Raw genomic sequence first — 72,089 nt, forward strand, 5'->3', positions numbered from 1 at the left:
AGACTCAAGTGAGGCCCTGCTTCAAGCCGCACGAGTCCACAAACGACGCCGTCTCGCAGTCCCCCAAGACTCAAGTGGGGCCCTGCTTCAAGCCGCACGAGTCCACAAACGACGCCGTCTCACAGTCCCACATGATTCAAGTGAGGCCCTGCTTCAAGCCGCACGAGTCCACAAACGACGCCGTCTTGCAGTCCCACATGATTCAAGTGGGGCCCTGCTTCAAGCCGCACAAGTCCACAAACGACGCCATCTCGCAGTCCCCCAAGACTCAATTGGGGCCCTGCTTCAAGCCGCACGAGTCCACAAACGACGCCGTCTCGCAGTCCCCCAAGACTCAAGTGAGGCCCTGCTTCAAGCCGCACAAGTCCACAAACGACGCCGTCTCGCAGTCCCCCAAGACTCAATTGGGGCCCTGCTTCTAGCCGCACGAGTCCACAAACGACGCCGTCTCGCAGTCCCCCAAGACTCAAGTGGGGCCCTGCTTCAAGCCGCACAAGTCCACAAATGACGCCGTCTCGCAGTCCCCCATGATTCAAGTGGGGCCCTGCTTCAAGCCGCACGAGTCCACAAACGACGCCATCTCGCAGTCCCCCAAGACTCAATTGGGGCCCTGCTTCAAGCCGCACGAGTCCACAAACGACGCCGTCTCGCAGTCCCCCAAGACTCAAGTGAGGCCCTGCTTCAAGCCGCAGGAGTCCACAAACGACGCCATCTCGCAGTCCCCCAAGACTCAAGTGGGGCCCTGCTTCAAGCAGCACGAGTCCACAAACGACGCCGTCTCGCAGTCCCCCATAATTCAACTGGGGCCCTGCTTCAAGCCGCACGAGTCCACAAACGACGCCGTCTCGCATTCCCCCAAGACTCAAGTGAGGTCCTGCTTCAAGCCGCACGAGTTCACAAATGACGCCGTCTCGCGGTCCCCCAAGACTCAAGTGGGTCCCTGCTTCAAGCCACAGGAGTCCACAAACGACGCCATCTCGCAGTCCCCATGATTCAAGTGAGGCCCTGTTTCAAGCCGCATGAGTCCACAAACGACGCCATCTCGCAGTAACCCAAGACTCAAGTGAGGCCCTGCTTCAAGCCACAGGAGTCCACAAACGACGCCATCTCGCAGTCCCCCATGATTCAAGTGAGGCCCTGTATCAAGCCGCATGAGTCCACAAACGACGCCATCTCGCAGTAACCCAAGACTCAAGTGGGGCCCTGCTCCAAGCCGCACGAGTCCACAAACGACGCCATCTCGCAGTCCCCCAAGACTCAAGTGAGGCACTGCTCCAAGCCGCAGGAGTCCACAAACGACGCCATCTGCAGTCCCCCAAGACTCAAGTGGGGCCCTGCTTCAAGCTGCAAGAGTCCACAAACGACGCCATCTCGCAGTCCCCCAAGACTCAAGTGGGGCCCTCGCACGGGAGCTTGGCGCCCTCGGCCGCTCCCTTTCCTTCACGGTTCAAGAGGCGGCGCACAAAAGAACAGGCTTCCAGGAGCGGCGCTGAGCCGCAATTACTGCCATCAAAGCTTGACGGGCGTTACCTGGAAGCACTGCCGAGCGGCGCCCCGGGGGTTAACTCTTCTATGTCCGTTCCTTCCTCTCTGCCGTTAATGTGTTTTTTTCACGGGGTTTGTCTCTAAAGGCCGTTGGAATGCGGCTGGTTCTTTTTCATTCTGTGCCGGAGACCATTGCTTTAATGGACCTATAGAAGTGCAGGTACTCTCCATTTATGGTACTTTTGTGATCCTAAAAGGTGCCGGCTCTCTCCCATTAAAAGTATTGCAGGTCAAATTGAAGAAGTGCACGCACTCAGTACCGGACAGCACCTGCTCATTTAAAGCACTGCCCAGACATATTACCACATTTGCATTTGCAGCGTATGAAGTGCATCATTAGGTCTCGTATAGAGCAGCGCATGCGCTGCCTCTACGAGGCATCAAGTAATTAGTATTAAGGGTGAAACTCCACCCATTTCGTTTTTTTCGTTTTGTCCCTTGCCATTGGTTTAAATCTCGCATTGTTCTTTTTACCTCGCTCATTATTGGCTGGTGGGCCGATGCGTCACTTCCGTTTTGTTCCGTTTTCGGAGGAAGCAGCATCGACCAACTACAGTTCCCTGACGCTGCAGGGCAGTATCTTTCAGTGTAGGGACTACTTTGTTGTTGCCTGTTTTCTTTACTGAGTTATGGCTTCACTATGAAAGCTGTGGGATTCCTGACGTAATAATAGGTCACATTAAAACCCCAATAGTGCGGTTCAATTAGTTTCAGGTGTGATATTATGACACTACTCAGACATTTCACCTTCGGAATGGGGAATTATCCCTGGGTTACTGCACAGATTTCTGCAGCTTTTTCCACGTTCTGTGCCATGTTTTTTCTCCGTCGCAATTTGTTTGCCTAAAAAATTGCGAGGGTGCAGTAGAGCTCGTGTCTCGCAATCCGGAATAAGGAAAAAACTCCCATTTCCAACTAGAAGGGGGTTTTCGAGAATCTCGGAATGAAGTCCTGATAAAGCAAAATATGGTTACAAAATCCATAAACTTACTTTTCACAAAGAAAGTTGGGCGCTGACCCTCAAGCCATCAGGCGGAAGTCACCAGGACATCTTATAATGGCCAATTAGTAGTTGAAAAGGGCCTTGGAGCGGAGATCAGGGTATCACCTCGAAAGTCCACTGTCCGTCCAATGCCTATTGGGTCTCACTGCACGTCAGCTCCAGCTTCCGTTGGTATGAGGTAATATTATATATACGTTGTAAACCACGGAAGGCAAGGAACACGCACACGCCCGTGTGGGGCAGCAGGTGTCGCTAGTGTGAAGGGAACACACGACTGGATCCTCGGGCTGTGCTCGCTCTTGACTTCAGGCCTCTGCCCACAAATGATCTGTCATCACTTTAGTCTTGTTGCTTACCCGTGCTCACTGTTCAGATTATGCCTTTCAATGACAGAGACTACACCTATTATGGGGAGGCCTTTTTCAAAAAGGCTTTATTTACAGTAAATCTATTCGCTCGACAAGCCTATCCATCAAGTATTCACGGCAGAAAGAGCTTCGGTGGTGTGTTCTATTTGTACAGCCAACTGGTGTGCAGTTCTTTCTCTGTAATCGCCGAGTTCTTCCAAGTTAACCAATTAAGCGTCATTAGTCACTGACTACAGTGCCATGGTGTGTCATGGTTGCTTGAGAAACAGACATCTATTTTGGGGTTGCAAATGGTGAAGCAGTCACCCTCTGATACTCTGAAACCATTCTATATGGCCTTTTACTATAACGAACAAAGCAAAGAAAATAAAACAATGCTGATATCTACCAGCCTTTAAATATTATCTTTCTTCACTAAATAAACATGCCTCTCCTTTCCTGTCCCTGTCAAGTGAAGTCACCTGCTATCGGTAAATATTATCTGCACCACGTTCTACAATCAATGGATCGCATCACATATACAACAACGTTTTTGCTGACTAGTGTCTTAAGTTATTCAAAAACTGGAGCTGCCCTATTTTACTACCTTACACAGTGGCAAATGGTTGCTCGTCACAGGAGCTTTCAGGGTATGTGATGCTTTTGGCTGGAAATATAGTAGCACTGGTTCATATATCTAAAGTAAGTAGTAGAACATACCGGTAGTATATACAAAGCAACATAACAACACAAAACATACCAGGGCACATCAGAAAAGACTCAAAATAAAATGTAACGCAACAACTGCTGTACAAAAAAAAAAATAATCCCATTGCAATAATGCAGCACAAAACACAGCAGCACAAAAAAGCAAACACATCACCACCTCAACAAAACATCACACAACAATTGTGTACACATGTTATACTCAAACATTACGACCACATTCCATGGTGAAGGGTGTTTGGATCAAGGGCTGCCTTACTTACCACTAAGGACGTGAGGACTAAGCACAAAAAAGTTTGCGATCCAGCCCGTTGTTTCCATTGGTCTACGCCTCGACCTCATAGTCAATTCTTCAGTGAATCCTTAAATTATCCCTAAATAGCGGCATTTCTTGCAGATGCTGTTGACGCTGCTGTCCTTAGGGGTGACCGAAAGGGAAAGTGGAAGTGTTGTATCTGAAAGCAGGTCACAGAGGATGGGGATCTGTGGATTAGTCCCCTAGAAACAGAGAGGGCGTATACATTCAAGGAGGACTCGCTTCATGAACGCTTCATGGGAGATCTAATCGGATTTACAATGACATAGCATGAGTGCAGGGCTTAGTTTCAGAAAAAAAGGAAAGAAAACAATTGTAGGGGCCAAAGGTTTTTAGGTCGAGCCTGGGCAGCGCATCCGCTGCTCTGCGAGTTATGCTGTATTGAGGCAGGGACTTGACCTCTGCCCACTGTCCGCCCACATTTTTCATTGGCTTGTGTCATTGTCCACTGTAAACAGTGGCTGTTCATTGGTCAAAAGGCTTAGAAGTCCCTCGTAAGTACTGCCTTGTCTCATTTTGTAACCTACCATGGTATTGTTGCTCGATATGCTTTAATTACAGCCTCCAAGCACTGTTTTCCCAAATAGCTTTTCTCCTGCCTGTTGTTGCAGGCAGGACACACTCTCTTGTAATATTTTTTTAATAGCACACATTTGCAATGCAATAGGTCTCACATTTGCAAGAGTTTGAGCTATTGACATTGTAAATGCCAATGCCTTTTTAAACAACACATAAGTAAAAGGCATTGTCATTTACAATGCCAATAGGTCAAACTCTCATAAATGCGAGACCTATTGCATTGCAAATGCTTGTTTTTTAATAAGTGCAGTGACGCAAAGTCTGTGGGATGATCGAAATGCTGGACACCTTGATACCACATCACGCCTCTTTTTTTGCTACGCCCTGCACTTGATGTCTCTTTATCTAACTCTCCGCACCCTTTTCTCCATGCTTTCTCCTTTTGTCCAGATTTCCTATCTTCATCTTCAATCTTTTTTTTTTGCCTTTCTCTTTCTTGTTCTGCTTCAAAGTAGGATGATGAAAAATAAGTCCTGGTCTCCAAAACGAACTGCGGGAACCGACAGGCTGCAACCACCAGCACAAATTAAGCGCTGAGTATTTGGTAAGAGGATTGGAGGGACCTATCACCGACCCATAGCAACAGACCAAATGAGGGTGCTGTCTACAATATATATGAACAAATCTCCTCACCAGCATAAGTGATTATAAAAAAAAATGATAAAATTAACTAAAAAAATAGCTATTTCGCCTCATCGCTTTCAATAGTTTGTTTTAACCCTTCAGAGGCACTTGCTCCCCCCTGGAAACCCATCCACGGCCCCCAAGGGGGGCGCGCCCCATAGTTTGTAGACCTCTGCCATACAATGATGAGCCATACCATCCCATGACAGGTCACACCATAGCATACCGTACTATACGACAAAATACCACTCCATATTATACCATACCATGCCATACATACCATATTATACCATGACATGCTATATCACACCATACAATGACAGGCCATACCATGCTGTCCTGTACAATGACTGCAAACCATCCTATACAACGACAGGCCACACTATCCTACCCATACCATAGCATACAACGACAGGCCACACTATCCTACCCATACCATACCATACAACGACAGGCCACACTATCCTACCCATACCATAGCATAACAACGACAGGCCACACTATCCTACCCATACCATAGCATAACAATGACAGGCCACACTATCCTACCCATGCCATAGCATAACAATGACAGGCCACACTATCCTACCCATGCCATAGCATAACAACGACAGGCCACACTATCCTACCCGTACCATAGCATACAACGACAGGCCACACTATCCTACCCATGCCATAGCATAACAACGACAGGCCACACTATCCTACCCATACCGTAGCATAACAACGACAGGCCACACTATCCTACCCATACCATAGCATACAACGACAGGCCACACTATCCTACCCATACCATACCATACAACGACAGGCCACACTATCCTACCCGTACCATAGCATAACAACGACAGGCCACACTATCCTACCCATACCATACCATACAATGACAGGCCACACTATCCTACCCATACCATAGCATAACAACGACAGGCCACACTATCCTACCCATACCATAGCATACAATGACAGGCCACACTATCCTACCCATGCCATACCATACAACGACAGGCCACACTATCCTACCCATGCCATAGCATACAAGGACAGGCCACACTATCCTACCCATACCATAGCATACAATGACAGGCCACACTATCCTACCCATGCCATAGCATAACAACGACAGGCCACACTATCCTACCCGTACCATAGCATACAACGACAGGCCACACTATCCTACCCATACCATAGCATAACAACGACAGGCCACACTATCCTACCCGCACCATAGCATACAACGACAGGCCACACTATCCTACCTGTACCATACCATACAACGACAGGCCACACTATCCTACCCGTACCATAGCATACAACGACAGGCCACACTATCCTACCCATGCCATACCATACAACGACAGGCTACACTATCCTACCCGTACCATAGCATAACAATGACAGGCCACACTATCCTACCCGTACCATACCATACAATGACAGGCCACACTATCCTACCCGTACCATAGCATACAACGACAGGCCACACTATCCTACCCGTACCATACCATAACAACGACAGGCCACACTATCCTACCCATACCATAGCATACAACGACAGGCCACACTATCCTACCCCTACCATAGCATAACAACGACAGGCCACACTATCCTACCCATGCCATACCATACAACGACAGGCCACACTATCCTACCCGTACCATAGCATAACAACGACAGGCCATACTATCCTACCCATACCATAGCATAACAACGACAGGCCACACTATCCTACCCGTACCATAGAATACAACGACAGGCCACACTATCCTACCCGTACCATAGCATACATCGACAGGCCACACTATCCTACCCATACCATACCATACAACGACAGGCCACACTATCCTACCCATGCCATACCATACAACGACAGGCCACACTATCCTACCCGTACCATAGCATAACAATGACAGGCCACACTATCCTACCCGTACCATAGCATACAACGACAGGCCACACTATCCTACCCGTACCATAGCATACAACGACAGGCCACACTATCCTACCCATACCATAGCATACAATGACAGGCCACACTATCCTACCCGTACCATAGCATACAACGACAGGCCACACTATCCTACCCATACCATAGCATACAACGACAGGCCACACTATCCTACCCATACCATACCATACAACGACAGGCCACACTATCCTACCCGTACCATAGCATAACAACGACAGGCCACACTATCCTACCCATACCATACCATACAATGACAGGCCACACTATCCTACCCATACCATAGCATAACAATGACAGGCCACACTATCCTACCCATACCATAGCATACAATGACAGGCCACACTATCCTACCCATGCCATACCATACAACGACAGGCCACACTATCCTACCCATGCCATAGCATACAACGACAGGCCACACTATCCTACCCATACCATACCATACAACGACAGGCCACACTATCCTACCCGTACCATAGCATACAACGACAGGCCACACTATCCTACCCATACCATACCATACAACGACAGGCCACACTATCCTACCCGTACCATAGCATACAACGACAGGCCACACTATCCTACCCATGCCATAGCATACAAGGACAGGCCACACTATCCTACCCATACCATAGCATACAATGACAGGCCACACTCTCCTACCCATACCATAGCATACAACGACAGGCCACACTATCCTACCCGTACCATAGCATACAACGACAGGCCACACTATCCTACCCATACCATAGCATAACAACGACAGGCCACACTATCCTACCCGTACCATAGCATACAACGACAGGCCACACTATCCTACCCGTACCATACCATACAACGACAGGCCACACTATCCTACCCGTACCATAGCATACAACGACAGGCCACACTATCCTACCCATACCATACCATACAACGACAGGCCACACTATCCTACCCATGCCATACCATACAACGACAGGCCACACTATCCTACCCGTACCATAGCATAACAATGACAGGCCACACTATCCTACCCGTACCATACCATACAATGACAGGCCACACTATCCTACCCGTACCATAGCATACAACGACAGGCCACACTATCCTACCCGTACCATACCATAACAACGACAGGCCACACTATCCTACCCATACCATAGCATACAACGACAGGCCACACTATCCTACCCATACCATACCATACAACGACAGGCCACACTATCCTACCCGTACCATAGCATACAACGACAGGCCACACTATCCTACCCATACCATACCATACAACGACAGGCCACACTATCCTACCCATGCCATACCATACAACGACAGGCCACACTATCCTACCCGTACCATAGCATAACAATGACAGGCCACACTATCCTACCCATACCATACCATACAATGACAGGTCACACTATCCTACCCGTACCATAGCATACAACGACAGGCCACACTATCCTACCCGTACCATAGCATACAACGACAGGCCACACTATCCTACCCATACCATAGCATACAATGACAGGCCACACTATCCTACCCGTACCATAGCATACAACAACAGGCCACACTATCCTACCCATACCATACCATACAACGACAGGCCACACTATCCTACCCGTACCATAGCATACAACGACAGGCCACACTATCCTACCCATGCCATAGCATAACAACGACAGGCCACACTATCCTACCCGTACCATACCATACAATGACAGGTCACACTATCCTACCCATACCATACCATACAACGACAGGCCACACTATCCTACCCATACCATAGCATAACAACGACAGGCCACACTATCCTACCCATACCATAGCATACAACGACAGGCCACACTATCCTACCCGTACCATAGCATACAACGACAGGCCACACTATCCTACCCATACCATAGCATACAATGACAGGCCACACTATCCTACCCATACCATAGCATACAATGACAGGCCACACTATCCTACCCGTACCATAGCATACAACGACAGGCCACACTATCCTACCCATACCATAGCATACAATGACAGGCCACACTATCCTACCCGTACCATAGCATACAACGACAGGCCACACCATCCTACCCATACCATAGCATACAATGACAGGCCACACTATCCTACCCATACCATAGCATACAATGACAGGCCACACTATCCTACCCGTACCATAGCATACAAGGACAGGCCACACTATCCTACCCATACCATAGCATACAATGACAGGCCACACTATCCTACCCATGCCATAGCATAACAACGACAGGCCACACTATCCTACCCGTACCATACCATACAATGACAGGCCACACTATCCTACCCATACCATACCATACAACGACAGGCCACACCATCCTACCCATACCATACCATACAACAACAGGCCACACTATCCTACCCGTACCATAGCATACAACGACAGGCCACACTATCCTACCCATACCATAGCATACAACGACAGGCCACACTATCCTACCCATACCATAGCATACAACGACAGGCCACACTATCCTACCCATACCATCCCATACAATGACAGGCCACACTATCCTACCCATACCATAGCATACAACGACAGGCCACACTATCCTACCCATACCATAGCATACAATGACAGGCCACACTATCCTACCCATACCATCCCATACAATGACAGGCCACACTATCCTACCCATACCATAGCATACAACGACAGGCCACACTATCCTACCCATACCATACCATACAACAACAGGCCACACTATCCTACCCGTACCATAGCATACAACGACAGGCCACACTATCCTACCCGTACCATAGCATACAACGACAGGCCACACTATCCTACCCGTACCATAGCATAACAACGACAGGCCACACTATCCTACCCGTACCATAGCATACAACGACAGGCCACACTATCCTACCCATACCATAGCATACAACGACAGGCCACACTATCCTACCCATACCATAGCATACAATGACAGGCCACACTATCCTACCCATACCATCCCATACAATGACAGGCCACACTATCCTACCCGTACCATAGCATACAACGACAGGCCACACTATCCTACCCGTACCATACCATACAACGACAGGCCACACTATCCTACCCGTACCATAGCATACAAAGACAGGCCACACTATCCTACCCGTACCATAGCATACAAGGACAGGCCACACTATCCTACCCATGCCATAGCATACAATGACAGGCCACACTATCCTACCCATGCCATAGCATACAATGACAGGCCACACTATCCTACCCGTACCATAGCATACAAGGACAGGCCACACTATCCTACCCATACCATAGCATACAATGACAGGCCACACTATCCTACCCATGCCATAGCATAACAACGACAGGCCACACTATCCTACCCGTACCATACCATACAATGACAGGCCACACTATCCTACCCATGCCATAGCATAACAACGACAGGCCACACTATCCTACCCGTACCATACCATACAACGACAGGCCACACTATCCTACCCATACCATACCATACAACGTCAGGCCACACTATCCTACCCGTACCATAGCATACAACGACAGGCCACACTATCCTACCCGTACCATAGCATACAACGACAGGCCACACTATCCTACCCGTACCATAGCATAACAACGACAGGCCACACTATCCTACCCATACCATACCATACAACGACAGGCCACTCTATCCTACCCGTACCATAGCATACAACGACAGGCCACACTATCCTACCCATGCCATAGCATACAAGGACAGGCCACACTATCCTACCCATACCATAGCATACAACAACAGGCCACACTATCCTACCCGTACCATAGCATACAACGACAGGCCACACTATCCTACCCATACCATAGCATAACAATGACAGGCCACACTATCCTACCCATGCCATAGCATAACAACGACAGGCCACACTATCCTACCCGTACCATACCATACAATGACAGGCCACACTATCCTACCCATACCATACCATACAACGACAGGCCACACTATCCTACCCATACCATACCATACAACGTCAGGCCACACTATCCTACCCGTACCATAGCATACAACGACAGGCCACACTATCCTACCCGTACCATAGCATACAACGACAGGCCACACTATCCTACCCGTACCATACCATACAACGACAGGCCACACTATCCTACCCATACCATAGCATACAATGACAGGCCACATTATCCTACCCGTACCATACCATACAACGACAGGCCACACTATCCTACCCGTACCATAGCATACAACGACAGGCCACACTATCCTACCCATACCATAGCATACAATGACAGGCCACACTATCCTACCCGTACCATAGCATACAACGACAGGCCACACTATCCTACCCGTACCATACCATACAACGACAGGCCACACTATCCTACCCGTACCATAGCATACAACGACAGGCCACACTATCCTACCCGTACCATAGCATACAACGACAGGCCACACTATCCTACCCGTACCATAGCATACAAGGACAGGCCACACTATCCTACCCATACCATAGCATACAACGCAGGCCACACTATCCTACCCATAGCATACCATACAATGACAGGCCACACTATCCTACCCATACCATAGCATACAACGACAGGCCACACTATCCTACCCATGCCATAGCATACAAGGACAGGCCACACTATCCTACCCATACCATAGCATACAACGACAGGCCACACTATCCTACCCATACCATAGCATACAATGACAGGCCACACTATCCTACCCATACCATACCATAACAACGACAGGCCACACTATCCTACCCATGCCATAGCATACAACGACAGGCCACACTATCCTACCCATACCATAGCATACAACGACAGGCCACACTATCCTACCCATACCATACCATACAATGACAGGCCACACTATCCTACCCATACCATAGCATACAACGACAGGCCACACTATCCTACCCATACCATAGCATACAACGACAGGCCACACTATCCTACCCATACCATAGCATAACAACGACAGGCCACACTATCCTACCCATACCATAGCATAACAATGACAGGCCACACTATCCTACCCATGCCATACCATACAATGACAGGCCACACTATCCTACCCATACCATAGCATACAAGGACAGGCCACACTATCCTACCCATACCATAGCATACAATGACAGGCCACACTATCCTACCCATGCCATAGCATAACAACGACAGGCCACACTATCCTACCCGTACCATACCATACAATGACAGGCCACACTATCCTACCCATACCATAGCATACAACGACAGGCCACACTATCCTACCCATACCATAGCATACAATGACAGGCCACACTATCCTACCCATGCCATAGCATACAAGGACAGGCCACACTATCCTACCCATACCATAGCATACAATGACAGGCCACACTATCCTACCCATGCCATAGCATAACAACGACAGGCCACACTATCCTACCCGTACCATACCATACAATGACAGGCCACACTATCCTACCCATACCATAGCATAACAACGACAGGCCACACTATCCTACCCGTACCATAGCATACAACGACAGGCCACACTATCCTACCCATACCATACCATACAACGACAGGCCACACTATCCTACCCGTACCATAGCATACAACGACAGGCCACACTATCCTACCCGTACCATAGCATACAACAACAGGCCACACTATCCTACCCGTACCATACCATACAACGACAGGCCACACTATCCCACCCGTACCATAGCATACAACGACAGGCCACACTATCCTACCCGTACCATAGCATAACAATGACAGGCCACACTATCCTACCCATGCCATACCATACAACGACAGGCCACACTATCCTACCCGTACCATAGCATACAACGACAGGCCACACTATCCTACCCGTACCATAGCATACAAGGACAGGCCACACTATCCTACCCATACCATAGCATACAAGGACAGGCCACACTATCCTACCCATACCATAGCATACAACGACAGGCCACACTATCCTACCCGTACCATAGCATACAAGGACAGGCCACACTATCCTACCCGTACCATAGCATACAACGACAGGCCACACTATCCTACCCATACCATAGCATACAATGACAGGCCACACTATCCTACCCATACCATACCATACAACGACAGGCCACACTATCCTACCCGTACCATAGCATACAAGGACAGGCCACACTATCCTACCCATACCATACCATACAATGACAGGCCACACTATCCTACCCATACCATAGCATAACAACGACAGGCCACACTATCCTACCCATACCATAGCATACAATGACAGGCCACACTATCCTACCCATACCATAGCATAACAACGACAGGCCACACTATCCTACCCATACCATACCATACAATGACAGGCCACACTATCCTACCCATGCCATACCATACAACGACAGGCCACACTATCCTACCCATGCCATAGCATACAAGGACAGGCCACACTATCCTACCCATACCATAGCATACAACGCCAGGCCACACTATCCTACCCATACCATAGCATAAAATGACAGGCCACACTATCCTACCCGTACCATAGCATACAACGACAGGCCACACTATCCTACCCGTACCATAGCATACAACGACAGGCCACACTATCCTACCCGTACCGTAGCATAACAACGACAGGCCACACTATCCTACCCATACCATAGCATACAATGACAGGCCACACTATCCTACCCGTACCATAGCATACAACGACAGGCCACACTATCCTACCCGTACCATAGCATACAACGACAGGCCACACTATCCTACCCATACCATAGCATACCATACAATGACAGGCCACACTATCCTACCCATACCATACCATACAACGACAGGCCACACTATCCTACCCATACCATAGCATACAACGACAGGCCACACTATCCTACCCATACCATACCATACAATGACAGGCCACACTATCCTACCCGTACCATAGCATACAACGACAGGCCACACTATCCTACCCATACCATAGCATAACAACGACAGGCCACACTATCCTACCCATACCATAGCATACAATGACAGGCCACACTATCCTACCCATACCATAGCATACAACGACAGGCCACACTATCCTACCCATACCATAGCATACAACGACAGGCCACACTATCCTACCCATACCATAGCATACAATGACAGGCCACACTATCCTACCCATACCATAGCATACAACGACAGGCCACACTATCCTACCCGTACCATAGCATACAACGACAGGCCACACTATCCTACCCATACCATAGCATACAATGACAGGCCACACTATCCTACCCATACCGTAGCATACAATGACAGGCCACACTATCCTACCCGTACCATAGCATACAACGACAGGCCACACTATCCTACCCATACCATAGCATACAATGACAGGCCACACTATCCTACCCGTACCATAGCATACAACGACAGGCCACACTATCCTACCCATACCATAGCATAACAACGACAGGCCACACTATCCTACCCATACCATAGCATACAACGACAGGCCACACTATCCTACCCATACCATAGCATAACAACGACAGGCCACACTATCCTACCCGTACCATACCATACAACGACAGGCCACACTATCCTACCCATACCATACCATACAACGACAGGCCACACTATCCTACCCGTACCATAGCATACAACGACAGGCCACACTATCCTACCCGTACCATACCATAACAACGACAGGCCACACTATCCTACCCATACCATAGCATACAATGACAGGCCACACTATCCTACCCGTACCATAGCATACAACGACAGGCCACACTATCCTACCCATACCATACCATAACAACGACAGGCCACACTATCCTACCCATACCATAGCATACAACGACAGGCCACACTATCCTACCCGTACCATACCATACAACGACAGGCCACACTATCCTACCCATACCATAGCATACAACGACAGGCCACACTATCCTACCCATACCATACCATACAACGACAGGCCACACTATCCTACCCGTACCATAGCATAACAACGACAGGCCACACTATCCTACCCGTACCATAGCATAACAACGACAGGCCACACTATCCTACCCATACCATAGCATAACAACGACAGGCCACACTATCCTACCCATACCATACCATACAATGACAGGCCACACTATCGTACCCATACCATAGCATACAAGGACAGGCCACACTATCCTACCCATACCATACCATACAATGACAGGCCACACTATCCTACCCATACCATAGCATACAAGGACAGGCCACACTATCCTACCCATACCATAGCATACAACGACAGGCCACACTATCCTACCCGTACCATAGCATACAACGACAGGCCACACTATGCTAACCATACCATAGCATAACAATGACAGGCCACACTATCCTACCCATACCATACCATACAATGACAGGCCACACTATCCTACCCATACCATAGCATACAAGGACAGGCCACACTATCCTACCCGTACCATAGCATACAATGACAGGCCACACTATCCTACCCATACCATAGCATACAACGACAGGCCACACTATCCTACCCGTACCATAGCATAACAACGACAGGCCACACTATCCTACCTGTACCATAGCATACAACGACAGGCCACACTATCCTACCCATACCATACCATACAATGACAGGCCACACTATCCTACCCATACCATACCATACAATGACAGGCCACACTATCCTACCCATACCATAGCATAACAATGACAGGCCACACTATCCTACCCATGCCATAGCATACAAGGACAGGCCACACTATCCTACCCATACCATACCATACAACGGCAGGCCACACTATCCTACCCATACCATAGCATAACAACGACAGGCCACACTATCCTACCCGTACCATAGCATACAACGACAGGCCACACTATCCTACCCGTACCATAGCATACAACGACAGGCCACACTATCCTACCCATACCATACCATGTACAATGACAGGCCAAACCATACCATACTATACACTGATAGGCCATACTACACCGCAGTGTACAATGACTGGCGATACCTATACCATAAGACACCATACTATAGAATGACAGGCCGTGCAATACCATCCCATGCCATACCATACTATACAATGACAGACCACACCATACCATACAATACCATACAATGGCAGGCCATACCAAACCATACCATACAACAGGCCACATCATACCATATCATATCATATACCATGCCATACATACCATGCCATACCATAGCATACAGTGACAGGCCCTTCCATTTCATACTATAACATAGAAGACTTTCTTCTTTTTTTACTCTTTGGCAGACTACACTGCAGCCGCATAGCTGTACGTGGCTAAATAAACATTGACAAAGCCAATAGATCTTGCATGGGCAAGTCAGTGGGTCTAGTGAGCAAAGTATTCCACCCGTTAGTTGTGTATTGTGTGTGTGCGCACGGTGCATCTTTGCTCAGGTGAGGCTTGGTTACTGGGATGATTTTTCATCCCTCTCACAGGTCGTTTGTTAGAATGAGCATTTTGGAGGACCCCGATTCTGGTGGTTTTCGGAAAACTAGGAGTTTGGGGTGATGTGTTTATGACGGTTGAACACTTGCACTGGGAGGAATGACCACCTATGTGGAATGTGTGGTAATGTGGACAGTCCAGGTTGGAAATAAACAGACACAGATTTAAATTACGAACAAGCAAGTTTGAAAGCTTATTTCCAGATAATTATGATAGCAAATAACACCTATGTTATATAAAGTAGGAATGACACTATTAACTTTTGCAACCGTGTGTTTTCTGTATAATTAAGGGTTTGCCACCTACTTCACTGCATAAGTTGTATGGGTGTGCACATTTTACATAATTTGCTCTTGTGCAATTACGCAAAATTCCAGAAAAAGTTTCACGAAATTATGTGAAATGCAAAACAGACGTTTAATTATATATTTTAGCGCAAAGTGCGTCCTCACGTTCATTCTGGATACGAGAACACCCTAAATTCATAGTGCAAAAAATATATGGGGCACGAATAACAGCAGCTCGTGCTCTGACCGTTCATGTTGTACCTGTGCACGCATGCGAAACTTGTGATGCGAACATCACGTAATTATGCCACGTGGCTTAATGTAAATTAATGAGCGTAAACCAAGATTATGGACGCTTACGCCAGCGTAATACACATTGCGCCTGAGGCCTAATTGCTGGTTTGTACAAAAAAGTTGCTTTTCGCTGAAGAGATTAAGAGCTATGGGAGACTCTGCAAAGTTCCTGGTGAACTTTGACCTGCTCAGCGCTGTATTCAGGCATTTAAAGATGGGATTTATCCCCCCAAAGAATGCTAACGTCCTCGGTGGACGAACTGACAGAAGGGACATTGTCTGCACAAAGATGGCATACATAAATGGACTACTCACCGGAAATAAATATTCCTTTTTGTCAAACAATAGCTTGTTTGAAGTGTTTGCATGCATTTGCTATACATCCTAGACACTCTTCTCATGGCGGACGCCATTTCAAGGCGTCTAGAAGAGCCCTAAACCTGCTGCGTGAAGTCTCTCACACTAATGTGCCTCTTACTTATGTACAATCACAATGAACGCGCAATGCACCATGCTGTTTTGGAGGGATTGTGTAGTAATTGTGCACAAACCCTCATGCACTGGAGGAGCATGGCGCCCCCGCCTCCTGGTTGGATGCAAAGAGACAGAAGTGAGTGGTCTGGAGTGGACGGGTCCTGTGCCAAAGCTGCAGTTTTGGTAGCTACAGCCCGGTCTCGTGGGGGGGCTCTTTTTGGAGAGGTGCACTTAGAGGCAGCTGAATGCGACCCCGAGTTAAACCCAAAACTGAAAACACACTTTAGAAACATCTGGAATGCACAGAATAAGAGAGGCACATTTTAGCACATAGAGTGTGCCGGGGGTAGCGGAGGTGACATCACTTATCCTTTCACCTTTATGACATCACAAGAAGTGACGTCATATGACCCTGGGCCTTGATTTGTTTCCCAGGAAATCATGTCTTATGACCTTAACCTTGACGACATCCCAATAAATGACATTACTGAATTGTCATATTTCATGATTATTGTAGCAACACAACACAGACACATTCCTTTTTAAGATAACACCTATAGGATGCTGCTGGCTTGATCTTTAAAAGGTCTGGGGTACAATAGTTGCCCTGAATTGTAGCAAGAGAGTGAAGCAAGTAGGCCAAACTACTTGTGAGCGGTTCCGCTCCCCTAAAGAATTTTGAAAATGAAAAGGAACCAGAGGCGGCACCCACGTAATGGCGGAGCAGAGTCACCCCACTGCTCAGAGTCAAACAATATCATTGTATTTGTGTTTGACTGATTCTGAAATGCATGAGGGCGGGCCTGGTCATGAGAGGCAGGTTGGTGACGCTTAGAAGTGCGCATGTATGTTTGGCCGGCTGTCCTAGGCAATTGTATCCCGCCAGCCCAGCTGTGTTTCCAGTTAGGGTAGGGGATGCCGCAGGCTCCCGGACAGCAGCGCCAGGATTGGCTGAGCGGCCTCTGCCTTCCCAGAGACTGCTGGGAGAGCTCTGAGTCTGCGGCGGCCGGCGGCGTTAGAGGGTGCGAGGAAAAGGTACGCTTTTTAAATATTATTAACCCCGCCCACCCGTCCCTCCCTCCCTCCCCTGCCCCCTCCCCCCACGGTAGTGTTGTGGTGACTGCCACTGAAAGGAACTTTCAGTGCATTTTAATCACAAAGTTGTTAATGAGGTTGTTAAAGTGCCAAAGTCATTGACAAAACATTCCTTAAATATTCATCTCCGTTCATGGTGTGCCAAGCCATTAACTGAAGGCGAAAAAAAAGACCTAGGCAATTAATTGGTATAACAATACCTAACAACACATATCATTGATATATGAAATTACTCAGTGTAAAAGGAGTTCTTCAACTAAAATGTTCACATTATTTTTTATTTTTTATATAGATTCATAATAAAAAGATAGAAAATTTTTTAATAATGAAACATAATACATATGACACCATAATCACAAATATATATTACATAAAAAACAGTAAATATAATACATAAATATCAAACATATAACAGAAAGACATATGACAAAAAATTCATTGGTTTTTTTTTTTTTTTTTTTTTTTTGGAAAACCTTTATTTCAAAAAACAGGACACAGCTATTCAGCCGACAGCCCGAAGGTTCGGCAGCATTGAGAGTTAGATACAGTGATGTGTCCCCAGTACCGTACAAAGAGTAGCGCAAAGGTCCAATTTTAGGTAAACACAAAAAACCCCACAACAAACCCCAGCAAGGCAAGACATTGAAAGCCCATGGTGAAAGCCCCCAGGGGAGGCCGGACCCCACTCATCTACTAATTACAAGACAGTGTACGGAGGAAGAAGGGGGAAAGCAGAGGCCCAAAACAGTTCCGAAAACCAAACTGTGCTAGAAAGAAGGTCAGGGGGATAGCTGTTCCTCGGGAGGTTCCAGATCCGGGGCAAGACATATTCCCCCCCTGTATTGGTTCCACCGCCCCCAGATGGCATGCCACTTCCGGGGGCGACCTCTGGAGCAATAGACCGTCTTCTCCCTAAACATGCTCCAGTCCATGTTCTCTTTCCACGCGGTCAGTGTAGGGGGTCCCGAAGAGCCCCACAATCGCGCGATATCCCTTTTAGCGACCATATTACCCAGAGTCACCCATTGGGTCTGCGCCTCATCGAGGTCAGTGGGCCCCCAGACGTTCAGGAGGCAACACCGCGCCTCCGGCTGCACAGCAATGCCCGTCACCTCCCCCATAACTGCATGGACTCTCCTCCAGAACTCCACAATGACGCCACATTCCCAAATGATGTGCAGGAAAGTGCCCACCATACCACATCCCCTCCTGCACAGGCCGTCCTCCGAGAATCCCATGTGGACCAGCCTTGGCCCCGTCACATACACCCGGTGCAGTATTTTAAGCTGCACCAGCCTCAGACGCGACGGGATCGCAACCTCCTTAGGCGAAGAAACCGCTGACTGCCAGTCCTCATTATCCAACTCAAGACCATCCCTGGTCCACTGCTCTCTCAGCCCCAATAGCAAGTCTGCCCGGACGTTTATCAACTTCTTATATATGAGCGAAATCGTGCTCTCGGGCATATGACCATCAAGGACTCGGTCCTCAAGGGGAGAGGACTCCGGCACCTTCTCACCCTCCACTAGGACTGATCGGAGGGCGTGACGCAGCTGGATATACCTGAAATACTCGGAGGGCCCCAGCTCATACTCAGTCTGCAACTCCTCGAAGGACTTCACCCTCCCCTTATGCAGCACATCTCCCACCTTGGATATACCTATCAGATCCCACTTATCAAAGCCCTTCGTATGCCAGAGCCTTCCCAATCTCTCTGATTCAAACAATGGGGTAGCGAGGGTGAGCCTATCCTTCCAGCCCAGCGAGTCAGTCGCCATCTTCCACACACGCACCGCCACACCTGTGGGCCCCGTGAGGGACGAGTCTAGGGACCGCGAATACAACGCCCTGTAGTAGTTGCCACCACGCAGCAACCACCTGTCCATGGCATACCCAGGGCTGAGGGCGGGGCCATAAAACCCATGGTTGATCGCGCTCAGCTGCGTGGCCCAATAGTACCGTCGGATGTCTGGGAGCGCAATGCCCCCATCGTACCACGGGAGCGTCAACTTTGCAATAGCTATTCGCGGTCGCCCATCCCATAGCAACGTCCGTTGGAGGCCTTCGACCTCCCGAAAGTATTTGGCCGGTACCCAGTCCAAAGTGTTCTGGAGGGCGTAGAGGAAGCGGGGAAGAGACATCATTTTGAACAGGGCCGCACGCCCAACAAGGGAGAGCGGCAACTTCCGCCAACCTTCAACATTTCGCCTCAAACGTGCCAGGGGGGGGAGCAGATTCTTCTCGTAGCGCACAGCAGGGTCCATGGATATAAAGATCCCCAAATACACGAAGCCCTGCTGGGCGACCTGTATCGAACATGTTCTAGGGATCGGTGGGACCTCGCCACTAAGAACGTACAAGTACGATTTGCCCCAATTAATAACGAGCCCCGAGTTCCTACCGAACGATGCGAGTACGTCACAGACCACTATAAGTGACTTCGTAGGTGAGGCAAGGTACAACAGGATATCATCGGCATAAAGCGAGATACGGTCCTCGTGATCAGGCGACCACCGAAGGCCCCGTATATCCGGGTGCCAACGTATCCATGCAGCCAACGGCTCAAGGGCGAGGGCGAACAACAGAGGCGACAGGGGGCAACCCTGGCGAGTACCCCTACCAAGCCGAAACGGAGTAGATGCCCGACCATTCACCACAACATTCGCTAGCGGCCCCTCGTACAGCAACCTAACCCAACTCACGAAACCGCGACCAAAACCAAACTTGGCCAGCACGGCCCATAAGTATGCCCACTCCACCGTGTCAAAGGCCATCGTGGCATCAAGAGACGCCACAATAGCCGGTTCACGCAGCGTGCCCGCCCTGGCGATGACGCCATGAAGACGCCTAAGATTTAATGCTGTGTTTCGGTGCGGGATGAATCCGGATTGATCCGGGTGAACCAAGTCGCCAAGAACCCTAATCAGACGGGTCGCCAGGAGTTTAGCCAGAATTTTCGGCTCAGCGTTGAGGAGTGAAATGGGCCGATAGGAGGCGCACCTATCTCGGGGTTTACCCTCTTTATGTATGACCACGATCGACGCCAGCCGCTGGTCCAACGGAAGGATCCCCCCCCCGCGCCTCCAAAAACATGGCGCGCAGGTGAGGGGCGACCCTATCCGGGAACAGCTTGTACAGATCAATCGGCAATCCGTTCGGTCTAGAGGCCTTACCCGAGTTCAACGCGCGAATAGCCCCCGCCACCTCGTCAACCGTTATGTCACCATCCAAATCGTCCCTATCTATGTCAGACAGGCAGGGCAACTCGATATCACGGAGGAGATCCGACGAGTCCTCGGGCGGCCTGTCCGACACAGAGGAATAAACCCTACGAAAATACTCCGCGAAACACTTCACAATCCCCTCAGGTTCCGCAATCACCTCTCCCCTCTCTCCCGTCAACTCTGGCACCACTCTATTGACCCGTTCTTTCCTGTCCAACCACGCCAGGAGTTTCCCTGCCTTATCTCCGACATCATACAGGCGGCCCTGTTGTTCCCTACTGAGGGTCTTAGCGGCGTTCGTCACCAGGTCCCTATACTCCGTCTGCTTCAAACAAAGCTCATGCAGTGAGGACTCTGTAACCCCTTCCTCCAAAGCCCCCTCAAGGGCCGCAATCTCCTCCTCTACCTGCCGTACCTCGCCATCCCTCCGATTTTTGGCAGCCACCACCAGGGAGAGGGCTTCCCCCCGAAGCACGGTCTTAAAAGCTTCCCACAGCGACACCGCCGAGTCCACAGTTCCCAGATTGTCCTCGAAGTAATTATCTACCTTCTTTACCAGGGCGCTGCGCATCTTGGGGTCTCGAAAATACCATGGGTTGATGGGGGCCACCCTCCCTCCTCCCTCCCGACCTAGTTCCAGCCGGATCCACACTGGTGAATGGTCAGAGATACCGCGTGCCATGTGCCTCGCCTCGGATACCAACGAGGCATGTGCGGCCAGAGTGAGCAGGTAGTCAATCCTGGAAAGGCTACCATGCGCCCCAGAGTGGAACGTGTATTGACTCTGTGTGGGGTGCCGGAGTCTCCAGCAGTCTATCAGACCAAGCGTGTCTAGGAAATCTGGAAGCCATTTCTGAGCCCCCCCTGTGTCCCTGGGCGGGTATCTATCCAACAGTCCGGAGCCCACTGCGTTGAAATCCCCTCCCACTACCAGCATACCCCCCGGGAGAGTCAGCAAAGCCCTGCCCAGATCAGCAAATGCGGAGGCCTGCAGGGCCGGCGGGACATAAACCGAAACCAAAACCAGAGTCCTTCCTTCCCACCGCCCCGCCACCGCCACAAACCTCCCCCTATCGTCAACAATGGTGGAGTCCACCTCAAAAGGCAACGATGCTCTAACTAGGATGCCCACACCCCTGGACCCAGAAGAGAATCCCGAGTGTGCAATGAATTTATACCCCTTCCTATTCAGGGCATAGCACGTATTACCTATGAGATGCGTCTCCTGCAGCAGGGCAACATCTGGCATTGAGCGTTTCAAACATTGCAAAACAATCCCCCTCTTGATGCGATCCCCCAAACCATTAACATTCCAGGTTATAACACTTAAGCCTCTACCCCCCATCCTCAAACGGAAAGAGGCCCACCCCACACCCGAGGAGCCACCATGGAACAGCCCTGAGGATAATCATCATGCCTTGCAGAAATAAACCCCCCAACAACAAAGCCCCAATCCCCGAAACTCCCCCCACCCTGCACCCCTGCTGCAGCTTACAAAGCCCCCCCAACTTGCAGTGTGCCTGTCACCCTAAAAAACCCCAAAAGTCTACAAAAAGTACCCTAAGGGAGGAAAAGAGCACCCCTCGTCCTCCCGCAACCCTCCACAGTTACTGCATTCTGTTCAGTTTCTCAAGTATAGTCAAATCAAGTCAGGCCGTCTCTGAGATATCAGCCCTGTCCATCCCGGCCACTGTCTCCATGCTCGGCTGTGTCGTTCCCCGTCCGTCGCCGGGGCAAAGCGTCCAGCCATTCGTCGGCCATAACAGGAGAGTCAAAAAAGAATGTTCGATCTTCGTGCACCACCCGTAGTCTGGCAGGGAAAAGCATGGCATACTTCAGATCTAGTTCCCGAAGCCTCCGCTTCACCCCCAGGAAGCTCTGTCGCTGTCTCTGCACCTGCTGGGTGAAGTCCGGATAAAAATTCACAGACGCATTCTGGAAGGGAACTGGGCCCGTCACCCTCAATGCTTGCAGGATAGCGTCCCGATCTCGAAAATGAAAGAGCCGGGCGACAATCGGCCGCGGCGGGGCACCCGCCTTGGGCCGCCCGCCCGGCACCCTATGGGCCCTTTCCACCGCAAAAAACTTTCCAAGGCCCCTAGGCTTCAGATGATTAAGGACCAAATCCTCAACAAGAAGGTCCGCCGAAGCCTCATCCGAGGACTCCGGGACCCCGATGACGCGCACGTTGTTGCGCCTGGCCCGGCTCTCGAAGTCCTCCAGCCGGCGGGCGACGAGGTCACTCTCGGCCCTCAGCTTACGGACCTCGGTCTGCAGTTCCGCAACATCATCAGTGAGGCCCGTGGTCCTGAGGTCCAGGTTCTTAACGCGCTCGTTCGTCTTGCCCAGGTCCGAGCGGATCAGATTGACATACACCAGGATGGCGTCCACCTTATGCGCCAGGGCCTCGAACTGTCTCCCCATCGAGGTCTGCATCCCGTCGAGCGCGCCCATGACATCCTGTAGGGAGAGCTCCGGTGTCACCGGCAAGTCCTCCTTCTGGGCATCCGGCGCCTGGCTCGATCCACTCGGTGATACTTTCTGGAGAGCGTAGCTGTCCATGCTGTTGACTTGGGTATACGCTCCCCGCCTGGTAGACTTAGTCTTCAGCCGATCCCCTTCTGCTTTGCCCGACATAATGGACTCCAGGCAGTCCAGTGCAGTTAAGACTGGTCCCTCTCAGAGAGAGGAATAAGGAGTGAGCAGTTCTGCCTTATGCTGCCAGTGTAGCCCGCCGAGCGTACTTGGGGTAATAAAGCCACCCAGAGCTCTCCAGTGTCCGGGCAGACAAAGGGAACGAAATCGAAAGTGAAAGCGCGGGGACCTCCGTCCGACAGTTCACACCTCGCCTGGCCGTTGTTGATCAACTAGGAGCCGGGCATCCTGCCAACTCTAGCTCCTGTCATCCCCGGGAGATAGGCCGCAATCTTCCGCCAGGCGTAAGTCCGGTTCCCGATGGGCGATCCGACCGCGGGTAGCATCAACCGCCTCCCTGATAACTCAGCAACACGATGCCATGCATACCATCAGGATGAGAGACAGGATAGTCGACGGAGGGCACGAGGGTCTCGGGAGCTCAAAGCTCACGCGGCCATCTTGGTCAAGCGCTAGGCTCCTCCCCAAAAAAAATTCATTGTTGCTGATTGGAATTCCAAGTGGCTAAATCTTAAGACAAGTTTATAATAATATGTCTACGCGTGTTTCGGCGCAAAAAAACGCCTTCTTCAGGACGACCACAGCAACCTGGACAAACATAGAAGAACAGAATGTATATCATCCATACAATAAAATTAAGTACACTGAGTCAAAAGAACCTTGCATAGAAGTTGCAGAGAATATGCATGCAACTAACATTAATGACAACAGGTGTTTCTGTGTGAAGGTGACATGCGACAAGACTTTCTTAGAAAACAATAAAAGTTGACTGTAATAAAGCACAAAGGGAACCAAAATGGGAAAGAGAAGGGTAAAGGGATGGAACCCAGGGAATCACCAATGAAATAGGTAAGTGGTTTACAAACTCTATAAATATAGAGTACCAGTGATGGGAAAAAGGAGAAAGGAAAGAAAGAAACCTAATAGAAAAGTAATAAGGGAAGTGCAGAATGAAATATAGAGCCAGAGAAAATTGTAGAATAGAGTAGCTTAGAATGATATCAGCTGAAAATTGGGATAGATTAAGACAGCTGAAAATAGTACCAGCTTACCAAAGGTAAGTCTGTATTTGGGACCAAAGATAATTGTTGGCCCTAAGGTAACTCAATTACCTGAAATAGAGTGCAATAAAAAAATAAAAACATAAAGATTTGATGTCAGACCTTAAACATCACCAGGCCTTAAAGGAAGATAAGATCTTTCATTGTGTTTTCATAGGTTCTTGTGTCTAGCACCACAATGCCGCCGCCTTTGTCGCAACTTTTGATTGTTAACTTTTTATCTTGTTCAATCTCATGAAGAGATAAATATTCGTTTTTATTGAGATTATATGTTGGTTCAGGTGTGTATTTCAAGACGATTGAAGACTGTGTGCTCAAACACTTCTACTTCTGCTGCCACGCCATGAAACCAGATGCTCCCCGGGAGTTCACCCCATTAAAAAGAAAATGTGCTTAGGTTCCCTCATACGTCAAAAGTTACCTCCATTGAGCCAGTACTAGCGTTTTTCCTTGGGTACCCCATATGCCATGGGTGCCCCCAACATGCTAATGGCAATATTGTTTAATTTATTCTGTCCTTTTGCCATAAGTGAGCATTATTTTAAAAACTCCCACTGTATGCCAGGGCCGGAATTGTGACATGGTTGCCACCCTCCCACATGCTAGGTTGTCCTTCTTTATGAGTTTATGGTACCGGACAACGGCGGACACAGAGACCGCACTACCCTCTGTAGTTCCCTTGTTATCACTTAGTCCTCAGAAATGGAATGTGCGTGCACAAAAACAAAGTCCAGCACTTGCCGTTGAGGAGTGCTAACTGCTATGCAGACAGCTGGAGAAACAGGTTGGTGGAGTGGTGCACTGCTTATTAAAACGTCAATAATGGTTAAAGAGTCAAATAAGCCTTAGTAGATGATAAGTCCCTTTTATTTTCAAAGAAGATTGGCTGGCTAATCTTCAAGACAAGAATGACCCTCACATGCTGGACCAATGACAGACTCGCAAGCACACCTCCACACTGCCGCTCACTCACATCACCCACACTCTCTAACACTCTCTTATCCTAATTCCTTCTTACGAGCAGTCAATCTTCATCTCACTCACTCATTGTCACTCACTCTGACTCACTCATGATTACTGACACTCAATCTCACACAATCACCATCTTTCAGTGACTCAGTCACTGTCACTCGTACTCACGTGCTTACACATAGACCTTCTCACATACACACATGCTCTCTCTCACATACATGCTTTGTCACCTGCAAGCACTCACACAGTTCCCATTCAGCAGCAGAGATGTATTTCCCTCAGCTGGCACTGAAAGTCCCTTCCAGCGGATCCCGCCCCATCTTTTACTCAATTAATAGTCATTAATACTGACAGGATATCATTCACGAACAGCAGAATGAAAAATAAACAGAAAATAACAAAAACACTGCTAGGGTCTGCTAATGGCAAGCAGCGACCCCTGGTGACCCCTAAATGACGTCCATAACGGGAGTGGCATCAGGTGGCCTGGAGGAGCGTTACATGTGTCATTTCGAAGAAGGAAATGTGATTTCCCTTCAGCACCATTCATTTTAGCACCAGGTCCGATCGAGGACACTGAACTAGAGACAGGCAGACTGCATTCAGGTGTGCATCAGGCACATTAACCCACCGAGCTTATACACAGTTCATGGAAACCTTATGTAGAGAAAAATGAACGTATGTTCTTGTCTCTTGAAAGATGAAAACACGACTCAGATGAGCTCTAGGGTGCCAGTAAGTGCATCGTTCGAGTGTGGCACCGAGGCGGGCTCCGTGGACCATGGCGGGCACCAGGAGCGTCACTGAGGTGTATTCATCTTTAACTCTTCCTTGCCCTGGCACCGTCCTTGCTCGCCCTGGTGCCATGGTTTCTGATTCCAGGGACAGCACCCCTGGTTAGATTCTGCCGCTATCACCCTTCCCTCAGATAGAAGCGGCTGAGAGTCTGAAGGCCCTGATGGAGCAAAGGCGAAAGGGCGTGTGATGTCACTTCCGCTGCCCTGGCATTTTGATCACTTGATGTCTATGAGTGAGGCCCCTTTAGTCTCACCTGTAGTGTCTGGGGTACTCTTGGTGGCTTGTGAGTGTAAGTGGAAAGTGTGGGTGGTGGCAGCCGGCTCTGTCGCCCTCTCTGGAGATCTGCTGCTTGCAGAACTGCCCTCTCCCACGATCCATACATTATTAATTTTACATCTGCATTAAAATTTAAAGGCAGGTGTGGGGTGGAAAGACACACCTCTCCTAACACAGATGCTCCCTGAATGTGAGTGTGCTGGAGCATGGCTCGCCGTGGGCCTCCACGCAGGGGCTGTAGCCAGCTCTGACGGCTGCTAGCCACGCCATTCATGCTGCTACGGGCTAATGTGCAGGGTGCAAATATAAGGCGTCAGTCTCGGTGACAAGGGGCTGACAGGGAGCTCTTAACTTGTCTCCAGAGCGTGAAAAGCATTTTCTTGAAAGGTGAGCTTGTCGCCCCACCCTAGTCGCCTTTGGAAAGGTGAGAAACAGCCCGAGGGCAACATATTTCCCACACAAATGGCCCGATCGGGCGAGTTCTCTTTTGATGAGCAGGTGCTGAGCTTGCTGGAGGGGGTTGTGCTTTGAGTGGGTGGAGAGGGGATGAGGGGAGTTTGAAATCTAATCCCACCTTCTGGTGCTATAAAAGGGACAGTCCGAGCAGGCTGTGGTGTACTCTTGTGCTCTCGCCACACCAGGTACATCTGAAGCCCAGGGGCCTCTCACCAGCCGCCATCATGAATCGCTTTAGCAGCCAATCAGCGTATGGTTCGTCAAGCAGGGGCTCTGCATTTGGGGGCGAGTCCTTCAGCGTGGCTAGAGGGGTGTACAGCTCTGGTGGGGCTGGCTTTGGGGGGGGCTCCTTCGGTAGTGGCGTTGGGGCTGGCTTTGGGGGCGCCTCCTTCGGTAGTGGTGCTGGGGCTGGCTTTGGGGGGGCCTCCTTCAGCATGGGTTCTGGCTTTGGGGGTGGCTCTGGTTTCAGCGCAGGGGGTGGCGATGGCGGCCTCATTGGCAGCGGCGGAGAGAAGCAGGTCATGCAGAACCTCAATGACCGCCTGGCCTCCTACCTGGACAAGGTGCGGGCCCTGGAGGCGGCCAACAGCGAGCTGGAGCTCCGGATCAAGGAGTGGTACAGCAAGCACGCCGGCAGCGCTGAGGGTGGGCGCACCAGCGACTACAGCAAGTACTACGCCACCATCGACGACCTGAGAAACAAGGTAAGAGGGTGACTCCGGGATCATCAGTGGCTTCACAGCAGGTCCTGCCAAAGATCCGGGAGGTGTTTCTGTAAAGGCTGGCTACCATACAGTTGGTTGAATTTCATACAGAATTGTGCCCCTTTGTTCACCCCCAAAACAAATTCACTGTATCCTACTAGAAGGAAGTGGAATGACTTGTAAGAAAGGCACAGTTACTACAGATGTTGGGGTTCCATCTCACGTGTGAGTAGCAATGCACCCCCCACTGTTTCCTTTGCATTCTGTTACAGGAAGGTGTTCACTGGAATATCGAGATCCCACAGCATCGTAGCCAAAATATCAGGTGAGTAAGTATGGGTGAGGTTACATTTACTATTCTCAACTCCACATCCATGTACCGTAACAACATATGAATCCTGTCAAGACAGATGTGTGTGGATTTAAGGATAGTGAAGCTGTACTTATCTATATACTGTTCATACTTTGCCCCTCAATACTAGTATGGCCGATATTCCCTCATCCTGATATAGGAGACGAGGGCGAATGGAAGCCCAGTGGGCGGTACCGCGGGAGCGGGGGGTCGGTCACAGTTACTCACACCCCAGGCTGTAAACACTTCTGCTCAGAGAAGGATATACAACGAGGGGCGTTCAATCTCTTCCTGGGATCTGTACATCTGACTTCTGTCCTTTGACGTCCGTCCTGAAAAGGGTCGTAAAGTCGGCGATAAGAACGGAAAGATGGGGGGAGGCGTTAAACTTGGGGGGCCACCTGCATGCATTTCATACGAACAGGGTTTCTATGCCTGGTTTGTGTGTGGCACCCTCTGTGCTATGTCGGTGTAGATCCTATTTCCAATAAACTAATTAGAGCAGCCCGCCCATAGCAATGACTGGCAGGTTAAAAGTCCAGGACTGGAACCTGTACCCACTGTGACATGAGTGAGGTGGCCAGCTCACGTCCGCGGGGTCCTCTCCTTGACTTTCCTCAAGCCCCTCAAATGTAAGAGGGAATGGAACGGCCAAACATTCAACGAATCTTCCTTTAGTCAATCTCTTTTGTTTTTTTTTTGCCAAGAAAACGTTTCATTCAATCAATCAATCATGGCATTTATAAAGCGCGCTACTCACCCGGGAGGGTCTCAAGGCGCTGGGGGAGGGGGTATGTTACTGCTCGAACAGCCAGGTCTTGAGCTGCTTTCTGAAGGAGAGATGGTCCTGGGTTCGCCGAAGGTGGGTAGGGAGGGAGTTCCAGGTCTTGGCTGCCAGGTAGGAGAAGGATCTTCCTCCGGCGGTGGCTCTGCAGATGCGTGGTACGGTGGCGAGGGCGTGGCTGGTTGATCGTAGCTGGAGGGTGGGCGTGTAGAAGGTCATGCGGTCGTTGAGGTACTTGGGGCCCAGGTCGCGGGGGCCTTGTGTGCGTGGGTGAGGAGTCTGAACGTGATTCTCTTGCTGACGGGGAGCCAGTGCAGGTCTCTCAGGTGTCCGGTGATGTGGCTGTGTCGGGGAAGGTCCAGGATGAGTCGTGCGGAGGCGTTCTGGATGCGTTGGAGTCTTTTTTGAAGTTTGGCTGTGGTTCCGGCGTAGAGGGTGTTCCAGTAGTCCAGTCGGCTGGTGACGAGTGCCTGGGTAACGTCTTCCTGGTTTCAGTGGGGATCCATCTGAAGATCTTGCGGAGCATGCGCAGGACGTTGAAGTATGAAGATGAGACGGTGTTGACTTGTCTGGTCATCGACAGGGAGGAGTCCAGGATGAAGCCCAGGTTGCGTGCGTGGTCCGTTGGCTTGGGAGCGGTGCCCAGGGCCGGGGGCCACCAGGAGTCGTCCCAGGCGGAGGGTGATGATCCCATTCTGGCACGTGTACCTTTACCTTTGCGGCTGGAAGCGTGGGTTTCCAAATCCCAGCATGCAAAGCACTGCCCGCTACGAGCCACGACTGGCTGAAAGCGCCCTGCGCCACATGGGGCCTTTCGGTACATTTTCTGCAGGGTTGGTACGTCAGGCACGTGCCAAACTGCTCCAAAGTGACCCATTTTTTCGACCTAGACAGTGACCGACTTGAAGCCACGCCCTTGAGTGTGTGCCTGAGGGAGGTCGACCAGGGTGCCTCTTCTTTTTCAGTGGCGGCTGGTGACATTTGAAAATCGTAAGCCGTAAACACTGCACTGAGGCGAGCAAGCGTAGAGAGCGAGCCCGAACTACCTACAGGGGCAAGTGAAATGAAAAAGAGCGGGCAAATGGTGCATTCTCAAGCAAATTTGAGGAAGAGGTGGCTTGGCGAACACATCTCTGGGAGTCGCCAGACAAGTCTCTTTGCACTTGCACAGATACATCACTCTCGCTGCATTCACATAGGCACACTGCTCACCATGCACTCACACAGACATCACTCACCCTTCCCTGACACATCACTAAGCCAGCATTCACCCATCCACATCACTCACACAGGCACACTGCTCACCCTGCACTCACACAGACATCACTCACCCTTCGCTGACACATCACTAGGCCTGCATTCACCCATCCACATCACTCACACAGGCACACTGCTCACCCTGCACTCACACAGACATCACTCACCCTTCCCTGACACATCACTAAGCCAGCATTCACCCATCCACATCACTCACACAGGCACACTGCTCACCCTGCACTCACACAGACATCACTCACCCTTCCCTGACGCATCACTAAGCCAGCATTCACCCATCCACATCACTCACACAGGCACACTGCTCACCCTGCACTCACACAGACATCACTCACCCTTCCCTGACACATCACTAAGCCTGCATTCACCCATCCACATCACTCACACAGGCACACTGCTCACCCTGCACTCACACAGACATCACTCACCCTTCCCTGACACATCACTAAGCCAGCATTCACCCATCCACATCACTCACACAGGCACACTGCTCACCCTGCACTCACACAGACATCACTCACCCTTCCCTGACACATCACTAAGCCTGCATTCACCCATCCTCATCACTCACACAGGCACACTGCTCACCCTGCACTTACACATACATCACTCACCCTTCTCTGACACATCACTAAGCCTGCATTCACCCATCCACATCACTCACACAGGCACACTGCTCGCCCTGCACTCACACAGACATCACTCACCCTTCCCTGACACATCACTAAGCCTGCATTCACCCATCCACATCACTCACACAGGCACACTGCTCGCCCTGCACTCACACAGACATCACTCACCCTTCCCTGACACATCACTAAGCCAGCATTCACCCATCCACATTACTCACACAGGCACACTGCTCGCCCTGCACTCACACAGACATCACTCACCCTTCCCTGACACATCACTAAGCCAGCATTCACCCATCCACATCACTCACACAGGCACACTGCTCGCCCTGCACTCACACAGACATCACTCACCCTTACCTGACACATCACTAAGCCAGCATTCACCCATCCACATCACTCACACAGGCACACTGCTCACCCTGCACTCACACAGACATCACTCACCCTTCCCTGACACATCACTAAGCCAGCATTCACCCATCCACATCACTCACACAGGCACACTGCTCACCCTGCACTCACACAGACATCACTCACCCTTCCCTGACACATCACTAAGCCAGCATTCACCCATCCACATCACTCACACAAGCACACTGCTCACCCTGCACTCACACAGACATCACTCACCCTTCGCTGACACATCACTAAGCCAGCATTCACCCATCCACATCACTCACACAGGCACACTGCTCACCCTGCACTCACACAGACATCACCCGCCCTTCCCTGACACATCACTAAGCCAGCATTCACCCATCCACATCACTCACACAGGCACACTGCTCACCCTGCACTCACACAGACATCATTCACCCTTCCCTGACACATCACTAAGCCTGCATTCACCCATCCACATCACTCACACAGGCACACTGCTCACCCTGCACTCACACAGACATCACTCACCCTTCGCTGACACATCACTAAGCCAGCATTCACCCATCCACATCACTCACACAGGCACACTGCTCACCCTGCACTCACACAGACATCACTCACCCTTCCCTGATACATCACTAAGCCTGCATTCACCCATCCACATCACTCACACAGGCACACTGCTCACCCTGCGCTCACACAGACATCACTCACCCTTCCCTGACACATCACTAAGCCTGCATTCACCCATCCACATCACTCACACAGGCGCACTGCTCACCCTGCACTCACACAGACATCACTCACCCTTCCCTGACACATCACTAAGCGTGCATTCACCCATCCACATCACTCACACAGGCACACTGCTCACCCTGCACTCACACAGACATCACTCACCCTTCCCTGACACATCACTAAGCCTGCATTCACCCATCCACATCACTCACACAGGCACACTGCTCACCCTGCACTCACACAGACATCACTCACCCTTCGCTGCACTGCACTCAAAGATGCACATTGTTTCGCTCTCGCTACGCTCACAAAAGTAGACTGCTCACCATGCACTCAGAAGGGCACACCACTCATCCAGTGTGCCCTGTGCAGGCCATAAATGCATATTCATCAAAAATGGGTCCCTGCTGCTGTACAACAGTTCATTTGTTGAAAATAAATTCTGCAGAGTGCCGTCTACATTTCGTAGTGACAGGTCTGGATGTTGTTGAAAGGGCCAAATCAGACTTTCATTTATCTGAGGCCGATCAAATGTGTCCCATTAAGGTGGACAATGCCTGTTATTTGCTGTGGCACAAAACCACACAGACACAACGCTCCGATAGGACTGTCAGTATGTGCCATACAAAATAACATTAAAAAGGCCAAGAATGCTAACACCTCTGAAGTGAGCCTTGTGCATGTACACGCCAATGCATGAACCCTACAACCACGCTACCGGGAGCCTGTAGACCTAACCGCCTCTAAAAGCACGGAGCATTCATCGCCTCCCGTAAACGAGCCAAAGTCCTCCAGCAACCGCAGAACAGCAGAGCCCACGGGTAAACGCAAACGCAAACGCAACAATGCAAACAAACCCAGGGGCACATCATCAAGGCCCGAGAGAAAATTATCGCCGCTTTAGCGTCCGTTTTCGGGCCAAAAGCGGCAATAATTTTATCGCACTATTAGCAAGGTCACGCTATCACATGAATCCATGCCACAGCGCCCTTTCCCTTAACGCCCAGCTTTGCATGTCTAATAAGATGCAAAGTGGGCGTTCCTCCCCAAAACAACGTGAGAAATGTCGCTAACCGACATTTCTCCTATCAACAATGTGAACGCTAACCTGCAGAGCGATAAGAAAAGTAGCGCTAACCGAGGTTCTCGCTACTTTCCTTACGCCTGCTTTCAGTCTGACTTAGCCATGATATCCTATGGAGGGTGGATATCATGGCTAAGTTTGTGAGTCCCTATCATCAAGCTATCGCCAAACCCTGATAAACCCATTTCATATTTTGGTCGCTGACACGTGACGAACTGAAGTGACCGTGACAGCATATCCCGAGTATCTGCCCTAAACTCACTCCAATAATTCCCTGCCACCTTTCTAAACAGAAATCTTTCCGTGTACAGTTACACAGACACAAAAACTGGTCGAGGTCACCTGATCGTTTGGAGATTCACCCTCTGCTGGGGGGGGGGGGCGCATTTTCACTGAGCTCAGGTGGTAGCAGGAGGAAACCATGGCCAGCAAGGCTCGCCCTACACGTGCAGTGACACTACAGAGGTTTAGAGGCAGGCTATTTGCCACATCTAAGCCACAGCAGATGCCCAGCGCTCTCCAAGTTCTGCTGACACCTTTCAAAGGGGCCTCAGGACAGCCAGGGCAGCCAGCCTCCTTCGCCCAGGGAGCTCACAGCCCCGGAACCGCTCACTGAGTGCAGAAGACATCACCGGACTCCTGTGCGTCGACTTTCACAGGATGGAACCGAAGGAATAGGACAGAAGGAGGGACGGTCGAAGCCCCAACACTGGAAAGGGCTCCCACGCAAGTCACGTTCCTCAGGGAAGCTGAGCCCTCGCCGGACTGAGCCGCCCACCCTAGAAGCCTATGGCGTTTACAGATGCGAACCCTGGGTGAAAAGAGCGGCAAATAATGCAACTACCACGAGGTACCCTATGGTGTGAGGGTGCTCAAGCGGGTGTGGTGAGAGGGTGGTGTCAGATTTTAGGGTGAACCATCATACCTCACTGCTAAGTGGCGGCAAAGACACCTGCGACCTTTCCTTTTAGTCAGGAGAGCTTTGCGTCCTGGAACTTGTCGGGTGCATTTTGCTCTTATCTGTACAGGTCTGTTTGCCCCAACATGCCAGGGCTACCCAGCCCGGACAGGATCATGCAATGAACATGGGATACCGAGTTAGCAATGAGCCAGTGCTCCCAGGGCTCTCACGTCTCTTGGATTTATACCGGAGTATCAAATCCAGGCCTGACATTTTAATCTGCATTTTCCACCTTCTAATGGATCATTTATAGTTAAACTACAGGAGCAGGAATTAAAACAGCAGAGACCCAGGGTGCTGAGGTAATCAGGCCTCCGGGGATCCCCGAAGAGGAGAGACACACATTGAGGGGCATATCAGCAGTGAGGCGATAAAAAAGTATCGCCGCTATAGCGTCCGTTTTCGGCCGAAAAGCAGCTATAATTTTATCGCTATGTTAGCAAGGTCAGCTATCGCATGAAACCTTGCTTTAGCGCCTGAATTCCTAACGCCCATCTTTGCATCTCTAATGAGATGCAAAATGGGCGTTCCTCCCCAGGATAACGGGAGAAATGTCGCCAAGCGACATTTCTCCTATTATCAAGCCTCACGCAAAGCAGCATAGCGACAAGAAAAGTAGCGATAACCTCTGTTATCGCTACTTTCCTTACGCCTGCTTTGAAACTGACTTAGCCATGATATCCTATGGAAGGTGGATATCATGGCTAAGTATGTGAGGCCCTATCAGCAAGCTTTCGCCAAAAGTGGGGTGATTATCGCTGGATTTCCAGCGATAATCGCACACTTGGCAGCTTGCGCTCTGAATTTTATCGCTTTAGAGATAAGCGTTGCAGATAGCACGCTATCTCCACGATAAAATTCGGCGACAGCCGGCGATAATTATCCTTGTGCTAAGAGTGCTGAGCGATAATTATCGCCGGCCCTTCCTGATATGCCCCTGAGTTGTTAAAGAGACTGATTTTGGGATCAATTTATTCCTTTTTATCCAAAATACAAGATGTATTATGCAAATTGCCATATTTTCGTGATGAAAATCAACATTTCAATATATTGTATTCCGTCTTTTGAATGTACTAAAATATTTTGGGACTGCAGGGTTTTGAAGCGATCCAACCCTAAACGTGCCAACGGACCCCATTCCTTGTTTTCCAGGATGTATCACAGTGCACGCTGGAAGACATAGTCGGGCATTGCGTACTAATAAAGAAGCCTGTAGATTGCAGGTAAAACTGAGAAATTAAGCCCCTCTCTCAAACAAATGCTGAGTAGCTGTAGACCAGAGTTATTTGATAGAGTGCACATTATGAACAGAATAACCCCAGTCATTTGCCTGAAATTAAAGACCTGTATTCAGAACTCCCAATAAATTATGGATTTAGAGTCCTTGGGACTGTGGTACTTTAAAGTTCTTAGGTACAGAAAATATCATTGCAGGAAAGTGAAAATCATGCTCCATTGGTCTCTGTAGTCTGATAGCAACTTTTTTCATTGTGGCGTACAGGGTCCCAGATACCTGGGCTCTATTCGAACCAGTGGGCATTCAGTGACAGCTACCTGGACTCTATGCGAACCAGTGGGCATTCAGTGACAGCTACCTGGGCTCTATGCGAACCAGTGGGCATTCAGTGACAGCTACCTGGGCTCTATGCGAACCAGTGGGCATTCAGTGACAGCTACCTGGACTCTATGCGAACCAGTGGGCATTCAGTGACAGCTACCTGGGCTCTATGCGAACCAGTGGGCATTCAGTGACAGCTACCTGGGCTCTATGCGAACCAGTGGGCATTCAGTGACAGCTACCTGGGCTCTATGCGAACCAGTGGGCAATCTGTGACAGCTACCTAGGCTCTATGCGAACCAGTGGGCAATCTGTGACAGCTACCTGGGCTCTATTAGAACCAGTGGGCATTCAGTGACAGCTACCTAGGCTCTATTCGAACCAGTGGGCAATCTGTGACAGCTACCTAGGCTCTATGCGAACCAGTGGGCATTCAGTGACAGCTACCTGGGCTCTATGTGAACCAGTGGGCATTCAGTGACAGCTACCTGGGCTCCATGCGAACCAGTGGGCAATCTGTGACAGCTACCTAGGCTCTATGCGAACCAGTGGGCATTCAGTGACAGCTACCTGGGCTCTATGCGAACCAGTGGGCATTCAGTGACAGCTACCTGGGCTCTATGCGAACCAGTGGGCATTCAGTGACAGCTACCTGGGCTCTATGCGAACCAGTGGGCAATCTGTGACAGCTACCTAGGCTCTATGCGAACCAGTGGGCAATCTGTGACAGCTACCTGGGCTCTATGCGAACCAGTGGGCATTCAGTGACAGCTACCTGGGCTCTATGCGAACCAGTGGGCATTCAGTGACAGCTACCTGGGCTCTAAGCGAACCAGTGGGCATTCAGTGACAGCTCCCTGGGCTCTAATCGAACCAGTGGGCATTCAGGAAAGCTACCTAAGCTCTATTCGAACCAGTGGGCATTCAGTGACAGCTACCTGGGCTCTATTCGAACCAATGGGCAATCTGTGACAGCTACCTGGGTTCTGTTCGAACCAGTGGGCAATCTGTGACAGCTACCTGGGCTCCATGCGAACCAGTGGGCATTCAGTGACAGCTACCTGGGCTCTATGCGAACCAGTGGGCATTCAGTGACAGCTACCTGGGCTCTATGCGAACCAGTGGGCATTCAGGAAAGCTACCTAAGCTCTATTCGAACCAGTGGGCATTCAGTGACAGCTACCTGGGCTCTATTCGAACCAGTGGGCAATCTGTGACAGCTACCTGGGTTCTATTCAAACCAGTGGGCAATCTGTGACAGCTACCTGGGCTCCATGCGAACCAGTGGGCATTCAGGACAGCTACCTGGGCTCTATTCGAACCAGTGGGCATTCAGTGACAGCTACCTGGGCTCCATGCGAACCAGTGGGCAATCAGTGACAGCTACATGGGCTCTATTCGAACCAGTGGGCATTCAGTGACAGCTACCTGGGCTCTATGTGAACCAGTGGGCATTCAGTGACAGCTACCTGGGCTCTATGCGAACCAGTGGGCATTCAGTGACAGCTACCTGGGCTCTATGCGAACCAGTGGGCATTCAGTGATAGCTCCCTGGGCTCTATTCGAACCAGTGGGCATTCAGGAAAGCTACCTAAGCTCTATTCGAACCAGTGGGCAATCAGTGACAGCTACCTGGGCTCTATTCGAACCAGTGGGCATTCAGTGACAGCTACCTGGGCTCTATGCGAACCAGTGGGCATTCAGTGACAGCTACCTGGGCTCTATGCGAACCAGTGGGCATTCAGTGACAGCTCCCTGGGCTCTATTCGAACCAGTGGGCATTCAGGAAAGCTACCTAAGCTCTATTCGAACCAGTGGGCATTCAGTGACAGCTATCTAGGCTCTATTCGAACCAGTGGGCAATCTGTGACAGCTACCTGGGTTCTATTCGAACCAGTGGGCAATCTGTGACAGCTACCTGGGCTCTATGCGAACCAGTGGGCATTCAGTGACAGCTACCTGGGCTCTATGCGAACCAGTGGGCATTCAGTGACAGCTATCTGGGCTCTATTCGAACCAGTGGGCATTCAGTGACAGCTACCTGGGCTCTATGCGAACCAGTGGGCATTCAGGAAAGCTACCTAAGCTCTATTCGAACCAGTGGGCATTCAGTGACAGCTACCTGAGCTCTATTCGAACCAGTGGGCAATCTGTGACAGCTAACTGGGTTCTATTAGAACCAGTGGGCAATCTGTGACAGCTACCTGGGTTCTATTCGAACCAGTGGGCAATCTGTGACAGCTACCTGGGCTCCATGCGAACCAGTGGGCATTCAGGACAGCTACCTGGGCTCTATTCGAACCAGTGGGCATTCAGTGACAGCTACCTGGGCTCCATGCGAACCAGTGGGCATTCAGGGACAGCTACCTGGGCTCTATGCGAACCAGTGGACATTCAGTGACAGCTACCTGGGCTCCATGCGAACCAGTGGGCATTCAGGACAGCTACCTGGGCTCTATTCGAGCCAGTGGGCAATCTGTGACAGCTACCTGGGCTCCATGCGAACCAGTGGGCATTCAGGGACAGCTACCTGGGCTCTATGCGAACCAGTGGGCATTCAGTGACAGCTACCTGGGCTCTATGCGAACCAGTGGGCATTCAGTGACAGCTACCTGGGCTCTATTCGAACCAGCGGGCAATCAGTGACAGCTACCTGGGCTCTATGCGAACCAGTGGGCATTCAGTGACAGCTCCCTGGGCTCTATTCGAACCAGTGGGCATTCAGGAAAGCTACCTAAGCTCTATTCGAACCAGTGGGCAATCAGTGACAGCTACCTGGGCTCTATTCGAACCAGTGGGCAATCTGTGACAGCTAACTGGGTTCTATTCGAACCAGTGGGCAATCTGTGACAGCTACCTGGGCTCTATTCGAACCATTGGGCATTCAGGACAGCTACCTAAGCTCTATTCAAACCAATGGGCAATCTGTGACAGCTACCTGGGCTCTATTCGAACCAGTGGGCAATCTGTGACAGCTACCTGGGCTCTATTCGAACCAGTGGGCATTCAGGACAGCTACCTAAGCTCTATTCGAACCAGTGGGCAATCTGTGACAGCTACCTGGGCTCTATTCGAACCAGTGGGCAATCTGTGACAGCTACCTGGGTTCTATTCGAACCAGTGGGCAATCTGTGACAGCTACCTGGGTTCTATTCGAACCAGTGGGCAATCTATGACAGCTACCTGGGCTCTATTCGAACCAGTGGGCATTCAGGACAGCTACCTGGGCTCTATTCGAACCAGTGGGCAATCTGTGACAGCTACCTGGGCTCTATGCGAACCAGTGGGCAATCAGTGACAGACCCTATCATTGTGCACCCAGGTGTCAGATTACAGCCCCAAAGGACTGGGGAAACTCACCACAAACAAGGACAGCGACCTACCATCACTAAGGACCAGCACTGTGGTTACCCACTCACGACACCAAAACGCTTCCCATCACGGGCCACGCTGCAACTCAACCGAGCGCTCCCCCACAGTATAGCAGGCTACCTATCAGCTAACGTGCTGTGGCACCTTGCCAGGGGCATGAAGCGCTACATGCAGAGCTCTCAAGTTCTCCAGGACCATCTGTGAGTAGCCCACCTATTTCAAGTTTTGTAATTTTTATTCTTGGATTTGAAACCCTGTTTATTCGATTTTAGAAACAGGACTACAAATCACAGAATGCACCAAATGAACCTAGACTGATTGCGCTAATCACGCATAGACCTAGAAAACACGGAAGCTCCACATATAAATGAAACGACAAGGCAATTCAATACATGTATGTAATGCATAATTGATTGTAAATGTAGGACTAGTCCGATGCAGTTAAAAAAGTATAACCCTCTCAAAAATCTCCCTTTTGTTTTGCGTGTCCTCCAGATCGGCGCTGCCACCATTGACAACGCCCGCATCGTGCTGCAGATTGACAACGCCAGGCTGGCTGCTGATGACTTCAAGCTGAAGTGAGTAATAGTATTAGGGTCTTGAATTCAAGACTCTTTTACTGCTCCCTCCTTCCCTGACTGATGTTGTCTCCATAAAAGTTGCTCAAAGTACCCAGGGGACAGATTATCACAGCTAGCCTCACTCTGAGAAGCTGGTTTTCTGCTTTCAAAGTACCAGTCTGCTGGAGTACCAGGGCTCTCCAAGGATTCTTTGAACCAGACTACATGGATTTTAGCACAATGCTGCCACTTAATCTAAAGTGACATTTAGCACCTGTGGTGGCTTACCTGAATTCCTTTACATTTTCCATGTCTATTTCCGGTCAAATAGGATTGTTTCCATGGCAGATATTTAGGACTTCTTTGTTAAGATAAATTCACATGAGGGAACTGACATGAAAATTGATTGCATATTTGGTGGCGGATATCGTGAGCTGGGTCTGGCCCTTCTAAGCCATACTGGATACCCCTGCTTTAAAGGGTCTTTGCAGCATGACACACCCACATTTCAAAAAGTTGTAGCATTGAAAATCCTGCAGAACCCGTCTTTTGTTTAAAGAATTCTATTGTCAAGGACTGTGCGGTAGATCTTGGCTCCACCCAAAGGTAAACTCTTCATTGACGCCTCACAGGATGTTTTCGTCTACTGGTGAACCCACCTTGTACAAATACTGCCTGCTTCTGAAAGGTTGGCTCACTGAGAGTCCCTGCACCGCCCGCCATTCAAACTGGCCGTGCAGACTGTGGTCCTGTCGCATGGGCCGCGTGAACCAATTCAGATCTTTCTAGTCCATATTTCTGTACCTTATTTGTTTTGCAGATGGGCAGATCATGCATAGACTAGTTTAAGGACTGTGGCATGACATATGGTGCATATTCCAATGTGACTTATTTATCAATAGACCTCTCGTTACTAAGGGTGTTAGTCCTTCATTCAATCGCCCACTTGCGATTCATCCAATGCACTCCAAATCCATTGGATGGTTTCTATGGGATCAGTGACCATTCGAAATTGTGCCACAAGTTACAATAGAGAAATGAAGTAGTCAGTAAATTGTGCTCTCACTCGTGGCAAATACCTCTTCTTTGTCCTTCTTCAGGTATGAGAACGAGCTGGCCATGCGCCAGAGCGTGGAGGCCGACATCAATGGGCTGCGCCGCGTCCTGGATGAACTGACCATGTCCAGATCTGACCTGGAGATGCAGATCGAGAGCCTGACCGAGGAGCTGGCCTACCTCAAGAAGAACCACCAAGAGGTAGAGGGCAGACCCGGTGCTTTATTCACCGGGTGAACCCGAAGCCAAGTTAGACAGGGCCATAAAACTAGAGTTAGAATCGCATAGGGATGGTGCTCCCTGCCTGCTGTGCTCACCACAGACTCTTTAGTTGGAAATGTGAGTGACATCAGATGATACGTCAATGACTCTCAAGTTAGAGCCCTTGTATATTATACGGCACACTTGCAAGGAAGGCATGATGGATTGAAAACTTGAACTGGGCAGAAGTTCTTGGGGGGAAATGATCTGCTGAAAAGGGTATAATGTTTGCCACTGGAGTGGTTTTTAGATGAGGTTAATGAAGCGTTGGGTAGCGTATACCCTCTTAAAGGCTGCTGAACTTTGGGTGGTGTGCTTTGCCATCCAAGAGTGGGAGATACAAGTTAGCATTTTACTATGCGTGTTCTATAGGCAGGCGTGATGCCTGCAGTAGTGGGTTGTACTAGCCTAAGGTTTTGTCCACTGTAGATGAGTATGTGGTAATACATAGCTTGTGATCTATTTGGTAACGTCTTTCTTTGACGAATGCTGTCGGATGGTTAGTTCTTTTACCAAATGGAGAAATAGTCTATTGCTAACTAGCTAAGCAGTCTTTTATTCAGGCCGAGGCGGGGTCCAGCAGCTACACTGTTTGCAGTGTAGGGAAAGGGCCATGGAGTGACATTAAGGGATACTGTGCGCAGGTGTGGTTTACGGTCATTCGTGGGAATGAGAAGATGATTCTATTAGGATAAGACATTGTCTGACCTAGTAAGTCATGTTGAGAAGACGAATACCGGTTACTGTCTTGGTAGAGAGTGTGATCTAGTTGGGAGGAGACCTGGTCTAAGGGCACAGGTCGTGAACTATGATGTGCTAGTTCAGAAAGGGCATTGTCTACTAGAAGTGTATGAATGAGTGGAAAGGGTGTGGTCTACTAGAAAGAGGTGTAATATTCAGGGAAGGGCAGCGATTTAGTCAAATTCAACATTAGCTAGCGTGAGGTACAGAGGTCTACTGAGAACAGGTGTGATTTGATGGAAGGAGGTGCAATCTACTGGAGATTATGTGAGTAGGACATGAATATTAGTGGCAGGATGTATGGTATAGTGATGGGGCGTGGTCTAGTAAATCGGCGTGGTCTACCTGGTGGAGCTACGGAATCTAGGGTTTCATTTTGTAGCCATGAATTTGGTCTCCCTACGGTGACATTTGATGTACTATAAATATATGAACCAAACTCCTTCCCATCTGTTCCTTCTGCATCTTCCTTAATTGAGAATCTTGGTCCTTTGCTTGCCCTAGGAAATGCAGGCTGTGTCGGGCACAGCTGCCGGCTCTGTGAATGTCGAGATGGACGCTGTACCTGGACAAGACCTGACTGCTATCCTGAATAACATGAGAGCTGATTATGAATCACTGGCGGAGAAGAACCGCAGAGAAGCCCAGGCCCAGTTCTTGAAAGCGGTAAGGAGCACCATGTTATCCCCTGCACCAGTCAGATGGACATGGCCGCCATCCGGCCCTTTTAAAGAGATATCCTACTGGTGAACCCTAACAATGCTCCCGTCGTTTCTTCAGTCTGAAGATCTGAAAGCGCAGATCTCCCAGGGCGTGGAGGCAGTGCAGACGACCAAGAGCGAGGTGTCAGATCTACGAAGAACTCTCCAAGGCTTAGAGATCGAGCTTCAGTCCCAGATGGCCATGGTATGTGTCTCGTAGATTTTGCCAAATGCTCAGTTATTGACAGAAGTCAAAGTTATGGCGGGGTTTAGGCTATAAAGATAATGAGTTTTTTCACATTCTAAATCTTTTTCAAAATTCATATTTTCATCTTGAATACGCAATATATAGATAGCAATTTTCAAACAATGTTTCTAATTAAATGTTTTGAACTATATGCATTTGAAACTAAACGTTTTGGTGTTTCAAGATATATTTGGACATGATAATACTAGAAGATGTATAAATATTGGTGATGGCTGTGTGTGTGTGTGTGTGATCTTTTAGAATGTAGAATATGAGCTAGTCCGCAAATCAACCTTCAGAAATGTAACCCTGGTTCAACACTAACTTTTCCAAAGAGGTGAAAATCCTCATTCCCCGAATGCAGAATAACCTGCTAAGGTTTCTTGGAATATCAATCAAACTCTGAGTTCGCTAGGAAATTAACATGTGATATAAACCATAATTGATTGTGTGCATATGTCTTCTGTGTAGCCATGGCACTGAGGACAAAACACGGACAGCGGCGGCTCCTCTGTTAAGGCGGAGGAACGTCGCCCCACTGCTCTCTCAGCAAAGAAAACATGAAAAATAAAATGATAATAACACACAATGAGCCCAGTCGAAGGGCTGGGTGGGGCCGAGCTATGGTGACAGCATCTGCAACAGGGGTGGGGGGGCTGGTACTGCTGTAAGTGCGATTGACGGTTTGTAGTGCTGCCAAACCATCATGCACACTTAGATGTCTCTAACCCGAGGTGTGTTGCACATATTATTGTGAAGAACAAGGAGGGGCTCCCTTGCCCTATATGAGCATTAAATCAGCCCGCTCAGGCCAATCATGGTGCTGCTCTCATGCATTACCAGCATGAGAGCAGCACTGCGATTCGCATAGGGGACTGGGAGCCAATCATGGTGCTGCTCTCATGCATTACCAGCATGAGAGCAGCGCTGCGATTCGCATAGGGGACTGGGAGCCAATCATGGGGCTGCTCTCATGCATTACCAGCATGAGAGCAGCACTGCGATTCGCATAGGGGACTGGGAGCCAATCATGGTGCTGCTCTCATGCATTACCAGCATGAGAGCAGCGCTGCGATTCGCATAGGGGACTGGGAGCCAATCATGGTGCTGCTCTCATGCATTACCAGCATGAGAGCAGCACTGCGATTCGCATAGGGGACTGGGAGCCAATCATGGGGCTGCTCTCATGCATTACCAGCATGAGAGCAGCGCTGCGATTCGCACAGGGCACTGGGAGCCATGCATGCACTGCCGGGAGTCAAGAGGAGAGGTGCAGAAAAGCACTGAAGCGGTGGCCGGCAGGTAAACGCCTTCTTAGTTTATTTTTTCATTCCCCCCCCCCCCCCTTCCCCTCCTATGCTGTCCCCTGCTTCCCCATGCCCAGCTCACCAATTTTATATCACAGCAGCCACTACTGCAAAACAAGCACTGGCAGACCCTGTATGTCTCAGCTCTAAAAAAAAAAAAAAACGAGCTTTTGGCTTTGCCAATGATTTGTTTCCTAGCTGCAAGTGGGTCGGACATCATTAGGGAGCCAGAGAGTGCAATGAGTGGTGTGCAGGGTTAGCACAAACAAGAACAAGTGGAGGAGAGAAGGAAACACAAGCAGTCCCAGGGAGTGCTAAATAAAAAAAATGCAAAAGTCCCATCAAGATAGCAGCTGAAGAATACAACTCATCCAATCACAACGCCGCGAGACTGAAATGCTCCTGGGTGGAACAAACATGGAAGAAAGTTATTGATTCAAAAGCTGACTCCTGTGATAAACAACAAAGCTATTCAATCATAAAAGGCAGAAACAAAGCACACACTAAGTAGATGTTATGTACTGGAAAGAATAGGCCTGCAAATGAATAGTTAAAGATGTCTGCCACCCAGGCTTAAACAAGCATTGGCATAGCCAATAGGTCTCTCGTTAGGGACCCGTATAAGTATTTAGTTATGCAGCACAATATCCTTGGTGCAACAACATCAACTGTTGCATGGCTAAACACTTATAAGGTCCCAAAGGCGAGACCTATTGGCTATGTCAATGCTTGTTTGATTAGACTGTCAGTCATATGGCACAGCTGCTGCTCAACATGGATGAAGAAACATTGAAAAGTATTTCAGCCATGTTGTACACATTAAAAGAACATGAAGGGAAATTGTGAAGCTTGGAAGTGTAAACGGGAGACAGAGATGTTTTGTGGTTGTTAATAAGTATTAATGGGGTAAATACCACCTCATATGCGGGGGGGGTCAAATGCGCAGAGAGAAGAGTGTTGCGGAGCCATCGCACCTCCTGCAGCAGTGGTACCTGTGCCCTTGGAAATGTGGGGGCAAAGACTTGGGGTGGGAGAGACCTAAGTGTGTGGGTGAAATACAGCAGTGATCTTGGCTGAGTGGGTTTGTATGGGGCACGGTGCCACTGCACCGGGTGCATAGAAGGAAGGCATGGTTTAGTAAGTGTAGTTTCATAGGCTACAGGGGGGAAAGGGAGAGGTGGGTTCGGGGATGTTGCCCTGCGAAGGAGGTGATAGATGGAGGTGCTACAACTGCACAGGCATGAAGCATATTTTGTAGCTAGCCACAGACTCTAGTTCAAAGTGCATGATAGTGTGCAGTGGGATAGGCAGCGCGTGATGACCTCTAGTGCAAAGTGAATGATAGTGCGCAGCGGGGTAGGCAGCGCATGATGACCTCTAGTGCAAAGTGCATGATAGTGCGCAGCAGGGTAGGCAGCGCGTGATGACCTCTAGTGCAAAGTGCATGATAGTGCGCAGCAGGGTAGGCAGCGCGTGATGACCTCTAGTGCAAAGTGCATGATAGTGCGCAGCAGGGTAGGCAGCGCGTGATGACCTCTAGTGCAAAGTGCATGATAGTGCTCAGCAGGGTAGGCAGCACGTGATGACCTCTAGTGCAAAGTGCATGATAGTGAGCAGCAGGGTAGGCAGCGCGTGATGACCTCTAGTGCAAAGTGCATGATAGTGCGCAGTGGGGTAGGCAGCACGTGATGACCTCTAGTGCAAAGTGCATGATAGTGCTCAGCAGGGTAGGCAGCGCGTGATGACCTCTAGTGCAAAGTGCATGATAGTGCGCAGCAGGGTAGGCAGCGCGTGATGACCTCTAGTGCAAAGTGCATGATAGTGCGCAGCAGGGTAGGCAGCGCGTGATAGCCTCTAGTACAGCAGAGGGAATAGGCTCCTTGGCTTATGTAAGAAATCTGAAATGAAGCAGTAAAAAGCGCTCGATAACTCCCAATTGCCCCTGCTGCATGAAGTGTGTGTGTCTGTGTGTGTGCGTGAATGAATGTCTGTGTGTGTGTGCACAAAAGGCAGGGATGGGAGAGGGCACGGTGTGTTAAAGGGCCCTAGAAGAGCAGTGATTATGTGTTGTTTCAGAACGACATATTCCCATCTTTTTTAGGTCACAACACAGCACCCATTGAAAGTTTTACAAAGTGCCTCTGTTCGTTCAATATTTTAAATGGTTTAAGGTAACAAACGACTATGCGAATCAAACAGCGCAAATACCACATCAGGTGTTCATGAAGTGGAGGATGTGGTCTCACGGCTAGACTGCTGACCTTGAAGCTGGGAAACCAAGGTTCGAGCCTCTGCGTTGACTCCACACCCTGTGATTCTGGGCAAATCACGTAATCTCCCCGTGCCCACCAAAAAACATGAATGTGTCCTTGTGTAACGTAACTGGTGCTCGTGTAAAGCATTCCAATACCTTCGGGTCGAGGTCATGCTATATAAATCTGGAGAAAAAGAATGAAGTAACGGCTACTTCTCGTGCATTACATATACAGAGTTGGTTCATTCTAAACCGAGTACAAGTGTCAGGCCTACCCCCTCGAATGAAAACGTGTGATTTCGGTCACATCACTTCATCCCCGAGGGCCGAAAATTAAGACTACTTAAAAACATGCTCACCACCCAAAAGAAAACACAGCATTTACAGTATCAATAAATGGGTTTGTCTTGAATTTTTTTTGAAGGTGTAGCTGTTCTGGCAGCAGAGGGGGTAGGTCACGGAATGTGTGCAACACACGGCGCTCTGGGAGGAGGCAAGTCTGTGGCACCCATGGAGCGCCGGCTGGGAGGGAGGGACCCTACCAAAGCTGTGCCCGGGGAGGGTGAGTAACTGGATGGGGAGGATCCCAACAGGACTAATCCAGAGTGCGACAGGGGAGGACCAAAGTGGGGAGCCTGCAGCCTCCTCCGGAGGGTTAATGGGAGCCCAGGGAGAAGTTAATGACAAGACTGGAGCAGTCCCAGCAGACAGGCTGGCATTTGCCCTCCCACACTCCACCGCCCGCCCATCCGCTGCCTGCGTCAAACAATGGCATGGCCTAGTGGCAGCAAAAGTGAAAGCAGCTGGCAGCCAAGTGGCGGCAAAAGTGAAAGCAGCTGCAGCGTCCCGCGAGTGGTGCGCGCGCACTTAGGAAAGCAGTCTTCACTTTTTAAGCACTGCACTCGTGCTTGTGGCGTGCCGCTGCATGCACCCGCAAGGTAGATACCGCCACAAGCACGAGTGCAGTGCTTGAAAAGTGAAGACCGATGGCTAAAGGCCCTCCTAGAGCAGCGCATGCGCACTGCCTAGGCGAGACCTAAAAAGGAGTGGAAAGATTTTCATGTAACATTAATTAACCAGTGCTTAGTTCTTAGAATGAATTTAAATCCTAGAAACAAATTTGCAAAGTTTGATTAAGAAAATTCATACGTAACGTTAAATCATTTACAGAGCTACATAGGTGCTTTATTGGTGTTGGGTGGGAAGATGAGATGCCGGTTGACTGTTGTTTTAACTAGAATTGATTGCACTTTGGTTGCATGAAATTTTTATTTTCTACCATTTTCTGCTTCATTGTCCTCCCCCAACTACCGAAATCAAAGAGGAATGTAGCACAGCAACCAGCACAAAATATTTCTGGTGGCTCGGCTGCCCCGTTTACATTGCTTATGTTCCACCAGTGACACACCTCCATCTCTGCCACTGTGTCTTCCAGAGAGCAGTGGCAGCGCAATCAGAAATGGTGTTGGAGAACCTGCCCAATCTAGAGTGACAGGTCCGTCACTATGGCTGGCAGAGGGAAGGGTCTGCATTGAAATAGTCGTGAACTTTCAGCATTTAGGGGCTGCATCCCTCCTGTTTTCCATGGACTTGGTGCCCAGCCCTATTCTGTAACACGCTCTCTCAATTTCTCAACAGAAAAGCTCCCTGGAACAAACCTTGGCAGAGACAGAAGGACGCTACGGGACGCAGCTCATGCAGATGCAACAGAGGATCAGCGGCCTGGAGGAGCAGCTCATGCAGCTCCGCGGCGACATGGAACGACAGAGCTTCGAGTACCAGCAGCTCCTGGACATCAAGACTCGGCTGGAGATGGAGATCGAGACCTACCGACGCCTGCTGGAGGGAGAGTTCGGGTAAGAAAACCACTCAGAGATTTTTCATGGCACCTTTAGCCATTATTACAAGTTCATTGTAACCAATGGGCACAACGACTTCCACTACTCGACCAATTAGAATGAAGAGCAATGCAGTAATCCTGTACGCCCAGCAGTGGTCCCCGTAGCCTCTGGCTGTCCCAAGAAGCCAAAATCCCAGGGCAAAAATCTGGCTAGTAATGATGAATAACGAGGCGTGATGGTGCGTTCCATCTGGCTCTCCAGTTATTTCCAATCCTTAATTGGACCCTCAGGCTTAAACTCAGAATAGGACAGCTTTTCTGCTTTCCTAGAGTTACCGTTCCGGCCAGTAGTGGTAATCCACTCGAAATTCCAGCCTCATTACTGAGCTACAGATAAGGAGGGATATAGTCTTTAATAGTGTCACATTCAAATTGTTTCTCACTGGCCCAGGCAGAGGCGGCTCCCCCACTAAGGCGGAGGAGCGTCGTCCCGCTCCTCTCGGTGCAGGTGAAAGGAAAAGTAAAATGATAATAACGCCATTATTAATAACGCCATTATTATCTTTTTATTTTTCCCTACAGGGCTAGGTTAGGGCGGGGCTGGAGTCACAAGGGTAGGAGTGGTGGCACACTCTCAGTACGCATGACTGTTTGACTGGCCGTCTTGAGTCGGCCAAACAGTCACACACACTTTGCATGTTCCCCACCAGGCTGCATTACAAAACCTAGGTGTGCACCAACATTGGTGATCACGGAAGGCCTCAGTATTAGAGTGCCCTTAAAGAATGGGTGAATACTGGGACCATAGAAAAACATTGGGACTGATATCTTATTTTTTATTTATTAGATTTATAGAGTGCGCAATTATCCGAGGGTGTCCAGACGCTAGCATACTAGTACACTCTATAAGGCAACTCGCATACTCAGTGGCTCCAGGCAAAGCTCATGTAAACAAATGGGTCTCTAGAGCCCTATAAAATTTTAAGAAATTTGGCTCTAGGCGTAACCTCGGGCTCCAGTCTGTTCCATGCCTGAGCTGTAACCACAAAAAAGACCACCTTCCCAATCCTGCTCTCCAGTATTTAGGTACTCTGATCAGACAGGTAGAGATTGAGTGAAGCAGTCAGGGAGGAATGTATTTTTTAAACATATCAGATAGATACGAAGATTGTGCTATGGGTAATGCCCAATTACAGGGCATCATACATTTCTGAGCCGGAATTGGGGCGAACTCATGCTGGAACAGGGATGAAGTTGTCAATTTTGCATGTGTTCAAATCTATTTTCAAGCACCTTTGGTTTTATTAGGAGCTTCTGTAAAATGTTTAATGGGGCGGGTGGGATCCGTCAAGAATACTGCTCCGCCCAACTTGTAACAGGGCACATAACATTTTATGGAATCATACCCACAAACCTTCTTTAGATTTTTATTGACGTCTCAATCACAGCAAACAATAATGTCTTGGAAGAATGTATTGAAGCCTGACTCAGTGCTCCCACCATTTTGATGAAAAGAAAAGCCGGGGTACAAAAGTTTGCTCACAAGGAGATTTGTGAAGCCATCAACTTCACAAACATGCAAAGTTCATCAAATTCACAAAACTTTACAAGACACGTTTTTACTCAATATTAAAAAAAAAAATCATCATGTGAAAGTTGACAAAGTTTGCAAAGTTGAAGATCATTTCATTGGTTGACCAATCACAAAAGGAGTTCAATGCGACTAATGCGAATGTCCTTCTTCAGGGGGAGCATCAGCAAATCCTCCTCCTCCTCCCAGATGTCGTCCACTAAGACTGCGACAGCGTCCTCCAGCCAAAAGGTGTCCACTGAGGTGAAGTCACAGACGTCATCGGTGGACTCCAAGAAAGGTACCCCGCTTTTCCCTGCTATGCTTCTGTGATCAGGTGATGAAGGCAGGCAGTGCTCCTCCGGTGTGGGCTGTGCATGTCTTCTGCATGTGTAGAAGGGTCCGAGGAGTGAAGGTCGGCAGATTCCTAACCCCCAATGCTTTGAAAATATGATTAGGGCTCCTGGATTCATGGTATTTTACTGTTACGTTTATGTTTGAATCCGTAGCCGTATTTATTTTTTGTTTGGTGAAAAGAGAAGTGTCGAGTCGTGTGTTTCCATATACATTGTACTGTTATATGAACATTTACCCTGCGATCTTTGTAACAGGCAGAGCACGCATATACAAGAAAATAATACACACAACTGCATAAATTAACATTGTAGCACAAGTGAGTATCGGCAGCTCTTAAATCCTATTAGGAAACTGTATCACTTCTTCTTTGGAAACTTCCACTGCCATTTATATGCACAGCTTTGGCCAGGCAGAAATAAATGAGAGAGTGGAGAAAAACTAAAAGGAGCTAATCTCTGTATCTTTTCATTTTTTTAGAATATAATAATCAAAACAAGTTACTTTCCATCAGTATGTATGTGTAAAAATCATGAAAAACAGAAAAATGAAAAACCCTAAATTTTAATTAGGGTCATCTGGAAAAAAGACATCTGGCACTGTTTCTTCCAATACATTTCAGAAGTAATGTTTGAGCACAGGTGGGAAACGGGTACTCCAAATACAGTGCCTTTGAACAGGGGGTGAAATTAGATGTTTAACAGTGGCCTAATGAAGGGGAAGGGACAGTGCTTAATTTGAGCTGATGGTTTACGGTGCTCGGCACTGGCACTTAATTGTCAACACCAGCATTTATGACAGCCTGCCACATGGTGGCGCTGTTTGTCTAATTTGGATTAGAGCACAACAGCCGTCATTAAAATGACTAATACCTGCATCCTAAGCCAGTCTTATAGCGTTGGGGTGTTGAATAGCCTGAATTGTCAAAATTGTAAGAGTCTGATGGTTAGTAAGTGTGTTGGTACTCTCATTGGCAGCACTAGCAGGGGCAATGGGAGGTGCAAGCCGCATTGGCCTCCTGACAAAGGCACTGGCACTTACATTTTTACAAATTAAGAACTGGGGTAGCATTTTTAATACAATTGTACATGCTTGGTTGGAGGGTTATACCATTAAGGTCAACTGAAGAGTTTCTGTGATTGAAGTGATGAAAATTCATTAAATCAGAGAAAAAGCCCCAAAATCATGGAGCCGTAATACTAAGTGGTAGAGTGTTGGCCATGGGGAGGCGTTTCAAGATTAGTAGCCCTGTGCATATAGTAAGCAGCGTATATATCCACCTCATCCTTGATTGGTGCATGAGTTGTACCGATCTCTGATATTTTTTCAGACTAGAAAAGAAGAGACATGAAAGGAATGAGGAGAAAGGTAAATCACAGGTGGCCTGCTACCGAAGTTGGCACTCTTAAGCGGCAACTCTACTGGCCCCCTCAGCTCCTCCCACTTATAGGATTCTCTCCAAAACTCCGGCACCCATTTGCCTTGAAACAGATGCTAATTAGATGATGTACACAAAGTCACTATGACAAAATTACATTAGGGGTTAGGTCATAAGATGGCAACTGGAAACAAAACTCTACTACTTTCCATTTCCTCAAAAAACACAAACATGCTCATGTGTACTTCAAGTTAATCATGTTTCTTACTTCTGAAATCCAGTTGTAACTTGTTTGTAATTTCTTGTAAAATCTCTAGACCCCACCAAAACCAGAAAGGTGAAGACTTTCATTGAAGAAGTGGTTGACGGCAAAGTGGTGTCTTCGCATTTCGAGGAAATTGAGGAGAATGTGAAATAGAAAATCAAGAAAATCAAGAAGGAAGTTGCAGAGGAGCACACATTCCAGTGGAGAGAGACCGAGACAGCATTAACAGAGTAATCCTGGTAGATTAAGCTTCATATGTGCAGGCATGTTGAATTCAAGAGAGACACAAGATTCCGTCAAATTGACCAATGAGGAAAGAAGAACTTATTAAATAATTGCATGATTATTTGCAACAAAGAAGCCAAGGGAAAACAATGGTAAAAACGTAATATCAATATAAAACTCAAGTGTTAGACTAGATAATTTCAAAAACGTGTTGTTCTCTGCTCTTCTTCCTTCTCAAGCCTTGTTTACAACAAGGAGTTTGATCGAAGTGAGGATGAATTTCAAACTCTAAGAAAGCACTTGGGAAGGACGCAAAGGAATAGACGCAAATACTCAATGATATATCAAGGATTTTACAAATGTCTCTAATGCAAATAAATATTAAAGTTAAACTTTAAAAGCCAGTGTAAACTGACGGCTAGCAATAAAGAGGAATCAGCAAAGTGTGTAAAAGGGGAAATTTCAACATTTCAGAAATGTTATAAGCTTGTCTACACTCTTGCCCCTTTTGCCAAACAAGAGTGCAGTTGAATTGTGTTTCTTCCAGAGGGCAGAGTTCAATGTGTTCATTCTCTTTGAGTCTCCATAATTTACTTGGTCCCAATATGACATTTGTAACCCCTACGAAGAATATAATTTGTACTGGCTCAAAGATGATTACTCTAAATTGTATTCCCTGCTTTCTCTGCTAAAGTTAAGACTGATGGGGGCATATTATCAAGCAGGGCGTTAAAATTATCGCTGCTTTAGCCGCAGAAAACTGCGGCTAAAGCGTCGATAATGGGCTTGATAATATGCTGCAGAGAATTCCAATAGACACCCATGTTGACACCAGAGCATGGGCTTCTAAGGGAATTATCTGCGTCATATTATCAAGCCCATTATCGCTGCGTTAGCTGCAGTTTTCTGCCGCTAAAGTGGCAATAATTTTAACACCATTTCTTGATAATATGCCCCTACGTCTTTTATTTGCCTGCTAAAAGTGGTGGAGGGGAGTAAAACAATTCAAGATAATACTTTCAATGTAGTCATACTCTAAAGGACCGCAGACTCTGAACTTCAATTTTGTAGATTTATTATAAGGCCAAAAATAATTGAATATAAACACACCTTAATATCAAAGTATATAGGTACATAAAAATCAATACAGAGCCGAGTCTACGAATATAACTCATTCAGCACAAAAGGCATAAAGTGATGAACTCCAAAATCAAAATACAGCAAAGAATAGAAGCTGACTCCAATTCTCTTTTCATTTGGGAAGAAAACAAACAAAAATTATCCTTCCCTACACTGCTCTCAATGAAGGGCTTACCAATCTCTCTTCTATCATATCCCAAAGGTGTCAGCACGTGTTGACTTCCTAAGAACCACTCACGTCAACTGGCTCTGATAGCTTAAAGCTCCTTCTTCTCCGAAAATTAGCATAAGTCTCCCGAATCTGTTCCTGCACATCCTACAAAAAGACAATGTTCAACCAACAATACGTCACATGGTGTACTTTTTCAATTGCAATGTTTTCAGTAGCTTTCCACAAGAGCTTTCATTAATTTTTCTTCGTCTTCCAGTGGCCTTGGCTTCAGATAGGCCAGGCACAAAATGAGTCCTCCCTTCTCGCCTTCCAGACTTCAAAGAAATTCCGGGTATCTTCTTGAATCTAAAAATAACGAGGTCGAATTCCTGCACCTGCAGTAGGATGAGAACATATTGTCTTTGAGCACAAAAAGGATTTATTTAATTAATTCTTGAGCAACCAAGGAGAAACGAAACTCAAAACAACTTACAGTTTGGGCCTACAATTCAGGCAACTTAAACTAACCACAGTTTACATTGCACGAGTATAATTGCATCCTGCACATTACACATACAGGAATTGTAAATGTCACTAATACATGTAAAATCCTACTTTTCAGTGCTACTATAACGTGAATAAAGGCATCCTAATAATCATGAAACACTGCAACCGCCAAAAATACATGTGAGTGAGTTTAAACAATGAGTATAGTGCACCCATACACTTTAGAGTGCTGTAAGCGCTATATCAAAGGAAAAGGATACCACTCAGCCCTCCTGATTCAATATAAAAAGCTCCTCTGAATGTTTCTTCGACTCAATAAAGTTTCTGAAGCAAGCAATACCTGTCACAGTTTTTTGTTTGATGGACAAAGCCGATGCAGTTGTTAATCCTGAGAACCGGCATGTCTTGTAAATAGATCGGTGTATTTTTTTCTTCAACAGTTTTGCACAGGAACAGCATGGATTGGGGCACTGAATGGCCAGTGGCATTCCACATCTTTTCGCTGGTACCTTTTGTCCCAGGCCGGGGCAGCGAGAACCAAATGTACACCATGAGCTGGCTCTACAATGGCCTTTCCGTAATGAGTTTGTGTCCCAGTGCCGGTTTAACTGATACAAACAGATCGGAAGCTCAGGAGATGGACCAAGGGCTCAATGGTCGTGGAGTTTACCAGCTATCATAAATGTGGGTGGTGTGTGCCCTAATATTGCTTCCCCTTCCCTAGTGATGGAGTCTCCCACCATAGGTTCTGCAATTCCAATTGTCCCAAGAAAGGTATAAAGTTGGTCTTAGAAGGTTTCTGGTGGTATTCATTCTTCAAGGAATAATATAATAGATAAGCATGACAGAGCACCAGTTTTTGGTCTCAAGAAATAGAAATGGTATACCTGAATCGCCAAATGCTGGGCATACATAAGGAGTCCAACGGCCCAAAGCAGGCAGGAGTCTAAATATTAGTTTATGTTCTAGAAGTTTTTTTATTTTATTGCAAAACAATACCATCATTTTCTTCACATTCACAAATGTGAAGAAAATGTCTATATTGCCATTTTGGGTTGTATATATGACCATTGAATACAGCCTCAGGAATAGATGCACTCTGGGTTTTTCTATTTTAAGTTCCTTCAGGGTGTTTGTATCAAACATCTTGTACTCAGAGGCTGATGCTAATCCTTGCCTGTAGACAGATAGCGACTGAGTTGCCTTCCTTTAAATCCATGCTCTGATCCTCGTCGCCATGTAACTTACCCACTTAGCCCTCCTCGTTTTAGGTCGAAAGCTAAAGAGTATATCAGAGTATTCTTTCGCTCCCTGTCCTGTTCCCTCTCCCAAACTAGAAAGATATGGTCCCCTTCATACTCCATTCTCTTTGATCCCCTCATCCTGCCAGGCTCAAATGTAAACAATTGGGCATTAATGCGATTTCACATCCCAGTTTCAAAGCGAGTATCTGCTATTGGCTCGCCTGTCTGTCCTACCTAGACACCTTCCCCTTTTTGAAGTGCCTCCAGACCACCACCATGATACAGCTCCATCCAAGTCTGGCTACTGCTTGTGCTGCTACATGCCGCCATGCTTTCCTGCCTGACATGTGTTTCTCAATAATATGGGACTTCCACAAACTACCTTTTGTCAGTTGCTGCACCTCTCTCTAAAGTAACTGTCCCTGAACATTCTATGAAAAAATGTTGTTGGGCGTGGTCTTCTGTCAGAAAAGGCCAGGGCATTGTTAAAATAAGTTAATCCGGGACTTTTATTATATTCTAGGAATTACACATGACATAACAAATTGAGTCATCAAAGACTTATTTCGCGTTTTATAGAGCGCTAAATATCCTCGTCTGTTAAGGCCAGACCCATCTGCCTCCTCACAGGATGAGAAGTCAGTTCACTCTCCTCTTCCTCCTCTCCATCTGTCACCAGCAGCATGGTGACCTCAGACCTCTCAAAGTGGGGTTTGAGGCAATTGACAGGCAGCACCTGTGGGGTTCCCTTGGGTTCCCGAGATCCACAAGGTAGGTGGTCTCCCCCTTTTTCTCATTCACATCATATGGGCCAGTCCAGCAGTCCTGGAGAGCTCTGGGCTTCACCAGCTCCATGCCAACTCTTTGTGACCAGTCTGCCAATCCACAGTGGTAGAATCTTTGTCAAGCCACTACCTCTTGACGTCCTGGCTGACTTCTAGGTTACTGGAAGCTTGCTTCAATAACTTAGCCAATTGGCTCCTGAAGGTCCGCTTGGCGCTCTCTACATCCCTGGGATGGGAGGGCTTACAGCAGCTTTCAGAAGACCTGCTCCCCCCACACTCAAATAGAATTAGGGCCACAGGATAGTGACCCTCTCTGTTGTCAGCCATCACAACCTGATGGAATGCAGATCTCCCTGATCTGGAGAAAACAGCTGACTCTTTACCATAGTCAAACTGGCTCCTGCATCATGCTGAGCCGCCACACCTTGCCTATTGACGGGGACCCATTGCCTTTACATTAACTGTAGGAACCATCTCACTGTCACCCCGGGACACAGGGGTAACCCTACTAAACTCCCAGTCATTAACTGGGACAAATTCCTTACCGAGCCCTGCACCAGCCAGCCTAGGAACATTTCCTCCAGTGGGAGGTAATGCTCTATTTGGACACTTGGAATCCCCCTTGTAGTGTCCACACTCGAAGCACTTGTAGCATTTAGCGGACTTGGACGGCTGACTTTTGTCATGGTAGTCTTTCTTATTGTGGCCAGATTGGGAATGAGAGCCAGACCCTTTCCCCTGTGAGTTGTTCTGGGGGCCTTTAGAGAACTCGGGGGCATATTATCAAGCCAGGTGATAAAATTATCGCCGCTTTAGCGGCAGAAAACTGCTGCTAAAACGGCGAAAATGGGCTTGATAACATGCTCTATGGAATTCCAATTGAAGCCCAGGTTAGATGTCCTTCACATCTAACATGGGCTTCAATTGGAATTCTATAACGCATATTATCAAGCCCATTATCGCCGTTTTAGCGGCAATTTCCTGCCGCTCAAGTGGCGATAATTTTATCGCCTGGCTTGATAATATGCCCCTCAGTCTTTTTTATCTCACCTCTCCTTCTGGTTCGAAGCCTGACCACTCTTTTGGGAGTCTCCCCTTGATGATTACTTGACTCACTGGTGCTGACACAAATGTCCCCCTACTCAGCAAGCTCCATAAGGTCAGAAAGCTTGCTATCCACTAGGTGTTGGCACAGCTCTGTGAATCAAATATCAAGCATGTAAAATAAGTTATATAGCCCTTCATAATCAATTACTTTGCTTCCCCTCACCTAGCCCTTCAGTACCGTACCAGCATGGTTCAAGCAATTGACCCAGCGGTATGTATGGATAGCTTGGGACTAGCCCTGAACTGTTGTCTGTAATCCTCTGGTGTCAACCCAAACATACTGGTCAAAAGGGTCTTCATTGCAGTGTAGCATGTCTGGTCCCACACCTTTAGTGTAAGAACAGTGTTCGACCCCACTGTGGGCATGCACATACATTACCACCCTAGACCTCCTCTGGGACCTTGTGCACTTTTAAGACACCTCTTAGGCTCAAACCCACTTGTTCACGTCCTCCCACCACATAACTAGGCACCAAATCCTCGGTTACTCTATAATTTGACCCATGTGAACACACTGCAGGTATGCTACCACCATTACTGTTGCTGGTCCTCACTTGTAGGACTCTTAAGTCCAGCTCTCTGAGACTTAGCTCATGGGACATCTTCCTTTCCTCCATGGCAAGTCTCTCCTCTTCAAGAGCCTTATTTTTCTCAGACAAAGCAAGTTTTTGCTGTTGCTCGAACTTAGCAAGATCTAGTCTCAGTTTCTTTTCTTCCCTCCTGTCTTGCAGCTCCTCTGGGGACCGGCTTCTAGGGAAGACACTGCTCCTCACTGGGGGAACTACTATTGCTTCCTGAAGGTCATTTGCCTCCTCCCCATGAAGTGGTAAATCCACATTGGATTTTAAACACAGGTAAGCCTCCTCCTCTATGATTTCTTGCTCCTCTTCCCCTGGGTTATCAGACCCTGCAACCTGAGTCTCCGCCCAGGCTCTCAGAGCTTTCTGGAACGCTACGTTCTTGGCGAGAACCTTGATAGAAATCTGAAATCCCATTGAGAACCCCTTCAGATGGGTCCCATTTTAAGACTCTAACTTAGCCGCCTCAAAATCAGTTGCTGCAGGTGCAGGCACTAATTCTCCAGTTTGGGACATGGTCTAGCAGGAAAAATCACAAAGGATAAACAGGGAAAATTGAAAACAATTTGAAATTGTTTCTGTACAGAGTTATAATTAACAATGAGTTACTATATGGTATTGCACAAACACAAGTCCTACCTATCCTCACTGTTGATCACCAATGTCTATGGCACACAACCTGGCCAGGCTGAACCCACCACTCTAGTCAGGGTAAGCTAGATACATAGCTGAGATAACCTGTGCTCACCCTCTTGTAGTTTGTTGCAGAGCAGGCAGGCTTATCAAAAGAGGCAATGTGTAAAGTATTTGTGCAACACACACGCAGTAACACAATTAATACACCACAAAAAGACTCCACTCATGTTTATAAACATAGGATAGTATATTATACCCAAAACAAGACCAGAATGATCAAAATTCAATGCATACTTTTTAAGTTAGGAGCATAATTGAAAATATGCAGGAAAAACCAGTGTTACATAACACCTTCGCTCTACATAGGTTATTCACGGTAATGTTCAAAGCTGTGTGTGCGGGCAGGAACACTCACATTTAGCATGCTCATCGCAGTCTCACTGGACTGGGTTTACTGACACAGATCCCGGCAGGGGGATCCACAGGTAGACGTTTGTACAGTGTCTGGATAAGATCAGCTCCAAGGCACTGCAAACAGAAAGTTGGTCATGGGTCATTTGCAACTGATGTATGATAGTCATTTTAGCCACCCGTAGGAATGCAGGTCAACCACAGAGGACCTTGCGGGTCCCAACTGCGGGCACATTACCTTTTCAAATAGGAGCAGTCAAGGCAGACTTGGCGGACTGAGCACAGACTCTGTGATCTCCTCTATACAGGAGTGGTCGGCATGCAGCGCAGATTCTGGTGACATAGGCATCTGCGCTGAGGCGTCATCACAGGAGAGACTCCAGTTACCACAGCAATTCTGGGACCGCGCTGGAAGGGCTTCCCTCCGCTCTGAGGTATCATCTCCAGCACAAAGGCAGTGATTTTGGTCAGCGAGTAAAGCTGATCTTCATAGTTAGCAGTTGTAGGTCAAAAACAAATGCTGGAACTTTGTAGAGCAAAGCACTTGATCTTTTTGAGGCAAAGTCGTTGATGGCCCTGAGACTTCAAGAACAGGGGGCAAGCCAGCAAGCCCTTGGATAACACTTTAAGTCAACACAGTACAAAGGTAGCAGGCAGCATGCCAGCGCAACAAGGCAGGTAGCAAAGTGGTAGACTCTCCTGCAGCTCAACAAGCAGTAGGCCAGCCTACCAGAGTAGTTAGCAGAGTGGCAGTCCCTCCTGCCAGCACAGCAGCTCTTCTGGCAAGGTGCAGATGTAGAGCCAGCAGTGTCTGGTTACAGGTCCAAAAAGTGCCTGAATTGAAGGGGTCACAGACCCAGTACTTAAACTCATAAGTGCCTTTGATGTAGAGGGTGACTTTAAAGGAGCTCTCTGAAGTGCACAAGGATCCCTTTCAACCAAGCCCTGTCTGCCAGGCCATCTGTGAATTTCACCCCAAAGACCAGCAAAACTAAAGTAGAATTCCTTGACATCTGGATCTATCAAAATAACAACTTGATCCAGGTAACCTTGGTCACCAAACCCATGCAAGGAATACTCTGCTCCATTTTGATAGCTATCACCCTAGGTGTCAAAAACAGGGCAACCCTTTCAGCCAGTTCCTACGGTTACACACAAACTCTATGAGCATCCAAGATCATGACATGAATGCAGAGCATCTTAAGATCAAGTTTCTGACTAGAGGTTACCCTAGAAAACTTATTAGAGACTCATACAAGAGGGCAAAGTACTACAAAAGGGAACTGTTATTCCAAGACAAACCCAAGACAAATGAAGAAAAATTGATTTGTCACTCACCACACAAACCTCAATAATAAAATAAGGCAAATCATAGTACCACAGTGGCATATCTTGAATACTGAAGACAACACAACAACAAAAACTTTCCAAACGAGTATAAGCTATCGGACGTAACAGCAATTTGAGAAACTCGCTGGTTAAAGCAGTCTGCGTAGAGGAAACAAATTTAATTCAGAAATCGATCACAGGCATGAAACCAGTCTCAGGTAACCATAAATGTGGCAGTTGTCATGCTTGTTCTAATGGCATTGTGAAAGACACCTTGACTCCTTGAAAAAGGAAAATCAAACTCCCTGAAATGATAAATTGCAGGACATCGAATATTGAATACTTAATCCAATGCCCCTGTCCTTCCGGTATGTCAGGGAAAGCAGCCATGAATGTAGGACATGCTTTAGCGAACACAAATCTGGCATAAGACATCACAGAACAGGAGCCCTTCTGGTGGAACATTGCTCCACCAAAAACCATATGGAGATTGATCTAACAAGGATCATCTTGGAAGAGATTCCGATTCCGAGAGGCACTGATCCTGATGCAGTCGAAGAAAAAGGGAAGCATATTGGATTTTCTCCATTGGAATGTTTGATCATGGTTTGAATGAAATCTTACCGAGAGGTCTATATCCCTGTTCACCTGCGCAACAGTAGTGCTGTGCCATGCCCGTGATCAAGACAAAACTCTGCTGTCCTTTCATACTAGTAAGTCAGCCCCCCCTTTCCCTGCAATAAATCCCTACTCTCTCTTGGGAACAGGGTCTGTAGCTTCTTGTGTTTAGCAGTACATATTTTGATAGCCTTTGTGTAGGAGAGTAGGGTCTGCTATCCTATGGTCACCCCAAATTTTTGCTTTTTGCTTCACTGGTTTTTGACATATTGAGGCTGTGGGCCTGCCAATCAGACCCCCAGCCTGCTGTTCTCTCTACTAAATTGACACTATGCACTATAGGTGCATAACCAATTGGAATTGGATCACCCTGTGAGCCCCTGTACCAGTGTACACTAGGTACCCAGGGCATTGGTGCATCTAAGGCCTAAATCAACAAAGGAGGCGGGGCCAAACGGGCTTTTGAAAAGGTCCAGCTAAGTTTGCCCAAAGATACAAGAAGAAAGTGACAAAGCTGTTCCTAGGGAGAGGACGCACCATGTAAGGGGAGGACTGTTATGGATATTGGAGCCCTCACACAGCCATCAGGATATTGTGAATCACATACCCTTCAGGATGTAATGTAACATCATCGGGCTGCTCCTACGTCGAGTCGGCTGGTGCAATACCCGACGGGCTCTTGTTTAGAGAGCACTCTTATGGAGATCTTTAATATCCAAGATATCCGATAGTTCAAATGGAAGGGTGAGGCTCGATGAAAGTGTAGATGAATGTTTAAAAATAGGGGAGGGAGTACTATCTCAACAATTTTATTATGATGTCTCCTCACCTAATTAAAATATGAGGTAGAAGTGTTAGTGACTCAGATCTATGTTCTGGGTTGCCTACACTGCCTCGTTATGGTCAACATGTTTCTCACTATAACTGAGATATGCTCAAGTGATTCATCAGGACCTTAAAATTCTATCTTTAAAAAAGAAATGCAGCCGAATCTTCCTGAAGAATTTCTCAATTTCACATCTCAGAGTGAAAGGATCACCTGAGTGTGTGGGAACAAAGCCCAAACCCCTATTTAGGACATTTTGTTCATCGATCGTAAGGATTTTTGAACTGAGATTGACTACGAGGTCATTTACTCGCTGGTCGAGTTCGTTGGTGGTTGTTGATTGCCCCTCCTGCTCCGAGTGTTGGGAAATGTCTGGTCTGGTTGCCAGTGGACCGTTGGAGTTCCTCTCCGTTTGCCTCTGCTGCGTCCCTGTCCCTGTTCTAAAAAAGACTGATTAGGGAAGAATTGCTGCTGAGGTGGATAGGTGTGCATGTGTGGCGGAAAAGGAGGAGGTTGGTAACCCCAAGGGGCCGGTGGCCACCATTGACCTTGATTAGGGTAAAAGTTTTGATTACCCCTCCTTCTGTTGTACCTCCGGGATTGCCCTCTCCCTCTTCCTTGTGGGGCCCCTGTCGCACCCGAATCAGACTCATCAGATCCCCCTTCGGACCCGGACGATGAGTAATTGGATCCATAGCGTCTCCCCTTGTTGTTAAATGTTGGGGCTACATAGGTGTCGCTTGTATAGGTGTATATCTTTTCCCATGAAAATCGGGCCAGATCTTTCTTGAATTTGTCGATTTTATTAATCAAGATATTGTCCCTGTACTCTTTATTGGTTTTATTCGTCTCATCCATTTGTTTTTTGAAAAGGGCTGCTGTGATGGTAGTTTTAATCTGCCCTTCCAAAGTTTGAATTTCAACGAGAATTGCATCAGCCTGACGTTTCGCCGTGCTGATAATAAGAATTAGCCAGTCACGGGTACACCGCCAGGCTATGAGTGACCAATCTCGTATGAACTGTTTATCTGTGAGGAACAATCTCGGAGCGTTTGTCACAATCAACCCTGTAGGGGCACATTTCCCTCGCAGATATTCCGCCATGACTAAGCCATGAACTGCGGTCCGTGATTGATTCTTCCTGAGATTGAGTAAAGTAGCCCAGTCATCCTTAGGGTTCTCTGTGATCTCTGGTAAGGAATCTAGGATGCTGGGATTGTCAGATAGAATACTGCTCAAGGTTTCATCATCAAAAGCGAGGCCTGCAAAGTCAGCTGGGTGACTCCCACATAAAGCTGGGTGAGTTTCTCCATATTTTTACATACAGTTGTATTTTCAAACATCGTTATGAGTTTCTTTGTTAATGAAGGCGTTGCTGATTCAGCTCTGCCTATTAGCGATTAGTAGTTTTGTTTTGATGTGCATGAGGTTTATGTGTACATTCTTTTTCAGGAATGAAGACATTGTCCTTACGCTCAAGTACGAGCTTTTCTGGTAGGGTGGCAAGTGCCACGATCGTACCCCACATTCACATTTGGTTTGCATGGGTTTAGCTTTTTCACTTTATAATTAGTTTGGCAGTAGCTGTTTTCGTTGTTTTTTCGGTCCTGATGAAAGCCGGGTCAAGTGACCGCAACGGCTGAAACATGTTGACCACACTTTTTACACGAACCAAGAATTAGCCTGTGAAAATTCATATCAGACTATAGGTTCTTTTAGACATGAAACTTGGTTTATCTACATTAAACACATTTTTTGATCAAGTATTCATTTTTAACCTCACATCACTCTCTAGCACTGCACATCACTGGAGCCCTCGATTACTTGGGTACACACCCTGGCAGGAGTTCATTTTCTTTCTGGGTATCACTAGCCTGCGCACCAGGCAGAGTCCTTGGTGATCTGCGACCCCGGGCTCAGACAGTGATTCCTTGGAGTTCCAGATGACGATGCTCCGCCAATAAGGGTGGGCTGATGGACTCCTACCTCCTGCGGGGGGGTGTCTCAACTATTCGCAGGATCTCATGTACTTCTCCACAATAACTATTGGTTTGCTATTTTGTTCTGAACGGACTGTGCACCTTCTGTTGGTTTCATTGAGCCCTCCAGCATCGCCACGATCTGGGTGGGGCCCCTCTGCACTTTGCATCTCGACGCGACTGCCCGGTCCCTGGCCCGTTGGCTAGTGGCCATTTTGGCGACCTTGTTTGAAAACTACAACGCTGGTCTGGTTGCTCCAGACTGGCCCCTGTTTCCCTCCAAAGGAGCAGCCCCTCTGACCTTGCTGGTCCGAGTAAACAGCTTTCTTCATTCTTCACGACTTCTGCTTTTGCCAAGGCTTGTTTGCTTCCTTCGAGTCGCCGACACCGCCGACAGCGAGAGCCTGCGTGGGACAGCTTGTGAACCGACTCCTGGACGTCATCGACCTTCAGGGACCACGTGGCTGTGGAGACAAGCTACACCTCATCACCTGTTTGCACCCGACATCGCCTGGTACCTACCTGGTGCCACGCCGGTCACTGGCTAGTGACTGTGAACACTGTCCCCTCTGCTTTCAGGTCTTCTACAACTCCGAGCCCTTCATAATCAATTACTTTGCTTCCCCTCACCTAGCCCTTCAGTACCGTACCAGCATGGTTCAAGCAATTGACCCAGCGGTATGTATGGATAGCTTGGGACTAGCCCTGAACTGTTGTCTGTAATCCTCTGGTGTCAACCCAAACATACTGGTCAAAAGGGTCTTCATTGCAGTGTAGCATGTCTGGTCCCACACCTTTAGTGTAAGAACAGTGTTCGACCCCACTGTGGGCATGCACATACATTACCACCCTAGACCTCCTCTGGGACCTTGTGCACTTTTAAGACACCTCTTAGGCTCAAACCCACTTGTTCACGTCCTCCCACCACATAACTAGGCACCAAATCCTCGGTTACTCTATAATTTGACCCATGTGAACACACTGCAGGTATGCTACCACCATTACTGTTGCTGGTCCTCACTTGTAGGACTCTTAAGTCCAGCTCTCTGAGACTTAGCTCATGGGACATCTTCCTTTCCTCCATGGCAAGTCTCTCCTCTTCAAGAGCCTTATTTTTCTCAGACAAAGCAAGTTTTTGCTGTTGCTCGAACTTAGCAAGATCTAGTCTCAGTTTCTTTTCTTCCCTCCTGTCTTGCAGCTCCTCTGGGGACCGGCTTCTAGGGAAGACACTGCTCCTCACTGGGGGAACTACTATTGCTTCCTGAAGGTCATTTGCCTCCTCCCCATGAAGTGGTAAATCCACATTGGATTTTAAACACAGGTAAGCCTCCTCCTCTATGATTTCTTGCTCCTCTTCCCCTGGGTTATCAGACCCTGCAACCTGAGTCTCCGCCCAGGCTCTCAGAGCTTTCTGGAACGCTACGTTCTTGGCGAGAACCTTGATAGAAATCTGAAATCCCATTGAGAACCCCTTCAGATGGGTCCCATTTTAAGACTCTAACTTAGCCGCCTCAAAATCAGTTGCTGCAGGTGCAGGCACTAATTCTCCAGTTTGGGACATGGTCTAGCAGGAAAAATCACAAAGGATAAACAGGGAAAATTGAAAACAATTTGAAATTGTTTCTGTACAGAGTTATAATTAACAATGAGTTACTATATGGTATTGCACAAACACAAGTCCTACCTATCCTCACTGTTGATCACCAATGTCTATGGCACACAACCTGGCCAGGCTGAACCCACCACTCTAGTCAGGGTAAGCTAGATACATAGCTGAGATAACCTGTGCTCACCCTCTTGTAGTTTGTTGCAGAGCAGGCAGGCTTATCAAAAGAGGCAATGTGTAAAGTATTTGTGCAACACACACGCAGTAACACAATTAATACACCACAAAAAGACTCCACTCATGTTTATAAACATAGGATAGTATATTATACCCAAAACAAGACCAGAATGATCAAAATTCAATGCATACTTTTTAAGTTAGGAGCATAATTGAAAATATGCAGGAAAAACCAGTGTTACATAACACCTTCGCTCTACATAGGTTATTCACGGTAATGTTCAAAGCTGTGTGTGCGGGCAGGAACACTCACATTTAGCATGCTCATCGCAGTCTCACTGGACTGGGTTTACTGACACAGATCCCGGCAGGGGGATCCACAGGTAGACGTTTGTACAGTGTCTGGATAAGATCAGCTCCAAGGCACTGCAAACAGAAAGTTGGTCATGGGTCATTTGCAACTGATGTATGATAGTCATTTTAGCCACCCGTAGGAATGCAGGTCAACCACAGAGGACCTTGCGGGTCCCAACTGCGGGCACATTACCTTTTCAAATAGGAGCAGTCAAGGCAGACTTGGCGGACTGAGCACAGACTCTGTGATCTCCTCTATACAGGAGTGGTCGGCATGCAGCGCAGATTCTGGTGACATAGGCATCTGCGCTGAGGCGTCATCACAGGAGAGACTCCAGTTACCACAGCAATTCTGGGACCGCGCTGGAAGGGCTTCCCTCCGCTCTGAGGTATCATCTCCAGCACAAAGGCAGTGATTTTGGTCAGCGAGTAAAGCTGATCTTCATAGTTAGCAGTTGTAGGTCAAAAACAAATGCTGGAACTTTGTAGAGCAAAGCACTTGATCTTTTTGAGGCAAAGTCGTTGATGGCCCTGAGACTTCAAGAACAGGGGGCAAGCCAGCAAGCCCTTGGATAACACTTTAAGTCAACACAGTACAAAGGTAGCAGGCAGCATGCCAGCGCAACAAGGCAGGTAGCAAAGTGGTAGACTCTCCTGCAGCTCAACAAGCAGTAGGCCAGCCTACCAGAGTAGTTAGCAGAGTGGCAGTCCCTCCTGCCAGCACAGCAGCTCTTCTGGCAAGGTGCAGATGTAGAGCCAGCAGTGTCTGGTTACAGGTCCAAAAAGTGCCTGAATTGAAGGGGTCACAGACCCAGTACTTAAACTCATAAGTGCCTTTGATGTAGAGGGTGACTTTAAAGGAGCTCTCTGAAGTGCACAAGGATCCCTTTCAACCAAGCCCTGTCTGCCAGGCCATCTGTGAATTTCACCCCAAAGACCAGCAAAACTAAAGTAGAATTCCTTGACATCTGGATCTATCAAAATAACAACTTGATCCAGGTAACCTTGGTCACCAAACCCATGCAAGGAATACTCTGCTCCATTTTGATAGCTATCACCCTAGGTGTCAAAAACAGGGCAACCCTTTCAGCCAGTTCCTACGGTTACACACAAACTCTATGAGCATCCAAGATCATGACATGAATGCAGAGCATCTTAAGATCAAGTTTCTGACTAGAGGTTACCCTAGAAAACTTATTAGAGACTCATACAAGAGGGCAAAGTACTACAAAAGGGAACTGTTATTCCAAGACAAACCCAAGACAAATGAAGAAAAATTGATTTGTCACTCACCACACAAACCTCAATAATAAAATAAGGCAAATCATAGTACCACAGTGGCATATCTTGAATACTGAAGACAACACAACAACAAAAACTTTCCAAACGAGTATAAGCTATCGGACGTAACAGCAATTTGAGAAACTCGCTGGTTAAAGCAGTCTGCGTAGAGGAAACAAATTTAATTCAGAAATCGATCACAGGCATGAAACCAGTCTCAGGTAACCATAAATGTGGCAGTTGTCATGCTTGTTCTAATGGCATTGTGAAAGACACCTTGACTCCTTGAAAAAGGAAAATCAAACTCCCTGAAATGATAAATTGCAGGACATCGAATATTGAATACTTAATCCAATGCCCCTGTCCTTCCGGTATGTCAGGGAAAGCAGCCATGAATGTAGGACATGCTTTAGCGAACACAAATCTGGCATAAGACATCACAGAACAGGAGCCCTTCTGGTGGAACATTGCTCCACCAAAAACCATATGGAGATTGATCTAACAAGGATCATCTTGGAAGAGATTCCGATTCCGAGAGGCACTGATCCTGATGCAGTCGAAGAAAAAGGGAAGCATATTGGATTTTCTCCATTGGAATGTTTGATCATGGTTTGAATGAAATCTTACCGAGAGGTCTATATCCCTGTTCACCTGCGCAACAGTAGTGCTGTGCCATGCCCGTGATCAAGACAAAACTCTGCTGTCCTTTCATACTAGTAAGTCAGCCCCCCCTTTCCCTGCAATAAATCCCTACTCTCTCTTGGGAACAGGGTCTGTAGCTTCTTGTGTTTAGCAGTACATATTTTGATAGCCTTTGTGTAGGAGAGTAGGGTCTGCTATCCTATGGTCACCCCAAATTTTTGCTTTTTGCTTCACTGGTTTTTGACATATTGAGGCTGTGGGCCTGCCAATCAGACCCCCAGCCTGCTGTTCTCTCTACTAAATTGACACTATGCACTATAGGTGCATAACCAATTGGAATTGGATCACCCTGTGAGCCCCTGTACCAGTGTACACTAGGTACCCAGGGCATTGGTGCATCTAAGGCCTAAATCAACAAAGGAGGCGGGGCCAAACGGGCTTTTGAAAAGGTCCAGCTAAGTTTGCCCAAAGATACAAGAAGAAAGTGACAAAGCTGTTCCTAGGGAGAGGACGCACCATGTAAGGGGAGGACTGTTATGGATATTGGAGCCCTCACACAGCCATCAGGATATTGTGAATCACATACCCTTCAGGATGTAATGTAACATCATCGGGCTGCTCCTACGTCGAGTCGGCTGGTGCAATACCCGACGGGCTCTTGTTTAGAGAGCACTCTTATGGAGATCTTTAATATCCAAGATATCCGATAGTTCAAATGGAAGGGTGAGGCTCGATGAAAGTGTAGATGAATGTTTAAAAATAGGGGAGGGAGTACTATCTCAACAATTTTATTATGATGTCTCCTCACCTAATTAAAATATGAGGTAGAAGTGTTAGTGACTCAGATCTATGTTCTGGGTTGCCTACACTGCCTCGTTATGGTCAACATGTTTCTCACTATAACTGAGATATGCTCAAGTGATTCATCAGGACCTTAAAATTCTATCTTTAAAAAAGAAATGCAGCCGAATCTTCCTGAAGAATTTCTCAATTTCACATCTCAGAGTGAAAGGATCACCTGAGTGTGTGGGAACAAAGCCCAAACCCCTATTTAGGACATTTTGTTCATCGATCGTAAGGATTTTTGAACTGAGATTGACTACGAGGTCATTTACTCGCTGGTCGAGTTCGTTGGTGGTTGTTGATTGCCCCTCCTGCTCCGAGTGTTGGGAAATGTCTGGTCTGGTTGCCAGTGGACCGTTGGAGTTCCTCTCCGTTTGCCTCTGCTGCGTCCCTGTCCCTGTTCTAAAAAAGACTGATTAGGGAAGAATTGCTGCTGAGGTGGATAGGTGTGCATGTGTGGCGGAAAAGGAGGAGGTTGGTAACCCCAAGGGGCCGGTGGCCACCATTGACCTTGATTAGGGTAAAAGTTTTGATTACCCCTCCTTCTGTTGTACCTCCGGGATTGCCCTCTCCCTCTTCCTTGTGGGGCCCCTGTCGCACCCGAATCAGACTCATCAGATCCCCCTTCGGACCCGGACGATGAGTAATTGGATCCATAGCGTCTCCCCTTGTTGTTAAATGTTGGGGCTACATAGGTGTCGCTTGTATAGGTGTATATCTTTTCCCATGAAAATCGGGCCAGATCTTTCTTGAATTTGTCGATTTTATTAATCAAGATATTGTCCCTGTACTCTTTATTGGTTTTATTCGTCTCATCCATTTGTTTTTTGAAAAGGGCTGCTGTGATGGTAGTTTTAATCTGCCCTTCCAAAGTTTGAATTTCAACGAGAATTGCATCAGCCTGACGTTTCGCCGTGCTGATAATAAGAATTAGCCAGTCACGGGTACACCGCCAGGCTATGAGTGACCAATCTCGTATGAACTGTTTATCTGTGAGGAACAATCTCGGAGCGTTTGTCACAATCAACCCTGTAGGGGCACATTTCCCTCGCAGATATTCCGCCATGACTAAGCCATGAACTGCGGTCCGTGATTGATTCTTCCTGAGATTGAGTAAAGTAGCCCAGTCATCCTTAGGGTTCTCTGTGATCTCTGGTAAGGAATCTAGGATGCTGGGATTGTCAGATAGAATACTGCTCAAGGTTTCATCATCAAAAGCGAGGCCTGCAAAGTCAGCTGGGTGACTCCCACATAAAGCTGGGTGAGTTTCTCCATATTTTTACATACAGTTGTATTTTCAAACATCGTTATGAGTTTCTTTGTTAATGAAGGCGTTGCTGATTCAGCTCTGCCTATTAGCGATTAGTAGTTTTGTTTTGATGTGCATGAGGTTTATGTGTACATTCTTTTTCAGGAATGAAGACATTGTCCTTACGCTCAAGTACGAGCTTTTCTGGTAGGGTGGCAAGTGCCACGATCGTACCCCACATTCACATTTGGTTTGCATGGGTTTAGCTTTTTCACTTTATAATTAGTTTGGCAGTAGCTGTTTTCGTTGTTTTTTCGGTCCTGATGAAAGCCGGGTCAAGTGACCGCAACGGCTGAAACATGTTGACCACACTTTTTACACGAACCAAGAATTAGCCTGTGAAAATTCATATCAGACTATAGGTTCTTTTAGACATGAAACTTGGTTTATCTACATTAAACACATTTTTTGATCAAGTATTCATTTTTAACCTCACATCACTCTCTAGCACTGCACATCACTGGAGCCCTCGATTACTTGGGTACACACCCTGGCAGGAGTTCATTTTCTTTCTGGGTATCACTAGCCTGCGCACCAGGCAGAGTCCTTGGTGATCTGCGACCCCGGGCTCAGACAGTGATTCCTTGGAGTTCCAGATGACGATGCTCCGCCAATAAGGGTGGGCTGATGGACTCCTACCTCCTGCGGGGGGGTGTCTCAACTATTCGCAGGATCTCATGTACTTCTCCACAATAACTATTGGTTTGCTATTTTGTTCTGAACGGACTGTGCACCTTCTGTTGGTTTCATTGAGCCCTCCAGCATCGCCACGATCTGGGTGGGGCCCCTCTGCACTTTGCATCTCGACGCGACTGCCCGGTCCCTGGCCCGTTGGCTAGTGGCCATTTTGGCGACCTTGTTTGAAAACTACAACGCTGGTCTGGTTGCTCCAGACTGGCCCCTGTTTCCCTCCAAAGGAGCAGCCCCTCTGACCTTGCTGGTCCGAGTAAACAGCTTTCTTCATTCTTCACGACTTCTGCTTTTGCCAAGGCTTGTTTGCTTCCTTCGAGTCGCCGACACCGCCGACAGCGAGAGCCTGCGTGGGACAGCTTGTGAACCGACTCCTGGACGTCATCGACCTTCAGGGACCACGTGGCTGTGGAGACAAGCTACACCTCATCACCTGTTTGCACCCGACATCGCCTGGTACCTACCTGGTGCCACGCCGGTCACTGGCTAGTGACTGTGAACACTGTCCCCTCTGCTTTCAGGTCTTCTACAACTCCGAGCCCTTCATAATCAATTACTTTGCTTCCCCTCACCTAGCCCTTCAGTACCGTACCAGCATGGTTCAAGCAATTGACCCAGCGGTATGTATGGATAGCTTGGGACTAGCCCTGAACTGTTGTCTGTAATCCTCTGGTGTCAACCCAAACATACTGGTCAAAAGGGTCTTCATTGCAGTGTAGCATGTCTGGTCCCACACCTTTAGTGTAAGAACAGTGTTCGACCCCACTGTGGGCATGCACATACATTACCACCCTAGACCTCCTCTGGGACCTTGTGCACTTTTAAGACACCTCTTAGGCTCAAACCCACTTGTTCACGTCCTCCCACCACATAACTAGGCACCAAATCCTCGGTTACTCTATAATTTGACCCATGTGAACACACTGCAGGTATGCTACCACCATTACTGTTGCTGGTCCTCACTTGTAGGACTCTTAAGTCCAGCTCTCTGAGACTTAGCTCATGGGACATCTTCCTTTCCTCCATGGCAAGTCTCTCCTCTTCAAGAGCCTTATTTTTCTCAGACAAAGCAAGTT

General features: G+C 48.2%; 1 protein-coding gene across 1 annotated transcript; it reads left to right on the forward strand.

Moving 5' to 3' along the window:
* The first annotated feature begins 28,343 nt into the window (after positions 1-28,343).
* On the forward strand, positions 28,344-54,935 carry LOC146808692 (keratin, type I cytoskeletal 12-like). Its single transcript, XM_085615503.1, has 8 exons — positions 28,344-28,901; positions 40,537-40,619; positions 41,702-41,858; positions 43,164-43,325; positions 43,440-43,565; positions 48,807-49,024; positions 50,755-50,879; positions 52,628-54,935. Exons 1-8 carry the CDS (start codon positions 28,422-28,424, stop codon positions 52,726-52,728), a joined length of 1,452 nt encoding a protein of 483 aa, XP_085471629.1. The 5' UTR covers positions 28,344-28,421; the 3' UTR covers positions 52,729-54,935.
* The last annotated feature ends 17,154 nt before the right edge of the window (positions 54,936-72,089 follow it).

The sequence above is a fragment of the Triturus cristatus genome, chromosome 7 (assembly GCF_964204655.1).
Source record: "Triturus cristatus chromosome 7, aTriCri1.1, whole genome shotgun sequence".
Lineage (NCBI taxonomy): Eukaryota > Metazoa > Chordata > Amphibia > Caudata > Salamandridae > Triturus > Triturus cristatus.

Bases quoted from the DNA above. Each gene is read 5' to 3' on its own strand.
- LOC146808692 (XM_085615503.1), top strand. From the start codon at position 28,422: ATGAATCGCTTTAGCAGCCAATCAGCGTATGGTTCGTCAAGCAGGGGC. The intron at 28,902-40,536 runs GTAAGAGGGTGA...CGTGTCCTCCAG, and splicing joins TCGACGACCTGAGAAACAAG to ATCGGCGCTGCCACCATTGA. The intron at 41,859-43,163 runs GTAGAGGGCAGA...TGCTTGCCCTAG, and splicing joins TCAAGAAGAACCACCAAGAG to GAAATGCAGGCTGTGTCGGG.